The sequence below is a fragment of the Cynocephalus volans genome, chromosome 15, assembly GCF_027409185.1.
Source record: "Cynocephalus volans isolate mCynVol1 chromosome 15, mCynVol1.pri, whole genome shotgun sequence".
NCBI classification, from domain to species: domain Eukaryota; kingdom Metazoa; phylum Chordata; class Mammalia; order Dermoptera; family Cynocephalidae; genus Cynocephalus; species Cynocephalus volans.
This window is the reverse complement of record NC_084474.1, coordinates 84,585,003-84,657,091: the sequence shown is the minus strand read 5'-3', so window position 1 is coordinate 84,657,091 and position 72,089 is coordinate 84,585,003.

The window sequence follows — 72,089 nt, the reverse complement described above, 5'->3', positions numbered from 1 at the left end:
GCACAGTATAATATTTTAAAAATCAGAGCTATCCATTAATGGGATGGGCTATATAATAGGTAGTATATATTATACTGTATGCTGTACATGCATGTACTATTATTATTTCTCATTTTTAGATGAGAGAAATTATGATGGTGAGGCTGACTAATTTATAGAAGAGCACACAACTGTGCAGAGGCAAAAAGTGAATTCAGAGCAGTTTGACTCTGAGTAAGGACGTCTGAAAAATTCTCTTCTCCATAAAAGAAATGAGAACACTGGCAAAAATTGTAAAAATAAACTTTCTCAGAACTTTGGAAATTCATCAAAGGCTTGAAGCAGTCAGGGGAACATGCAATTTTTAAAAGGCTGAATATCAATAAGACCAGTGAGTTTTGTAGCATTTGAACTTGTCCTATTCCCATCCCCTCCTACCCTGCAAAATGGTAGACTTTAAACCAAGAACCTGCAATGAAAATGAAAACCAGCAGCCTGGCATCCAGTGGAGAGAGTTGAAAGAGAAAAATGTTGGCCAAGAACTCTATATAAAGTACAACTATCTCTCGAAAAATGAAGAAAAACTTAAGACATTCTTGGATAAATAAACACTGAGAGAATTCATCATTTTCAGACCTATCCTTTATAAAATACTAAAGTAAGTTCTTCAAGCTGAAAAGAGAGGATACTAGACAATAACTCACATCTATATACGGAAATAAAAATCATCAGTTAAGATGACTATGTAGATGAATATAAAAAGAAGTGCAAATGAATTTTTGATTACAACTCTTCTCCTCTCCTACCTGACTTAAAAACCATCTGCATAAAGCAATAATTACAAAACTATTCAGATAGGCTTGTAACATATAAATACTTTGTTTTTTATTTTTTTATTTTTTATTATTATCATATACATTATTACAAATCATGATATTTCTTTACACTCTTTATCTGACCTATCACGCTCTAAACCCCCTCCCTCCCTCTCACCCATCTCTAGTATCCTTAGGTTTGTTCTCTCCTTCTAAAAGTTCAATGTATTGTTGTGGTTTTCTTTCTTTCTTTCTTTCTTTCTTTCTTTCTTTCTTTCTTTCTTTCTTTCTTTCTTTCTTTCTTTCTTTCTTTCTTTCTTTCTTTTCTTCCTTTCCTCTCTCTCTCCCTCCCTCCCTCCCTCCCTCCCTCTCTCTCTCTCCTTCCTTCCTTCCTTTCTTCCTTCCTTCCTTCCTTCCTTCCTTCCTTCCTTCCTTCCTTCCTTCCTTCCTTCCATCCCCCCCCTTTCTTTCTTTCTTTCTTTCTCACCTTCTTTCTTAGCACCCTGTTAGGAGGGAGGACACGTGCTATTTTTCTTTACTTGTTTGGCTTATTTCACCTAACAATTTTCTTCAGACTCACCTATGTTGCTGCAAATGGCAGAATTTCACTCTTTTTTATGGCTGAATAGTATCCCATTGTGTACATATACCACATTTTCTTTATCCAGTCATCTGTTGATGGACATTTAGGTTGGTTTCATGTTTTGTCTATCGTAAACAGAGTTGCAACAAACCTGGGAGTGCAGGCATCCCTTTGACATAATGATTTCCATTCCTTTGGATATATACCCAGTAGAGGGCTTGCTGGATCATATGGTATTTCTATCTGTAATTGTTTGAGGAAGCTCCATACTGTTTTCCATAATGGCTGTGCTAATTTACAGTCCCACCAACAGTGTAAAAGAGTTCCCTTTTCCCTGCGTGCTCACTAGCATTTGTTATTCTTGGTCTTTTTAATAATGGCCAGTCTAACTGGGGTGAGATGATATCTCAATGTGGTTTTGATTTGCATTTCTCTGATGATTAGTGATGCTGAGCATGTTTTCATGTACCTGTGGGCCATTTGCATGTCTTCCTTTGAAACATATCTATTCAGCTCCGTCACCCATTTTTCGATTGGATTATTTGTTTTTTTACTGTATAGTTATTTGAGTCCTTTATAAAATATTCTGGATATGAACTCCTCATCAGATGTATAGTTTGCAAATATTTTCTCCCACTCTGTAGGCTGTCTTTTTGCTCTGTTGATTGTTTCCTTTGCTGTGCAGAAGCTTTTTAGTTTAATACAATCCCACTTGTTTATTTTTTTCTTTCATTGCTTGTGCTTTTGGGGCCTTATTCATAAAGACTTTGTCCAGTGTATGATAATAACAACATGAAGAAGAGATGAGAAAATGGAGCTTTATAAGAGTCAAGTTTTTGCATACTATTCAAATTAAGTTGGTATTAATGCAAACTAGATTGTTAAAACTAAGATGTTAATTGTAATCCTTATTGCAACCATTACAAAAACAGTTTTAAAATATGGTAAAAACAACAAAAAAAATAAAGGAATCAAAATGGTAAACTAGAAAATATCTATGTAACACAAAGTGATACATTAATGAAAAAATGGTGAAACACAAAAGGTGTAAGACATATAGAAAGCAAATATTAAAATAGCATACATAAATTTTACCTTATTAGTATTAACATTAAATGTAATGGATTAAACATTCGAGTTAAAAGTAGATAGATTTTGGCAGAAGGGATAAAAAAATTATCCAACTATATGCTGTGTGCAAGAGACACACTTTAAAAGAAAGTATATATTGAAAGCAAAAGGGTGGAAAAATATACAAAGCAAACATTAAACAAAAGAGAGTGGAATACCATACAAACATCAGAAAAAAAAAAGATTTTTCTATAAAAATCGTTACTAAGGAGAAATGAGGACATTTTGTAACAATGTAAGAGTCAACTATCAAGAAGATACAGTAAGTTTAAACATATACACACCTAAAAATAGAACCTCAAAATGCAAGAAGCAAAAACTGACAGAAATGAAGAGAGAAACAGATAATTCAACAATAGTTGGAGGTGTCAATATTACACTTTCAATGTAGATACAACAACTAGGTAAGAAATCAGCAAGGAATAGAAGACATGAACAACACTATAAACCAACTAGATCTATTAACAGAACACTCCACTCAATAACAGAAGAATACATATTTTTGTCATGTGCACATTGAACATTCTTTACAATACACTATATATTCAGGTATAAAACAAATCTCAATAAATTTAAAAGAATTAAAATCATAAAAAGTATGTTCTGTGACCATAATGGAGTGAAATTAGAAATTAATATGGAAATTAGGAAAATCCATAAATATGTAAAAATTAAAAAACATACACTGTAATAACCCATGGGTGAAAGAAAAAAATCACATGGGAAATTACAAAATACTTTGAGACTAATGAAAATGAAAATACAGCCTATCAACAAATTAGTTATAGAAGGAAAGTATCTCACCACAATAAACACGGTATATCATCCAGAATGAGGAAAAGCTGAAAGCTTTTCCTTGAAGAACAGGAAGAGGTCAAGGGTGCCCACTCTCACCACTCTTATTTAACATAGTATTGGAAGTACTAGCCAGAGCAATCAGGCAGGAAAAAGAAATAAAGGGCATCCAGATTGGAAAACATGAGATCAGATGATATGATCCTATATATAGAAAAATCTAAAGACTTTACCAAAAAACTCCTAGAGCTGATCAATGAATTAAGTAAAATTGCAGGATGCAAAATCAATATAAAATAATTGGTAGTGTTTTTATACGCCAACAGTGAACTAGGAGAAAAAGAAATCACGAAAGCAAGCCCATTTTCAATAGCCTCCAAAACAAAAAAAAATCTAGGAATCAATTTAATCAAGGAGGTGAAAAAACTCTGCAATGAGAACTACAAATCACTGCTGAAAGAAATTAAAGAGGACATAAAAAGATTAAAAGACATTCCATGCTCATGGATTAGAAAAATTAATGTTGTGAAAATGTCCATCCTACCCAAAGTGATCTACAGATTTAATGCAGTCCCCATCAAAATACCATTGGCATTCTTCACAGAAAAAGAAGAAAAAGTGCTAACATTTATATGGAACTAGAGACCCTAATAGCCAAAGCAATACTGATCAAGATAAAATAAAGCCAGAGGCATTACACTACCTGATTTCAAATTATACTACAAAGCTATAGTAACCAAATCAGCATGGTACTGGCATAAAAACAGACAAACATATGCACCAATGGAACAGAATAGAGAAGCCAGAAATCAATCCACTTACTCACAGCCAATAGATCTTCAACAGGGACATCAAGAACATACATGGAGAAAAGACTACCTCTTCAATAAAGTGTGGTGGGAAAACTGGATGTGCACGTGTAGAAGAATAAAACTAGCCTGGTACTTCTTTGCCGTATGCCAAAATCTACTTAAAATAGATTAACACTTAAATAGAAGACCTGAAACTATATAGGTCTTAGAGGAAAACATAGGGAGAACACTTCAGGATGTAGGACTGGGCAAAGACTTTATGAATAAGACCCCAAGAGTAAAGGCAACAAAATAAAAAGTAAACAAATTGGATCATATCAAACTAAAAACATCTGCATAATAAAGGAAATAACAGTGAAAAGACGACATACAGAATGGGAGAAAATATTTGACAACTCTGCATCTGACAGGGAATTAATATCCAGAATATACAACAAACTCAAAAACGTAACAGTAAAATAATAATAATAATAATAATAATAATAATAATAATAATAATAATAATAACCCAAATTTAAAATGGGCAAAGTAGATGAGTAAACATTTCTCAAAGGAAGACATACGAATGCCCAACAGGTACATGAAAAATGCTCAACAGCACTAATCATCAGGGAAATGCAAATCAAAACCACATTGAGATATCATCTCATGCCAGTTGGACTGGCCATTATCGAAAACACCACAGAGAACAACAAATGCTGGCATGGATGGAGAGAAAGGGGCACATTTCAACACTGTTGGTGGAACTATATATTAGTACATCCACTATGGAAAACAATATAGAGATTTCTCAAACAACTACAGACAGAACTACTATAAGATCCAGCAATCCCACTACTGGGTATACACCCAAAGGAATAAAAATCATAATGTTGAAGGGATATGTGCACTCTCATGTTTACCACAGCTCTCTTTACAATAGCCAAGATATGGAACGAACCTAAATGTCCCTCAGTGACTGATCCAATAAGGAAAATGTGGCATATATACACAATGGAATACTATTTGGACGTAGAAAAGAATGAAAATCTGTCCTTTGTGGCAGCATGGATAAGCTTGGTGGAAATTATAAGTGGAATAACCAGGCACAAAAAAAGAAATACCACATGTCCTCATCCATAAGTGTGAGCTAAAAAGTGAAAGAAAAGAAACAGAGAAAGGAAGGAAAGAAGAAAGATCACAATAATATACTGAACAGAGCAGAACTGTTGCTTCCGAAGTTGGGAAAAGAGGCAGGGATGGGGTTTAGGGAGAAATTGGTTAGTGGACACAAAGAATGATTACATTTGGCAATGATGAATATATTAATTATCCTGATTTGATCATTACATATTCTATACAAATACTGACAGGCAATTCTGTACCCCACAAATATGTACAGTCAATTATGTTTCAATTAAAAAAAAACTAATGAGATGCAGCTAAATCAGTGCTTATTGGAAAATTTATCACTGTGAATGCTTATGAAAGAAAAAAGGTCTCAAATAAATTCCTTAACCTTTCACTATAAGATACTGAAAAATATAGATCGAACTATACCCAAAGCAAGCAAAAGGGAGAAAATAATAAGAATTCTGGGGAAAATTGGTGAAACAGAGAAAAAAAATGTAGAAAATCTGTAAAACCAAAAATTCTTTCAATGAAAATATCAATAAAAATAACAAATCTTTATGTAGCCTGAAAAATAAAAATCAGAGAAGGGCTCCAATCACTAAAATTATAAATAAAAGAGAGGGCATTATTACAGACTCAACAGAAATGAAAAGAATCATAAAGGAATTCTACAGACAATTGTGTGCCAACAGATTAGATAACTTAGATGAAATGGATAACATTTTAGAAAAGACACAAACTGTCCTAACTAACTTAAGAAAAAATAGACGATTAAAAATAGATCTGTAACAAATAATGATATTAGATTAGTAACTTAAAAATTCTTCTCAAAGAAAAGCCCAGGCCCAAATATCTTCACAGCTACTTTCTATGTAATATTTAAAGAAGAAGTAATACAAATCCAAAACTTGTCCAAAATATATGAGAGAACACTTACCACTTACCAACTGGCAAAAAACCCACAACACTAAAGGCCATTATTCCTTCTGAATCTAGACACTTAACTTCACAAGAAAATACTAGTAAACTGAATCCAGCAATTTATAAAAATAGAATTATACGCTATGACCAGGTGGAATATATCTCAGGAATGCAAGGTTGATTTAACATTTGAAAATCAATCAATGTGCTACTCCATATTAATAGAATAAAGCACAAAAAAAATACACGAACATCTCAATAGATGCAGAAAAAAGTTTGCAAAATCCAACACCCGTTCATGACACAACACAAAAAACTAAGCATAGAGGCAACTTCTTCCAACTGATGGACAGAGTTTATGAAAACCCTGTATCTAACATCATACTTTATGGTGAAAGACCTAAGGCTTTCTACCTAAGATAGGAAGAAGGCAACAATTTTTGCTTTCACCATTTCTATTCAGCATTATGCTGGAGTTTTAACATGGGGCAATTAGAAAAGAAATTGAAATAAAAGGTATCCATATGAAAAAAAAGAAGGTAAAACTATTTCTATCTGTGTGACTTACTTTATAAAAATCCTAAATAATGAAAGAAAAACTTTAGATCTAATAATAATTACTAGTTATTAGAGAAAAGCAAATCAAACCATAATGGGATCTCTTGAACTTAATACTCCTATCTAACTAGGAAATTTTGTAAAAGACTAGATTTTAAGTGTTCTCACCACAAAAAATAAGTACAGGAGGTAATACATATGTTAGTTAGCTTAATTGAGCCTAATTGGAATATGTATATATATTCCACAATATATACAGATTTTAAAACATCAGGTTGTACATGATAAATATGTATAATTTTATTTGTCAAATAAAATAAATTAACTTAAAAAAATAATGAGATACCACTTCATACTAGGGTGCTATTCTTAAGAAACAGCCAATAACAAATGTTAAAGACAATGTAAAGAAATTGAAAGTCATACATTACAATTGGGAATGTAAAATGGTAGCAACCTTTAGAAAACAGTTTTTCAGTAAAAAAAAATATATATATATATATATATATATAAATTTTAAATTAAAAAATAAAAATAAAAATAATTTTTTAAAAAAAGAAAAAAAGAAAACAGTTTGTCAGTTCCTTAAAAAATTAAACATGAAGTTAACATATGACCAAACAAACTGACTCCTAGGTATATACCTAATATAGTTAGAAATATATCCACACAAAAATTTGTATATGAATGTTCATAGCAGCAAAAGTGCAAATTACCTGAATGTCCGTCAAAAAAAGAATGAATAAAGAAAATGTAATATATTCATACAGTGGAATATTATTCAGTTATAGAAAGGAATAAAGTATTGATACTTGCTATGTTACAATGAGCCTTTAGCATACTATGTTACATGAATGAAGTCAATCCAGTTCACATATTGCATAATTCCATTTACATGAAATGTCCAGAATAGTCAAATCCATAAAGAAAGAAAGTAGATTAGTGGTTTCCAGGGACTGAGAGGAAGAAGGAAGAGGGAGTGATTGCTAATTGGTACAGGGATTTTTTGGCGTGTGTCTGATGATGTGAGAATATTTTGTAATTAGGTAATGCTGATTGTTATACAACTTTGTGAATATCCTTAAAACCACTGAATTACGTAGTTTAAAAGATTGAATTTTATGGCATGTGAATTATTTATCATCAACGACAAAACTATTTCTATTGAGGGACATTCTATAAAATATATGACCAGTAATCATCAAAACTGTCAAGGTCACGAAAAACAGGGAAATTCTGCGAAAATGTTAAAGATGGGCCCACAGAGTCATGACTACCAAACATTAAGTAGTAACCTGGGCAGTATCTTGGAAGTGGAATAAAGGACATTAGAAGAAAGCTAAGGAAGTCTGAATAAAGTAGGGACTTTGGTTAACAATTATGTATTGACATTAGTTTATTAATCATGACAAATGTACCATAATAATCTAAGATACAGGGACAACTGAGTATGGAGTACTTTGAAACCCTTTTTACTGTCTTCTCAATAGTTTCTTAAATCTAAGACTGTTCATTAAGGAAAAACGAACAAAACAAACCTAAAGCAGCTGGAGCACAGGAGACGGTGGAAGCATTGTTGACGGAGAGAGATTCTCGTATAAAAGGCTACAGAAAGATCCAGAGAGATCTGAGTGGCTGATGCAGAGTATTTTTCAATCCTAGTACTTAAGTTGCTTGGGAAAGGAACTTAAGAAGGGAGTATAATGTAGTAGAAAGAGGGTAAGTTTAAAGGTTATCTAGGTATGTATTTAAATCTCAACTGTTAACTAACTTGGAGGTTTTGTTTGTTTCTTTGTTTGTTTTGTTTTGTGTTTTAGCACTCTCTGAGCCTCTGTTTTCTGACTTACACAGTGGAAATAATGATGTAGAGTCTAAGGGTGTGCAAAAGATTATATGAAACACTATGTGCAAAGTTTCGGCCTCAATATCCAGATCATATTAAGCTTATACTAATTTTTGTTTCATTTTATTTATTTTTTTCTTTTATTAATAGACTTTATTTTTACAGTGGTTTTAAGTTTAGAGAGAAATTGAGCAGGAAGTACTGATAGTTCCGGTACTCCACCCCACCCCACCCAGTCCCCACCCAGTTTCTCCTATTACTAACATGTTCCATTAGTGTGATACCCTTGTTATGGTTATGAACTAATATTGATCTATTATTATCTCAGTTTTACATTAGGGTTTCCTCTTTGCATTGCATAGTTATATGGGTTTTGCCAAATGCATAATGTTATGTATTCACCATTACAGCATCCTGCAGAATAGTCTCAGTGCCCTAAAATTTCTCTGTGTTCCACCTATTCATCCTTTCCTCCTCCCTACCCCCTGAAACCCTGGCAAACACTGTTTTTCTTTCCCATTAACTCAAACGTGTATCATTTCTTTGTGTCGGGAATATTGAAAACCCTCTCTTCTAGCTAACTGAAACTATACAATAAATTGCTGTTAATTATATTCACCCTATAATGCTATAGAACTCTGGATATTATTCTTCCTGTCTAGCTGTAATTTTGCATCTGTTAACCAAACTCTCCCTATCTGCCTCACCCCACCCCAGACTCTTGTAACTGCCATTCTACTTGCTACTTCTATGCGATCAGCTTTCTATTTTTTTGATTAATTAATTAATTAATTAATTACAGCATTTGGAAGTTTAATCACCTATCATAACCTTATAAAACCTGCTACATTTAATTTTTAATGTAAAAGCAGAATGTATAACTTCCCATTTCTTTTCTTGAAAAAGAGATTATTAATGATCATTACCTGTTCATTTTCCAGCAATGCTCATCTGAATTTAACAGTGTTTGACAGTACAGGCAGATGCAATCATATTCATACCTAAAATTCTCTGGCAAATTGCCTTCAGTCCCTTTTATCTGATATTTCTGCTACTTGAAACTTTTTAAAATTTATTTTCTCATTGACACGTATTGATTGTACATATGTATGGGGTACAGAGTTATATTTCAATACATGTATACAATGTGTGATGATCAAATCAGGGTAATCAGCATATTCATCATTACAAAACTTAATCACTTCTTTGTGATGAGAACATTTGAGCTCCTCTCTTCTAGTCACTTGAAAACATGCAATAAATTATTGTCAGTTGTAAATGGCTGGCACTGTACACCACTATACATGGCTAGCTGGTACAGCACTGGAACTTGTTTTTCCCATCTAGCTGTAATTTTATATCAATTTGCCAACTTTTTCCTATTCCCCTCCCCCTCCCAGCCTCTAGTAGCCACACATAAAAAAGTTGAACTCACTTTTTATTTTTAATCTGCTAAAAATGTTCATTTAAAATTATTAATTTAGAAAGGACACTTAGGGTTTTCCCCACAGATTTCTCATGGTAAATTTAAGGTTGCAGATACCAGGCACATCTATCAGAAGGTGAAAGAGTCTGGTGTCATCAAATATGGTTGGCTGCAAAATGCATAAGCCCAAATATTGGCAGCAAGCCGGCCTGGACTTGGACATGAAATCCTGAATAGTTCATTGTCTTGCTGGATCCCTAACATGCCAAGTTCTTAAATGAAATTTGGAAATCATTTTTAATTCTGGTTTTTACTTTTTGTTCTAGTAATGCAGATGTCTCTAGCCATCATCATTATGCCTGTCAGCTATTGGTTTACAGCACTACATGCACCACAGTTTCTTGTTCCAAGTCATGCTCATTTCATGTCTGCACATCCAGCCAGAGATGGACAGCAAACTTGTTTCCCATACTGGGAATGGTATTACCAATTTACTCCTCCCGATCTTAATGTCTGCCTCCCTCTTTAAGCATTACGGAAATTGCACTTATTGGATGTGTTAGTCAGTCTTTTCAGATACAATCTAGAATGGATGGAAGCTTCCCACATTCCTCCTGGTCTGTTTCCAGACTTGCTCAGAGTACATTGTCTGCAGCCTACACTTCTTAATTACCTGTGCCCCCACTGGCATTTATTATTATTCTTGTATATCGTCATTACCTGCTCAGCATCCAAGCCTGCACATTTGTGTAAAAAGGGAGCCAAGAGGATGCCTCACAATTGTGTGGCTGTAATTATCCCAGGCACACAATAATGACTTTGGACCCTGCTGCTTTTGTGCAGTAATTAACGGGTGGCAAGCTTTGACCACAACATTTTCCCCAACAGTTACTGAAGAAAACACTAGCATCTGGGTAAATAGATTAAATATTGAAACAAAGACTATGATAGAACCTCCTCACCTGACCCTGGTTTCCTAGGTTTGAACACATTATGTGAATGATGAGATTTAGTATGGGGATTACAGGTTTGCCTTTTGGAGCCAGTCTACTTGCATTCAAATCCTGGCTCTGCCCTTTTCTGGCACATGATGACAGCTGTGCAAGGGTTGGCTCCCACTACTATATTGCTAGAGGCAACCTGGTGGTAGTGTCTTTGCTTCCACCTTCTCACTGCGCCACTCAAATCCTTTCACTGTCTGATGCTAGCCATTCTTAGACAACTAACTCAAATATGGCTTTATCTCTAGACATTCTGGACTATTTACCATTCCCCAATGTGTCCTGCATACCAATAAATTTTAACTATTATTATCACTTGAATTATTTGTTTCTTGTTCCTCAAAAAAACCCCATATCTGGACTTCTATACATCTTTTGATTTGAACAAACCCTTTTCAGATTTTTTTTTCAGCTTCATCTGTGTCCCAAATCTTCAGTCTTGCTCAGCCTCACTTGACACCCTGGCAAGCGACTGTATATTTTCCCCCAAGAGTCAAGACCAGTGGCAGTCCGGACCCCTCACCCTACACCAAGACTTAGATGAAACACCATGCTACAAATCATGGGACCTAGCTTCATAGTGGCTTTCAGAGAAGCCAAAAGGTTCAGAAGAGTAGTTTGACTGAAGAAAGAATATGGGAAGAACCTAACAGAGAATTATTCTCTGTTCCTGAACATTGGACTGTGACAAACATGATTCTCTGACATAGAGGAGGCACACTGTGTGGCCAAGGAGGGTCAGCTGAGGAGTGATTGGCCAGGTCTCTCTGAGAGTTGCCTGGAAACCAAGACAGGCCTGGCAAGGCATCAGTTCACCTTTGCTTCTCATTCTGGCTTGCCTCATTTTTGCTTGCCTTACTCTTGCTGTTCCAGGATTGTACTTCCCAATAAAGGAGTGCCACTTAATTTTGGCCTCAGGCTCTGTTTTCTAGAGAACCCAAAGGAAGACATTCTTCAGACTCATCTCAAAAGCCACTCAGTACGTGGTGCTCTCAGTAAATATGCATTCCCCATCTTGCTTTCACAGTAATCTAATCCTGCCCACAGAAAAGAATCTAATTATATTGGAATTCAAGAATATCTCATATGAAGAACACTGTTAAAATGGAAAAATTTGGTTTTCATGGCTGAACTTAGTGAACAAAACTTGGCTTCCAAGCTTTAGATATTGAGTTTATTAGACTCTCAGTGTCAGATAAGTGAAAAAGAAGGAAGGGTCAGAGAACTTGAACAAGGAGACAAAATTCTTGAAATCTGTTTCTGGATCTTTCATTGAGTACTTCATTTATTGAGTCAAAACCTGTGATGGTCACGCCTTATGCTAGGTAAAGAAGACATAGCCTTTGCCCACTAACCTCAAGGAGCTCACATCTAACTTGAAAACTAAAGCCTGGAACAGGCCCTCACACTGCATAGTGGTAAATGCTTTTGTGGGGATATATTCTTACAGGAATGGTAGTATTTAAGAGGGGAACCTAATTCAGGTAGGTGGAGAAGGGTGTTATGCAAGGAATCTTATAGGAAGTGAAATCTAAGCTGAGACCTGAAAGAGGAATCTAAGATGCTCAGTTGATCAGAGAGGGTATGAGTAGAGAGAAACATTCCTGGCATAAGGAATAGCACGTGCAAAGGTATAGAGTAAAATAGACTATGTACACCAAAATAAAGAGCTACAAATAATTTTACATGGATGGAGTATTTATTTTGAGATGGGGAAGACTGGTGAGAGATGAGGCTGAAGAAATAATCATATTAATTCCTCTTTGTGCCCTTATTTCTTTACCTGTGAAATAAGTAATTACTTATTCTAAACACAATTTACTTATTCTAAACACAATAACTCTATTGTGTTTAATGTGTCTTCCAAACTTTATAAGCCATGACTGTAGGCATAGGGAATCATGAAGAATACTATGACCCACCGCCCCATGCCTGATGACTTTAAGCTGATTAAAGTATAAGGAATAGGTCTGATGATGTACATAAGAGAAGACATCATACCAGCCTTAACAGAAGCAAACAGAAACTTCTAAAAATAAAAGGGACTGATACTGTACAGTGACACTTCTTGAAGCAACTGGAGACATATTTTGTTGTAATCTTAGTCTCCTATGGTGTGGTTACCATCTGGCACATAGATAAAGAACTCTTCCTTAACAAATTGTTGCCCCATAGGATGGGCCCGGAAAAACAAAGAAACAAAGAGTTCTTGAGGTTGCATCAGGGCCATCACAGTCAGGGTTTATAATGAGACCTTACTGGACATCACAGTTGATTTCATGCAAAGGGGGAAGCCAATGAATGTTCCCTTTCCTTCTTATGAAGCACTTTTTTCTCTCTCTTGCTCTATGTGTTGGCTATGGTAGTATAACCCATGAGGGTGCCCTATGCTTAGATGGACAGGTAGGGCTAGGAAGAGCCAGGGGAAACATCAAAGGGGAGGCTTTTAAGGGACAAGAGCAAAGGAAGCCTCAGAGGTTGGTACTACATGTTCCAGGTTAGTTCAGTAGAGTACAAGAACTGGTGAGGCATGGAAAACTAAATTAGTTAGAAAGAATGACTTTCATTTTCTCTAGAGTGTCCATCACAGTCATTACCTACATGATGTAAGCATGGCAGTGCCTATAGTTCGGTGGTTAGAATTAGAATTCTATTCACTCCTTCTCAAGAAACAGAGCTCATCATCTCATGTGGGAATTATCCAAAACAGGAAATGTCAATCTTATCCTGAAGCTGAGAGCTCTGAGGTACAGTGAGTAATGTCACTGAAATCCTATGCTATCAGATTAGCCCAGATTTTATCCAGAAACAGAAGACAAACAAATCAACAGAGTGGTTTTAAAAGGGTTCAAGTAGGAAACTATGCAGCTTCTTTCTGCTTACATCTTACAAAGTGTAACTTTTCATCAAATAACATAAATAATTGTTATTGATATTATTTTTATTATTAATCTAGTCATTGAGTAAATTAGAGTGAGTGCCTATGGTCATCCTGCTAAAATAGAAGTAGAAAATTTATTAAAATCAGAATTGTGAGAGTGAGGGTCAAAGCCAGTCAACCGGGGGTCAGAAGTCAATGAATTTAGGGTAAAAGGTAGAGGGGAGAGTTGAAGGAATCATCCCAGAAAAGATCAATGTAAAGTATGAATATTCAGGCCTGAGGGAAAGCAGGGGCACCCCAGAGACTTCATCAGGCACCGCAGGCAGCCCCCTGCCTGACAGAAGGCAAGAGCATGACAGGACCGCAGCTCCCACAACTCTGCAAACACCGCTTCTGTGCAGGTGGCCCACTCCAGCCACTGCCACAGCTGCCACAAGTGTGGCTTGCCACCACAGCAGCAGCCACAGCTACCATGCAGTTGGCCTACTGACCACTTGACTACATTGACACAAGGGGAGTCACCAGTGGAGTCTGGAAAGAGGAAGAAGTGTCCTTTAAGTCCACTCCAGAGTAACAGAAGAAGCAACTGCTCTACCAGACGACCAGACATCGAAATACAGATACTAGAAATATAAAAAAGAAAGAAGAGAGAGAGAGAGGAGGGAGGGAGGGGGTGAGAGAGAGAGAGAGAGAGAGAGAGAGAGAGAGAGAGAGAGAGAGAGAGAGAGAGAGAGAGAGAGAAAGAAAGAAAGAAAGAAAGAAAGAAAGAAAGAAAGAAAGAAAGAAAGAAAGAAAGAAAGAAAGAAAGAAAAAGAAAGAAAGAAAGAAAGAAGGAAAGAAAGAAAGAAAGAAGGAAAGAAAAAATATGACACCACCAAAGGAATACAGTAATTCTCAAGCACCAGACCACATAGAGCAGGAAATCTTTGAAATGACTGAAAAAGAACTCCAAGCAACAATCTTAAAGAAACTCAATGGGATATGAGAAGACTCCGACAACACCACAAAATGAGCAAAAGCGTCTAGGACATGAAGGAGTAAATTTAGAAGACTAATACCTGAAAAAATAATGTAGCACTGAAAGATTGTAGGAACTGAAGGATTCATTCAACAAAATAAAATAACACAACTGAGAGTTTAAGCAGCAAGTTAGAGCAAGCAGAAAAAAAAAAAATTCTGACCTTGAAGATGCTCCTTTTGAAGTAACCCTGGTGGACTACCACCTCCTCCCCTAACAAACTGGGGACAATGGGCCACTTCTTTCTTTGTCATCTCTGTGTTATCCCACTTGTATATTAGCCTACATCCCTCATTACCTATAAACACTTTAACATCAAGGACCCAACCTTGGCAATAACAAATGTTTCAAGAGGAAAGAAACAAAAGGGAGGAAAGAAGGAGGGAAGTGTTATTTCCCTTTACAGCCAAGAAACTAAAACTCAGAGAAGTTAAAGGCATGTTTATATAATCTCTGTTATTCCCAGGTATAAAAGATGAAATTGAAGCTGAGGGAGCTTTAAGTCATTTATTCCAAGAACTCTAGGTTAAAATACAAACCTGGAACTTTTACAACAATTCTACTGTATTTTCAATGCAGAGGATGCCACGTCATATATTGATTAAGAGGTTGGACAGTAAGGTCATATACCCTGGGTCCAAATCTTGGTTTGACTACACACTATCTGTGTAACATGGGACATATCTGTAAATCTCCCTTGTCTGCAATTCCTTCATCTGAAATGGAGAAAATAATAGAGACTGTCTCATATGATTGTAGTGATGATTTATGAAAGAGTTCACTTAAAGCACTCAGTATGGTGCCTAGCACATGGTGGTGGTTAAATATCAGCTACCTTTACTATAATTATTTTCTGTTGTAATATAGTGCTGCATTAAGCAAATGGTTGTGATTGATTCCACAGGAGAGAAAGCACCTGCAGTGCCTACTGCCTCTGCAATACTGGGACAGGTGGTCAGGACTTGGTGGCTTTTCATCCAGATTTAGTCCAAAATCAGTATTTTCTGTTCTCTACAAATCCATCCTTATTCATGGCTTCTTTTAATGTTTTTCATGGTAAAGAGAACACCATTCAACATACCTGGGGTGTTTGGCTCCAACTATTAACTGTACTGCCTGGTGTCAACTCTATCTGTTGAGTCTCTCTGCTTCACTTCTGCCTTGCTCTAAGACTGAGAAAAAGAATCATCATTTCCAAAGATGCTCATAATTATAAGAGCAGTAGTAGTGATAATGATGTCTACAATTTATCTCACACATACAACTGTCAGGTACTTTATATACAATATCTGTGCAGGTAGTTGATCCATTTTACTATACCAGGAGTATAAATAGTAATGCATCTATTTTGTTTTTCCAATCAGGTACTTGAAACTCCACCTGCAGTTGTTAGTAGAAAATCCAGTATCTACCACTTGAGTGTCCTCTACACCCCGAATTTTCCAATTAACCTAGTAACCTGTTCAGCCTCCAAATGCCAGATCTGTTGCAAACACAAGGCAGGGAGAAAGAAACACAAGAAGTTTTATATACCCATTATCTCTGTGTCTTTGGTTGCAGTTGCATGGTCCTGCTTCATTTGGATGCTGCTATATCGATGCCAGGTTCATTTCTTTCCTTCTGGTTCCCACAGTCATCCTTTGTCATCACTTGCATGTTTCGTGCTTACTCCCAAAGCACAGAGCTGAGCCAAGGTCCAGAAGGACTTCCAGCCCATATTGCCTGATTTCTTGGTGTTGATCATGTATGAGCATCTCAGGCTCTGCCACAACCTCCCAATAGGGACCATGGAATTTTTTTTTGCTAGTTGACCATATTTGGACTATTCTTTTTATTTGGGGGGGGGGGAAATATTAACTTTTTATTTATATATTTTTATTGTTTACTTAGAAAAATAATCATGCATTATTGTGGTGACGTAAAACAAATTCAGTTAACAAAATGAACTCAAAGGTCCCATTGGGTAGCTAAGGCCTTTAACTGTTCTAATATAGTTTCGCTAATTATTTACGCAGAGTTTGATTATAACTCTTCTTTTTAATAATTGTCCATAAATGTTTGGTTGGTATCATGACCCTTTTAAGTGGATCTACCAACCTTTTTCCCCAGGCTGAGCCTGAAGATGAACCTTCTGTTTTAAATTTCTCCAAAGTCTCTTTTTCTCTAATTCTCTATCAATTAGCACCAGAAACAGCTAACAAGAAAAAGAAAAATGTGTTTATATTTTCCTACCGTTCCTCTGATTGTCAATTTTTATCTTTGTTTATCTCGATATTCACAAAGAAAATACATGTCTGCTTCAAAGAAACAAAACAAAATATAGAAATAATTATTGTTTCAATCCCAAATGTCACAAAATATTTGCTAGTTCCTATTTATATATTTTTTAATTTCTTTTTTTACTGGTTATCAATATTCATGAGATACAAAACTGATTGTCACACCCCGTGCCCATGATGTGAGGGCCAGATTCATATTGGCAGCATACCCATTAGCAAAAATTGCATTTGTATTCCGTTTCCCCCACACAGTTATCCCCAACCTCCTTCCCCCTCCCCCTTTCCCCCCCGACTCCACTTCATAGCCCAACAAATGTTCCCTCCCTCTGTTGGATCACAGCACTATTGTGATCTTTCTTTCCTTCCTTCTTTTTCTCTTAGCTCCCACATATGAGTGAGCACATGTGGTATTTATCCCTCTGTGCTTTGCTTATTTCACTCAATGTAAGTTTCTCCAGGCTCATCCATGTTGTTGCAAATGGGAGTATTTCATTCTTTTTTATGGCAGAGTAGTATTGCATGGTGTATATATACCAATCCATCCATTGATGGACAGTTAGGTTGGTTCTAGGTCTTGGCTATTGTAAACAGAGCTGTGATAAACATAGGAGTGCAGGTATCCCTTTGACATGATGATTTCCATTCCTCTGGGTTTATACCCAGAAGAGGGATTGCTGGATCGTATGGAAGACCTATCTGTAGTTGTCTGAGAAACTTCCATACTGTTTTCCATAGTGGTTGTATTAATTTACAGTCCTACCAACAGTGTAGGAGTGTTCCCTTCTCTCCACACCCTTGCCAGCATTTCTTATTCACTGTCTTCTTGATTATAGCCAGTCTAACTGGGGTGAGGTGGTATCTCGAATGTAGTTTTAATTTGCATTTCCCTAAAGACTAGAGATGTTGAGCATTTTTTTCATGTACCTGTTTCCATTTGTATGTCTTCCTTTGAAAAATGTCTAATTAGCTCCTTTGCCCATTTTTTAATTGGATTATTTGGTTTTTACTGTATAATTACTTGAGTTCCTTGTTTATTCTGGATATTAATCCCTTGTATGCATAGTTGGAAAAATTTTCTCCCACTCTGTAGGTTGTCATTTCATTCTGTCAATTGTTTCCTTTGCTATTCAGAAGCTTTTTAGTTTGATATAGTTTCATTTGTTTATTTTTTCTTTTGCTGCTTGCACTTTTGGGCTCACGTTCATAAACACTGTGCCCAGACCTAATTGCTGAAGTGTTTCGCCTGTATTTTCCCTTTGTAATGTTACAGTTTCAGGTCTTATACTTAAGTCTTTAATCCATTTTGAGTTGATTTTAGTGTATGGTGAGAGATGCATATCTAGTTTCATTCTTCTGCATATGGATATCCAGTTTTCCCAGCACCACTTGTTGAAGAGGCAGTCGTTTACCCAATGTAGATTTTTGTTGCCTTTGTCCAAAATCAGATGGCTGTTAGCTTGAGGGGCGATTTCTGGTTTCTCAATTCTACTGCACTAGTCTGAATGCCTATTTTTAAACGAGTACCATGCTGTTTTGGTTGCAATAGCTTTGTAGTATAATTTGAAGTCAGGTAGTGTTATGCCTCTGGCTTTTTTGTTTGTTCGTTTGTTTGCTTAGGATTTCTTTGGCTCTTTGGGATCTTTTTTTATTCTATATGAAGGGTAAGATTTTTTTTTCCATTTCTGTGAAGAATGTCATTAGTACCTTGAAGGGGATTGCATTGAATCTGTAGGTTGCTTTAGGTAGTATAGACACTTTCACAACATTAATTCTTCCAATCCAAGAGCATGTAATATCTTTCCATCTTTTTGTTCTTCTTTAATTTCTTTCAGAAGTGGTTTGTAGTTCTCATTGTAGAGGTATTTCACCTCCTGGGTTAAATTGATCCTTAGGTATTTTTTTTTTTTGGTGACAATTGTAAATGGGCTTACTTTCTTTATTTCTCTTTCTGTTAGGTCATTATTTGAGTATAAAAATGCAGCTGATATTGGGGCATTTATTTTGTATCCTGCAATGTTACTGAAGTTGTTAACCAGCTCTTGGAGTTTTTTGATAGAGTCTTTAGGTTTTTCTATATATAATATCGTCATCTGCACATAGGGAAAGTTTGAATTTGTCTTTTCCAGTCTGGATTTCCTTTATTTCTTTCTCCTGCCTGATTGGTCTGGCTAGTACCTCCAGCACAATGTTAAATAGAAGTGGTGAGAGTGGGCATCCTTCTCTTATTCCTGTCCTTAAGGGAAAGGCCCTCAGTTTTTACACATTCAGAATGATACTGGTGGTCGGCTTGTCATAAATGGCTTTTGTTGTGTTGAGATATTTTCCTTCTGTACCTAATTTATTGAGAGTCTTTGTCATGAAGGGATGTTGAATTTTGTCAAATGCTTTTTTGGCATCTATTGAGATAACCATATGATCTTTGTCCTTGAGTTTCTTGTTGTGATGTATCACATTTATTGACTTTCATATGTTGAACCATCCTTGCATCCCTGGGATAAATCTCAGTTTATCATAGTGTATAATTTTTTTAATATGTTACTGTATTCTGATTGTTAATATTTTGTTGAGGACATTTGCATCTAAGTTAAATAAGGATATTGGCCTGTAATTTTCTTTTCTTGTTGTGTCTTTATCTGGTTTTGGTATCAGAGTTATGTTGGCCTCATAAAATGACTTTGGGAGAGTAAATTCTGTATCAATTGTTTGGAATAGTTTGAGGAGAATTGGTATTAACTCCTCTTTAAAAGTTTGATAGAATTCAGCTGTAAAGCCATCTGGGCACGGAACTTTTTTTGTTGGAAGATTGTTAATTACCACTTCAATTGCCTTGCTTTTTATTGGTCTGTTCAGGTTTTCTATCTCTTTTTGGTTCAGTCTTGGTAGTTTACACATGTCTGGAAAGTTATCCATATCTTCCAGATTTTCATATTTGTTGTCATACAGTTGTTTATAATAGTCTTCAATGATTCTTTGTATTTCTGTGGTATCGGCTGTAATGTCTCCCTTTTCATTTCTTTTTTTTTTTTTAATTTTTTTATTATTTTTTTTAAATTTTTTTTTCAGTGTTTGCTTTATTCATTTTTTTAAAATTTTATTATGTCGATATACATTGTAGCTGATTATTGCTCCCCATCACCAAAACCTCCCTCCCTTCTCCCTCCCCCCTCCCCCCCAACAATGTCCTTTCTGTTTGCTTGTTGTATCAACTTCAAATAATTGTGGTCATTTCTGATTTTTGTTATTTGGGTCTTCTCTCTCTCTCTCTCTTTTTTTTTTTTTTTTTTTTTTTTTTTGGTTAACCTAGCTAATGGTTTGCCTATTTTATTTAACTTCTCATAAAAACAACTTTTTGTTTTGTTGATCTTTTCTATTGTTTTGGGGGTCTCTTTCACTTAGTTCTACTCTGATATTCATTACTTCTTTCTGTTTACTACATTTAGGTTTGGATTATTGTTGATTTTCAAGTTCTTGGAGGCATAGTGTTAGGTTGTTTATTTGAAGTCTTTCCATTCGTTTGATGTAAGTATTGCAATAAATCTGCCTCTTATTTCTGCTTTTGCAGTATCCCATAGGTTGTGATCCCACGTGGGTCTTGGCTCACCTCCACTGCTGCTGGGCTGTGTGCACTTCCCTCTGGACCTTAGGCTTAGCCCTGATACTGCAAGTGTCTGGTCTCTGCTCACCTCGGTGGCTGCTAGGCTGTGTGCATTTCCCTTCCCCCCCAGGGCCTTAGACTGGACCCAGTGCCACAGGGGTCTCCCTGTACCATTCTGATTCAGCAGAGAAATGCTTATCATGTTGACTCTTAAAAGGGAACATAGGTAGATTCTCAATTTCCTTTCTCCCAGGATATTTTTAAATCCCCAGACCCTGTACTTACTCTAGGGAATCGCTGAGAATATGGAAATGATACTAGGAATGCACAGGTTTTGTCAAGCACAAATAATCCATTTATATCTCCTACTCAGGACCATGGAGATAGTTTCATCTTATTCTTGTTTATCAAAGAGATGCAATAGGTGCAGATTTAAGCTCATTTTCTTCCTAGGCCAAAAAGCAGCTCGGAGCTTCTCTTCATAATACCTTTGAGTATTGTCTCATCAGCAGCCTCATCAGCACCAGATTAAACCTAAGCAATCCTTCTGGGTAGTTATGATTATCATCAGTATAATGAAATAAGTTCAGAGAGGTTATCTACCTCCGGGTCACACTGCTAGTGAGCAATAGAAATGGGATTTTAATTCAGATGGACCTGACTCTAAGCCTCTGGCTTCTCTGCAGTGGCTGCACTTGTCCTGAAGCATAGGGCATCTGCATTTGTGTCTTTCTTCAACGTGAAAAGCTAGAGCTTGTTTTTTTTTTTAAGTATTATTTATTATAAGCATATTGTTATTACAAATCGTGATTTTTCTTTATTCCTTTTACCCAACCTATCCCTCCCTAAAACTTCCCACCCCACCCCCTGCTGTCTCACCCCCATCTCTAGTATTCTGAAAGTTCAAGGAATTATTTAGATCTTTTCTTTCCCTTCCTTCCTTCCTTCCTTCCTTCCTTCCTTCCTTCCTTCCTTCCTTCCTTCCTTCCTTCTTTCCTTCCTTCCTTCCTTCCTTCCTTCCTTCCTTCCTTCCTTCCTTCCTTCCTTCCTTCCTTCCTTCCTTCCTTCTTTCCTTCCTTCCTTCTCTCTCTGTCTCTCTGTCTCCTCTCTCTGTCTCTCTCTCTCTGTCTCTCTCTCTCACACACACACACACACACACACACACACACACACACACACTCCACAAATAATAACTTTGCCCAGAATTGGGTACCACTTAAAGATCTAAGCCCTGATATTTGTCTATGCTCCTCACAGGTAAAAATCTTCATCTTCTGAAACTTGAGAGAGATCCATCCAAAGCTCAGACTTGTTCCGCACAGTTACAGTAGTTACTCATTTCTGTAGAGACAAAAGTTAATAGGAAAAGCTTCAGACCCCAGCTTCATTTTCAAGTGGACTTTTGCTATTAATTTTCCAAAAGGCTTCAGATTTCCAACCATGACTGTCCACACACAGGTCCACTAAAATAATCTGATGGATGAAGGCTGGATTTGATGAAACCTTAGGATAACTCCTCCATTCCTTTCTTGCAAGGCCAGGAAGATAATTGGATCGAACTCTGAAGGCAAATCCCATCTCTCATTGGAAGGCAGGGCAACATCCTAATACAGGGTACTTGCTGCCAAGACTGCTGTGAAAGTTCCTGCCAAGAATCATAAATCTTTTACCAGCCTTCCTTGAAAGCTTGTCAGTCCTCTGCCCTTTCACTTGATGGATGTGCCTGGCTCCTAGTGCTATAAATGCTGAATAGATTCTAATTGATTATCTGAGGCCAAGAACTTTCATGAATGAGATTCATGGCGTAGATTTCTTGAGTGAGTTCTAATTTTCAAGTGTACTTAAAAACAGGATTCAGAGAATAATGAATATTCAACAATATCTTTAAATAGTTTAAATAGGGATTCATATTAATAGCAGTGGCTATTATTATTTATAGCATGTCTGTTCTACACTATCATTTTAAAATTATTATTAATTTTTAATTGATAAAATTGTATATATTTATGGTGTACAACATAATGTTTTAAAATATATATACATTGTGGAATGGCTAAATTAATATAATTAACATAGGTATTACTTCCCAAACTCACCTTTTTTTGTGTGCTGAGAACACTTTTTTTTTTTTAATTTTATTTTATCGATATACATTGTGGCTGATTATTGCTCCCCATCACCAAAACCTTCCTCCCTTCTCCCTCCCCCTCTCCCCCCAACAATGTCCTTTCTGTTTGCTTGTCAGAACACTTTTAATACAATCTTTTAGTAGTTTTCAAGTTCATGATACATTGTTATTAATTATAGTTACCAAATTGTGTTATAGATCTCTCGAACTTATTTCTCTTGTCTAATTGAATTTTGTATCCTTTGATCAACATCCTTCTAGTATCTCCCCCCCCCCCAATCACTCTACTCCCTGCTTCTATGAGTTCAACTTTTAAAAATTCCACATATAAGTGACATCATGGAGCATTTATCTTTTTGTGCCTCGCTGATTTCATTTAACATGATGTCTACTGGATTTATCCACAGTGTCTCAAATGACAGGGTTTTCTTTTTCTACTTCTTCTTTTTTAAAGGCTGATTAGTATTCCATTGTGTAATATACTATATTTTCTTTATGCATTCATTGGTTGATAGTCATTTAGGTTGGTTGTAATAGCCATATCTTGGCTATTGTGAATTTTGCTCCAATGAACATGAGAGTGCAGATATCTCTTCAACATACTAATTTCATTTCCTTTGAAAATATACCCAGTAGTGGGATTGCTGGATCATACAGAAGTTATGTTTCTAATCTGTTTTGAGTGTCCTCCATACAGTTTTCCATAATGACTGTTCTAATTTACATTTCCACCAGCAGTATACAAGGGTTCTCTTTTCTCCATATCCTTGACAACACTGTTCTTTTACTTTTTTTTTAATTGAAACATAATTAATTATGTATATGTGTGGGGTACAGTGTTGAATATCAATACCTACAAACGAAACATGATGATTAAATCAGAATAATTAGTATATTCATCATTACAAAATATAATCATTCTTTGTGACCCCTTACCAATTTCTTTCTAGCCCCACGTTTTGTCTTTTTTGGTAATAGCCATTCTAACAGATGTGAGGTAATATCTCGATGGTGGATTTGATTTGCATTTCCCTGATGATTAGTGATGCTGAGCACATTTTCATGTACCTGTTAGCCATATGTCTTCTTTTGAGAAATGTCTATTCAGGTCTTTTGCCCATTTTAAGTTGGTTTATTTGTTTTTTGCTGTTGAGTTTTTGTGTTCCTTATATGTTTTGAATATTAACCCCTTATTAAGTATATGCTTTGCAAATATTTTCTCCCATTCTGTAGGTTGTCTTTCGTTGCCTTGCCCCCCTCGGATTTGTCACCCCACTTCCCCTGAGTGATGGAGCCACAAAGGATTACTCAAAGCCCGTTTCTTCTGAGCAGTGAGAAGCCCTGAAGTGGTTAACTTTCCCAGAACCCTCAAGTGAGAGGCATCCCTTCCTTGGGAAATTAACCCTGAATTGGGGTTTTCTTCCTGCATTTGTTCTTCAAACCAGGAAGTTACAGGAAGAGAACATAGGTGGGGTTATAGTTGAACAATATAGGCTGGTAACTCTCAGTGAAACAAGTCAGATGACATTCCATTAAGGCAATTAAGTGATCCAATAACAAAAGCTTGATCTTAGCAAACATTCCTTCTTATAGCAATTTCTCAGTATCTTTACACATCAATCAGTAACTAGTCTGTCCTTGAGCCAGCAACCTTGCTGTGCCACAAATCTTTATCTTACACCAGAGACTTTATAGCCTGAGGAAAATTTCCTGTACTCTGCAAGGTCAATATTTGAAACTACAAGGCTTTGGAAAACCAGGCCCTGTGAAGTACATTTGCTTTATGAATCTTCTACAGTCTTTTTATTCTCTTGATTGTTTCCTTTGTCATGGAGAAAATTTTTAGTTTTATGTGATCTCCTCTATGTAATTTTGCTTTTGTTGCCTGTGCTTTTCTGGTCATATCCAAAAAATCATTGCCCATACCAATGTCATGGAGCCATTTCCCTATGCTTTTTTGTGGTAGTTTTATAGTTTCAGGGCTTATATTTAAGTCCGTAAGCCACCTGTAGATAATTTTTGTTTATGGTATGAGATAAGGGTCTAATTTTCCTCTCTTGCATGTGGATATCCAGCTTTCCCAACACCATTTGTTGAAGAGATTGTCCTTTCTCTATTCTGTGTTCTTAGCATCTCTGTTGAAAATTAGTCAGCTGTAAGTGTATAGATATCTCATGTATATAGACTGTAAGAATTAATATTTTTTAAATGTTCATACTACTCAAAGTGATCCATAGATTCAGTGCAATCCCTATCAAAATTCCAATGATATTTTTCACAGAAATAGAAAAACAAAATCTAAAATTTTATGGAATCACAAAAAAATACCCTGAATAGCCAAAGCAATCATGAGCAAAAAGAAGAAAGCTAGAGGCCTCACATTACCTAATTTCAAAATATACTACAAAGCCATAATAATTAAAACAGCATGATACCGGCATAAAAACAGACACATAGACCAATGTAACAGAATACGGACCTCAGAAATAAATCTACATATTTACAGTCAATTGATTTTATAGTATCATTTTTTTAATTTTTATTTTTTATTAACGTACTCATTATTACAAATCATGATTTTTCTTTATGCCCTTTACCTGACCTATCACTCCCCAAACCACCTCTCCTACTTCCCCCATCTCTAGTATCCTTAGGTATGTATCATGTTTATTGACCTGTGTATGTTGAACCATCCTTGCATCCCTGGGATGAATCCCACTTGATCATGGTGTATAATTTTTTTGATGTGTTACTGTATTCTGATTGCTAATATTTTGTTTATGATTTTTGCATTTCTGTTCATTGAGGATACTGGCCTATAATTTTCTTTTTTTGTTGTGTCTTTATTTGGTTTTGTTATCAAGGTGATGCTGGCCTCATAGAATGATTTTGGGAGAATGGCTTCTGTTTCAATTTTTTGGAATAGTTTGAAGAGAAGTAGTATTAATTATTCTTTAAAAGTTTGATAGAAATCAGCTGTAAGGCCATCCAGTCCTGGGCTGTTCCTTGTTGAAAGATTGCTGATTACTGCTTCAATCTCATTGCTTGTTATTGGTCTGTTCAGGTCGGAGTGGTGTGCGGGACCAGCGCTCACCTGTGCTCAAGATGTGTTAAGTTTGGCCTAAAAGTTTCTTCAGACATAGTGAACTGTAATCTAACCTGATGTCTATGCTATAATCTTTAAAGCAATATATGTGATTTTCTCAGTAAACCTTTATTATAGATACTATTATTCCAGCTTTGCAGATAAGAAAACTGTGACTCATGGAAGTTATCTCTGCTAAGGCCACAGAGAAGCATAGCTAAGGTGCAAACCAGATTTGAATAAGTGAATCCTATGTCCTTTATATAAACATATATTTCCTGTATGAATGCTTAGTTTGTTTCACTACCTTTGTTACCTTTCATATCTCACTAGTATATATCTGTAGCTTTGAAATCCTATTGTGTTATGAAACCTAACCTTTCTATTCAATTTGAGTATTCATTAAGTATCTGTTACATATGTTGTGTCTTTTGAGCATAAAAAATGATGGTAGACAATATCTTGTGTCTAAATCAGTTTTAATTTTATATCATCTTGCTTCTAAATATTTCATGTATATTAGTCATAAGTTAAAGACTCCAACAACCTACTGTGTTCCAGAAAATTTCACATGTTATTTTGTTTAATCATTGTAACAATTTTGCCACATCCACTTCATAAAGAAAGAGTGCTTCACAAGCACAGTTTAATTCTAGATTTATCTAGTTACTAATTTCAGGGGACATTTGCTAATGTCTGAAGGGAATTTTGGTTCTCACAACTTGAAGGAGTGGTTGCTATTGGCATCTAGTGGTAGAGATCAGAGATGTTGCTAAAATTCTACCGTGCACAGGACAGTCTCCTACAACAAAAATATCAATAGTACTGATGCTCAGAAACCCTGTAGTAAGACTGAAAGGTTTCCTAAGAACAAAGTTATATATCACAAGCTTTTAGTACCAGAAATGATATTAAAGAGTGTTTATTTTTACTGCTAGTATTTTAATAAACATTGATTGAGCTTCTGTTATGCCATGTGCTGGGTTTTGCTTTAAGTATTTATTCATTCATTTGACTATCCAGTAGTTATTGGAAGCACAGCTTCTAGTCACCGGGAATTAAATATACATATACTGGGTATTCTAATAAGTGCAAAAGGTATTTCCAAGTTTAGCTGTTTGCAGAGTAAGTGAACCAATATGGTTCTATTAGCATAAATTCAACAGGATTTTTTTGTTGCTGTAAGAGGGTTTTTTTTTTTTTCTTTTTTTCAGGAGCTTCAAGGAAAGACAGGAAACAGAAGACAGAGAAAGATACAGGCAATGATATAACTTCCTCCTCTGCAGCAGAAAGGACTAAACACCTAAAAAGCCAGGTGAAACTCAAGGCACAGTAGTTGTTTTCTACTAAAAGTCCAAAAGTCCAAGTGAAGCCCTGAGTGGGGAGAAGGGGTGAACTTATTTCCACACATTCTGCTGCAGAGAACCTTTCAGCTTAGCCACTATAAGAGCTCAGCATGCTCACCAGGAACACTTATTAATTCATAGCAGATGTGTTCTAGAAGCAGCTCTTATGACTGGCTGTCTGTGCAGTGGTGAGGCCCTCAGCAGAGATGAAAGCAGAAAACTGAGGGACCTCATGCATCTGACAGCCCCAGACGCACTTAAGGGATTTTGGAGATAAAGACAATTTTGAGGATAGGCAAGGGGCACTAAAAACCAGTGTGATTTGGGCAAGGTTGACAAAGTGATGGTATTCAATTTCAAAGTCTCCTGGAACCTGGGATGTTTGGCTTTTAAAAGAGAAACACATAGCCATGTCCTTGGGGGATTTACAGTACAGTTGGAAAGATATAATATGCATTCTTCTTCTTTTAGGGGAAGGTTGTCTATTCAGCAACTATTATATACAATCCCCCTGCTAGATACTTTCACATAACATGCAAAATTATTATTCCACTGACTTATTATTCTCCACAGTAACTAGAGTTGAATGTCAATACACAGTCAGCCTTCTTTATTTGTGGGTTCCATAGTCATGGATTCAGCCAACTAAGGATTGAAAATATTAGAAAAAAAAGTGTCTGTACTGAACATGTACAGACTTTTTTTGTGTAATTATTTTCTAAACAATACAGTATAGCAACTACTAACATAGCATTTACATTGTATTAGGTATTATAAGTAATCCAGAGATGATTTAAAGTATACAGGAAGATATGTGTAGGTTATACATAAATACCACAACATTTTATGCAGGAATTTCAGTATCTGCAGATTTTGGTAACCATGGAAGGTCCTGGATCCAATGCCTTACAGATACTGAAGGACAGCTATACTCATTCCACAGACAAGGAAACTGAGACTGAGAGGTTTTATATATCTTTCTAAGATCAAATTGTTCCCAAAATATACAGGCTTTCTCTTGTTTCTGGATCTTCACATGTTTTATTTCTTGCTGGGACATTTCTGCCACCATTGCTACCAGGTTAATTCCTACCCATCCTACTAACTTCAGCTTAAATGCTTTTCTGATCTTCCAAGCCTGAATCAATTTTCTTTTTTATATGCTCATAGAACTCTATCATTTTTACTTTGTGTAATAGCCATACACTTAATTACTCTTGATGTTTTAAGTTTTGCAAATATTTGTTTTCTCTGCCAAACTAAAAGCCTGTTAGGAGCATGAACCATGACTTCTGTGTTCATCTCTCTATCTTTCATCTATGACACAGTGCCAGGCTCACAGTAAGCCCTCAATACAATCTGTTGATGGAATGCCTGATGGCTGAGGTGCAGGGAAATCAAGAAACACCAGAAATCAGAATTTTGTATGGCCAAAGGGAACACCAACTGTACTAAAAAGGGATACCAAAAGAAAGACTTAGAAAATTAAATTGTGACTGGACAGTAAAAGGTAGAAAATACCTACTAAGGTGTTTGGACTTGGTTCTGTAGACATTGGAAGCCACTGATGATTTAGACCAGGTGAATGGCTTCTGTACTCAGCTCTGTATTTCTGCAAAATTCTTTTGGAAGCTACATGCATGTTGGTCACAATAAGTGTAAGTGGAGATGGGAAGACCCATTAAGTGGCTGTTGTAACCATTGCAGCTGGGGACAATTGGATGTAAAGTACAACACAACAGAGAGAACGGAGCGGAGTTACAATGGGCACTGTTACGGCAGCATAATTAACAGGAAAGAAGACAGCACACTATCAGAGAAGGTCTCTGATTACTACCCTGGATATTTGGATGAGTAGTGAGTTCATTGACAGAAATATGAAATAGTTTTGATGGTAAAGGAATGAGTTTGTGTGCTGCCTGCTTTCTATGGGTTTGTCCTTGACGGTCTTCTGTTCCTTATCCCTGGGCTCGCTCTTGTCTCATTTCACCTCAGAGCTTTGGAAAGGAAAGTTGAAGCCAGTGTAGTGTCATAAAATGATGGAAAAAGTGGAATTTGAGAGATTAACATATCTTCAAATCCTGCTTCTACCAGTTTTTCTTCTCTTTATTCTTGGATAAGTCTGTAAATCTCAGAGAGTCTCAGTTTTCTCAGATAGAAAAAAGGAGGTAGAACATTTTCATAGAGGAGATATTATTATAGTGGATGATGTATTCATAGCTCCTTGGATATACGTGATCACTAACTTCTTAACTACAATGGTGGTTAGGAATTTCCTGTGCTAAGCAGTGATCCATTGAGGGGATCTTATGGTCATTGATGTTGTGATCGATGTGCTAAATGAAATCTTTCCATATTGCCTTAGGTAGAATTTTTTTCTCCAAATTTGGAACTGTCATGCTAAAAAAAAAATGTCTTCAATAACTGCTGACATAAATGCTGTTAATATTATAATTAATATCTAAAAATAAGTGCCCAATATGTGAAAGACAGGCTCTAATTGCTTTCTATTTCTTACATTTCTTTCTATTTCTATTTCTTTTATTTTGACCCACCAAGCAGATTGTATAAGTTAGCAATGGCTGCATAACAGCCACCATGTATTAAGCTCATGTTTCTGTGGGTCAGCACATTTGTCTGAGTTTAACTGAACAGTGAACAATTCTAATCTGGGTCAGTCTTGGCTGATCTTGGTTGGACTTACTCATGTGGCTCAGGTTACCTGGTAAATAGGCTACAGCTGGCTAATCCAAAGTGGTGTGACAGCTAGACTTCAAAAATGACCTTCAGTGAACTATGATTCCTGGTATCCATGCCCTCCTATAGTCCCTTCTCATACCAAATCTGGGCTAGTCTTGTAACTCACTTTAACCAATAGAATGCAGAGGAAGTGACCCTGTGCTAGTTCGAGGTCTAAGCCTTAAGAAAGTCTGACAGCTTTCATGTTTTTTCTTTTGAGATCCCAGAGTTGCCATGTAAGAAGTTGAGCGATCATGCTGGAAAGGTCATGCAGTGATACAACAGAAGGCTACATGGAGAGGCCTTGATGTGAGGGAGAAGGAAAAGGAGAAAGAGAAGGAGAAAGAGAAAAGAGAAGAGAGACCTGGCTGTCCCAATATCCCAGTCTTCCATACTGAGATACCAGATATTTAGACTTGTGAGGAAGCCATCTAGAGTGTTCCAATCCAGCAGAGCTCCCAAACGACTGCAATCCCAACCAACATCATGCAGAACCAGAAGAACCACCCAGCTGAGCCAAATCAACATGCAGAATCAAAAGAGATAATTAATTTTTTTTAATGTCACTAAGTTTTGAGGTTTTTTTATTGGAGCAATAGATAGCCAAAACATGTGGACGCACTCGTATATCTGCCAGGTAGATAGCTGTTAACTGGTGGGTGACAAGGATGATAGGGACATGTGTCTCTCATTATCCATTAGGGCAGCCTAGGTTTCTTTCCATAGTGGCAGAAGGGTTCCCAGAGGGTAAGCAGAAGCATGCAGGTCTTCTTGAGGTTAGGGCTCAGAACTGGCACAAAGTGTCTTTCCCTGTATTCTAGCTTCTAAGGCAAGTCATAAGACGAACCTGGATCCAAAGGCAGAAAGACTCTACCTGTAAATAAGAGGTGCTGCAAAGTCATTGCGAAAAAAAAACATGACTACAGGGAAGGATGGAAAACTGTAGTCATTTTTTGCAATCTGACACACAAAGAAATGATTAGTATAAACACCTCTACAGATGACAAAATCAAGGCTCAAAGGAAATTAAGTGACTTGCCCAAGATCACTCAGCTAGTGTTTCACAGAGTTGGGATTCTTAACTGGTGTGTCTTTACAGAGTTCACCTTCTATCTCTGTCATGTTGCTTTTATGCTTTAGTGATTTTTTTATGCCCTATTTTAGCTCTAGTAATCTTTCCAAAGTGAATATTCAAGTGTTTTCCATGTCTTTTGATGACTCTTCATAGTTTTAATATGAAAAAATTCTGGTTCATGCCTATAACTTCGAAGTTGGATGCTGAATGCATTAACCTTTAAGTAAGAACTGTCCAGGGAGCTATTAACTCCCCCACTTGAGCAGCTGGGCTTGTTTCTCAGATGGGTTAGTCATCAGTGTTCTTTATTAACTGCTAAACATTTGGTTCCAAGTAAAAGTTTACTGCTAGAAACTGTGAGAGGTCCTAGAGACTGGACAACTTTCTGATGAGTTGATTTGTTTCCTTTCCACTAGTTTCTATGTCCATTTTGATGGTGCAACTAGAATCTTATCAGCTAATTAAAAAATAATTTGGTCCAAAGTGGCCATTGCTAGAGTTGTATAGTGACCCCATCTGTGCTTTCTGTATTATAATTTATAATAATAACTTAGAATAAGCGTTATTCATAATAATATATGTAATACATATTATTGCTGCATTATACATCATTATTCAGATTTTTCTGATAGACAGAAAAAGACATGAGACTACCTTATATTTCCGTCAAAGAGAGACTGTGACCTGCATCAAGGACCTGTATTTCTCTTTTTCACAATGCATCCAATGGTGTATGAGTTGTGTTTCTGAGCCACTTCCAGAGAGTCACTTGATAATGAACTGGAATTTGGCTGGAACCCAGGATCCCCCCAATTTTTAAATCCTATCCTCCAATGAGGTTTCTGAAGAGGACATATGTTTTTAAGATGCAGCAAGGCAAAATCTTTTTTAAAACAAAACAAAACAAAACAAACAAACAAAAAAAACCCATTAGGCTCTTGTTTCACCTTCCTATCATCCACCCCCTGCCAAAAAAAAAAATTAAAAAGCCTTGTCTTTGTCTTATCTGGTGAGTTGGGCCAAAACCCAAGAGGACTCCTTTCATTCAGACCAGAGATAGGGTTCAAGCAGCTTTTTCACTTCTCTCTTCGAGGCCCACATGCAATGCCCTCTCCAAAGAGGATTAAAGGTGACTCAAAGAAGACAAACCTTTTCCTCAGAGTTCTAGTCTTGGAATATTGTGTTCTGAGCCTTCTGCAAGAGAAGTGGATTCTAGCAAGTGCAGTCCCACACTCTACTTACCTTACTTGCTGCTTGGTGGTGAGAACATTTCAAGAGACAATATCACCACGTTTTATTACTAAGATGCTACAGTTTCCTTGCATTTGACCCATTCATCCACTCCTTACAGGTGGAGTAAGAGGTTTGTTCTCAAGCTAGGGTAATACCAAGCTTCATCTAACTCCCTTCCTCCTTCTCTTTCATGGAAATAGATGTCAGTAAAGAACTGAATGATGAGTTGATGAGTTACATGTTTGGCCTAGTGAGGTTCCACTCTCTGTCTCCTCCCCATCTCTAGGACTGACGTGGCTTTCTTCTTGTGAGTCCAAAACTATCATTGAGAAGAGCTGTGTTTCGGGGGAGAGTGATGAAGGCCAGTGGGGTTGAATAGTGTTGACTGGTCTCCTCTTTTCTAGATCAAAATGTATCATTCCCACTACACTCTTGACTATGTAGATATGACTGGAGCATGCTGTTGTTTCTTTCTTTGTTTTGTTTGCTTGTTCATGCCTATCCTAGACAGTTTATCCATTGTTTGATCCTAACACTTAACAGTACCCCCACTTGGAGTAAGATTAATTGAATTCACAAACTAAAATGTAAGAAGCTGAATACTCTATGAAAAAGAGACCAGAAACACTAATGCTACACAATTTAGAAATTTTCATGCATGCATGCAATCTGCAGGAGATATGAAGGGGCTCCTGGATAAACAGAGTTCAACAGACCTTCTCATAAGATTTTGACCTAGTGTGCTTATTTTAGCAGTAGGAAGTCACATGCAGGTTCTAATAGTTGTAAAGGGGACAGTTCCTGGCTCTCAGTACATGGTATCTAGTAGTATTAGTAGCGATAGTAGCAGTAGTCATCATACTTATAGTAATAGTATTGATAGTGAGAGTACTTGTAATGGTAGTAGGAGTGCAATGGTAGTCACAATTGTTCTCTCTCCTGCCATTCCACAAACACAGCTCTCACCTTTTGTCTTTTTCACAATGTCCCCCCACCCTTTCTTTCTTCTTAAACTATTGAAGTTCTAGATATCTTTTCAGCATTTAGTGTAAATGCCATCTCTTCCTTGGCATTTACTTCTTCCAAGGAAGTATGTAAATGCCATACTTCCTTGATTATGTAAGTCGGAGTCAATAATTTCCCACAATTATTTGCTCATATCTCTTTTAGAGTTTTCATTTTATAAGTATACTGAAATAATCTGTTGATTGAGCTAGCTTTTCCTTTATGTTGTAAAGGAAGGGGACGTCTCCTAACTTTTCTGATTAAAAACAAAATGCTTAGCACAATATCTTGCCCATAATATGCAATAAAGTTTGTAGAATTAGTGAGTAAACAAATGCAAAATGAATTCAATGAAAGTTAAATTACAGAGTAAAATAAGTTGTCAATAGTGAGATTTCTGAGGTATTAGGTATGATATTTCAACATATAGCAGGGCTCCATGTTACAGACAGACTCTGCTAATTAATGTTACATATTCGTCCAAATAAATCATTACAAAATCTAATTCTCCTCAATGATGACTTGAATCAGTCAATCAGAATATATAGACAAGGAGATCTGACTCAGAATCTTGCCAAGAACAAGCACAAATTTGCAAGAGTCACCACTAAATCTGCACCATTTTAATTCTAGTGATTGAAATGTGTGGGTGATAGCTCAGTTAATGAACACATCCTCACTATTGGTACTCAAGAATTAATATTAGTCAGATGTTTAATATAATATAAAGAGGGTGATTAACATTTGCAAAAATGTTAGCCCTTAAAACTGTTCCTTTAATAGTAACAATTTCTTTTGTCTATAATTATTTATAAACCTTCTAGAAACTAATGTCCTATAAAGAGGTTTCATGTCTCTCTAAAATTTGTTGAAAGATTCCCATATACTTTCTGCACACATAAAGCAGAAAATTATTTTTTATCACACAGAATTCTTCAGTTACAGGAATATACAGTCCTTTTAGGGAAAACACTTTATGGAAAAATTAAGAGGAATGAATGGTAATAGAGGGATTGATGACCATTTTGAGATTCGTAATAAATACTTATGAGATAATGAATTTCTTTATCTATAATTTGCCTTGTTAATTAAAAAATCAAGTAGGTTATAAGATTTTATAAAATATCAGAAGATGAAAATAGGTGAGATTAAATGAAATGTGGGTGAGAAAAAAGAGTAAACAAGAGTACAGATATGACATAAAGCAGAAATGAGTTTAATGGAAAACTGGCCTCCATAAATGTCCAATATTTGTTACTGCAAGCCTCTGAGATTTCTATCAGCAGTACAAAAAAATAATTTCTAAGTTCTAGTGGTCAAAATGGCCGAATTGCTCAGAGAAGTGTAACTGACTCAGACATAAATGTGTCGTGAAAACTAATGGACAATATCTTCAACCTCATCTCTATGGAAGATTTAATAACAAATTTCATAAAGCTGTATCATAGAACATCTTTCAATATAGGCCATGGCGTTTAGTCCAGTGTACTGAAACAGCATATTCTAGATAAACTGTTTCTAGATGAAGGAAACAATGAGTGACATGATACAGGGGACACAGCACTGGTCTTGAAACTTGGACACCTGTGTTCCAATTATATCTATGCCTTTAATTATCTGCATGACTTTAGAAAATAAACTTTAAAATAAATTTATTAAAAAGCCTAAAAGTGGGCCTATGCCAGGTCAATCTACTTTTTAAACTTTACACGAAAGTGAAGATGGGATAATATTTATAGAAGCTAACACACACTGAAAAAATGAGATTGACTTAATTCTGAAATAGAACAAATCAGTTATTTTTTTTTTATTTCCTAGAAGGATGTCAAGATTTTATTCTACTTAAATCATTACTTAAAATAGAAATGAAGGGGGTCTAATATCACCAGGATTTCTGTCAATTATATTCAATTCAATAAACACTTACTGAACACCTCCCTTGTGCCAGGTATTGTCCTGGGCACAGGTAAATGCTGATGTAGCATAAACCTTCCCTATCATCCTGCTTCTTTGTCTTCATTTGAATTTTGGAGGCTGAAACCCTCTAATTAAACATTTCCCACCCACAATATATATCACTTATACTTTAAAGCAAGTGGCTTTTCTCACCAGGTATCCCCTTCCTTTCTGGGGAATTTTTGTTAGTTAGAAAATTCTTCCAGAAAGATATTTATTAATCCCAATGCTTCATTCTGCCCAATCCTATTCCCTCTGCCTAAACCCTTTCAGATCCTCTAGAAGGTCCTCTGATGATTTTTCCTATAAAGATGGACCCCTAAGAGATGCAGTAGAAATCCAAACAGCAGTAGGACATGTCCTGATCCTTTTAGTTTCTTGATCTCGGGGGATTACTAAGACATTATTTTCCAGACCAGACAGTGTCTAGATTCCCTCTGAGGATCATTCAGCACAGTCATCGCTAAGCCATGGCTTTTTCTTAACCCATCCTTCACTCCAAGCTGGCCTAGGATAAGGACTGGATTTCTATCCAGGTCATGATGCTAGAGTGTTCTCTAGGTTCCTTAGAGTGTCTCTGAAGAGAAACTTTCACCATTAGGACTAGAGCCTCATATTGAATGATTTATTTACTTATTTATTTAAATCTCCTGAAGCCTGGTCCTGAGTACTGAATAGCAACTGGGTTCCACCTGTCCATATATAGGCCTCAGCTGATGGCCAACTCAATTAAAATGACACATCCATCATTTATTCCATTCATCCAACACATATTTATTAAGTAACACCCATGGGTCAGGTACCCTTCTAGATACTAAGGATGAGAGAAGAATAACATGAAAATGACAGATCATAGAAATCACAGGGAATGGGGAAGATCAGGCAATTGTAATTCTGTGCATTAAGTGGTACAGTAGAGGGTTCTTTGGGGCTAAAGAATAAGTATCAGTTCAGTCTTAGAGAAATAGGAAAGGCTTCCAGGAAGGAGTAATATCTAAGACCTCAAAGCGTGAGCAAGTAGCTAGATAAAGAGATTTTCAGGTAGACGGAGCAGCAGACACAAGCAAAGCCAGGAGGGCAGGAAAGAGCCGGGCATATCCACGGGACTGGGAGAAGTTCAGCACGGTCAGAGAATAAAAGACAGTGTCCGTAGACAAAGCTGCAGAAGTAGGAATTAGGTCCTGAAGCTCCTTTGACCCTTGATAATCAAAGTGTTGTTTGAGGAACTATTTAAAAATGTAGAATTACAGATCCTAAATTAGAAACTGCATTGCAGCAATATCCTCAAGTGATTCAAATGCACATTGAAATTTGAGAATCTGAGTCTAGGCCATGCTTACAAGTTTGCAGTAGGTTGTTAAGGACCTTGGGGGTGACACTGAAAAGTTCTAAGCAGAGGACTGACATGATCATGGCTATGCTTTAGAAAGATCCTTCTGCTCGGTGAGGGGAAATGGATAAGACAGCAGCGAGGTCTGGCAGTTGTGTGAGTCTTCCACACTTCGCCTCTTACTCTCACTGGGAAACTTGCTGCCAGCTGCTCTTTGAATCTTAGCTGAGCTTGCCACTCCCTTTATGTCTGTATGACCTTGTGGGATCCAGGGACATCGCTTCCCTGTGATTGTTCCCTGAAATGGCCCTGCCATCAAGAGGTGGGGCACTAGGTCCTGTATATTCTACCAAAAATAATATTTTATTGAAAGCCTCCTCTCTCCATTTCCTCTTTCCTGGACCTTTGCTCTAATATACTCAAACGCAGCCCTGTACGTGAGAATCCACTGACTAGGCCTCTGTTCAAATCCCAGGTATACTTACTTTGAAACTTGGACAAGTAATTTAACCTCTCTGAGCATCCATTTCCTCATTGGTAAAGTAGAAATGATGATAATATTGACTTTGAATGTCTTTCTGAGAGATAATAGTTCGATATAGTCACTCAAATATGGAAGTTAATCTACTCGTCTTCGGTCTTACTGTGCTTTAAGAGATGGCTCAGTGCTGATGTCTATCTGTTTTTCTTGGACAAGGTTATTGATGTACACAGGTTGGTTTCCAGCAGCCCTGATGTGGGCTGGGACAGGGCCACAGGTTGCAGACCATAGAACTGAAGGAGATCTGACATAATATTCAGATTCTGAGTCAAATGTGGACAACTAGGCAGTCTGAGCTAAACAGAAAGCACAGCTAAAGGAGAATTAACCTGGTAAGAGGACAGAAACCTGAGAGTCAAGGACGGGACAAACATATGTGGGCAGAAGATAAGGGGAAGAGGGGACTGGACAAGATTCTCTGAAGTCCTGGAGAGTAGCAGGTATTATTTCTTTAAAGGAAGGGGGTCCCTACTCTGAGCTATGGTGATAGAATCTGTTAAATGTTCATGTTAATTTGGAGAGCCAGAGTCATGGTCTTCTGAAAGTCAGACTTGATTAGGCTTCTCTTCTGCTTACAACCCCCATAGTATTCCTTATAATGAGAGACAAGGTTGACTCATCTGAGGTTCGCATACCTCTCTAATTTATGCCTCACCACTACTCACTACATAGCCAGGTCTCTAGACATGTGGAAAGAATACCAGTGACTCAACTTATCCGAACTGTTTACGTGCTTCTCCCCGAACTGAGAACTCCCTCTCCCACTGTCCGATGGCACGGACAATCCCTCCATGGTAAATTCAAGCACCAACTTTCTTTTTGAAAGATTGATTCTTTTCTGAAAAAAAAAATTCAGTTGCTTCCTGATCGATAGCCCCTCAACAGCTCATACTTTGTTTATCTTAGAGTAATTTTCACTCTGTATGTATGCACGTGCACATCTACATTTTTACATGTGCATATGTGTGTACATATGTATATACGTATGCATTTTAAGTCCATTTCCTCCAAGAAGTGGAGGGTTCTGCCACCCCACCCCACAACTCTTACACTATTCCAGGTGAAATATATACTTATTGTTTACAAGAATTGAGTAAGTTGGATGGGGTTATAGGTCAATTTATTTAAACAGACCTATGGCAATGTCATTTGAAAAATATGTTTTAAAAAAGCAAAAAAAAAAAAAAGGAAGGAAGGAAGGAAGAAGAGAAGGAAAAGAAGAAAGAAAGAAAGAAAGAAAGAAAAAAAGAAAAGAAAATGGCAGAACTTATTCTATTTCATAGTATCAAACAATTACCTGCCTTCTGGATAGATGGTAACAGGCAATTACGACTCTTGCTATAACAGCTGAAAGGTAACAATGTTCCTTGCCTGTGTTCCTACAACCTAACATGTAGCCTGGAAGCTGGGAGATAAGCAGGTAGCCCTCAATGATGTTTAAGCAGAGAATAACATCTTCTGCCACTCCACTGACAGCTATTCAAGCAATGCCAGGTTGACAGGAGAATTCAGGCCAGTTGTTATTAATAATTCAACCGTCTGGGATCCCAAGAGCACAGCAAGAGAAAAGCTCTTTCTTCTAATTTCCAGATTGAGTTTTGATTCAAAACTCATCTCACTGGAGCAGAACTTCTGACTCCTCAAGCCTTCTCTTTGGTTCTAATCTTCCGATTACTGCCATCTTGTTCACCAGTGGCAGTGCCAAGGGGTGCCTTAGGTGTGTGTGGAAAGGTGATAAATCCCTTTGCATAGTCCCCATTAGAGCCCCTCCCCACCAAAGAAATCTAAATGTTCTTAAAATAATATAGTCTAACTATAGCATAATCTTTGTATACCTCAGAATGAGTTCCGTAGTCCTCCTTGCAAACTGTCTCATCTCTTAAAACCATTCGTTCTTTGTAGAACATATGTACTAGCCACTGCTGTTGAATTTGTATTCATAAGGTATCTTCTAGAATATTGTGGAGGTCTATACATTTGTTTACTGAAGGAATAAATATGATGCTGTGGAATTTCATCAAAATTTTCATTTGGTACTTTGATAGGTACTGATGGTTCAAATACAAAAATTGACATTAGTCTTTGCCTGAAGAGTTTCATAGTATAGTAAGAAATACAAGAAACCACCAATAACTGCAAATACCATGTGACAGATGCTATCATTTAGAGATATGTTCAAGATCTGGGGGAGCATCATAAAGGGGAAAGTTAAAATTCATAAGGTAGATACATCAGGAAAGACAGCTTGGAAGGGGTGATGTGCTTGGGCTGATCCCCACAATTTTGAGTAAAAATTGGTCAGGAGAAATTTGCACAAGTATATTCTCAGCAGGGGAGGCAGCTAGAGCAAAGTTGCAGGGATGTGAAAAAATGTAACATTTGCAAAACTGCTTATGTTTTATTATAGCAGGATGATAAAGCAAAATTCAGGGAGCAGCAGGGGAGGAGCCTGGTGAGGAAGATAGGGGAAGATCACAGGGTGCCTGTGGAAGGGAGAGATCACCACTCAGTGTGTGAAGAAACACACACACACACACACACACACACACACACACACATACTGTATCTTAAGTAAGGAATGGCAAGGCTGGTCAGACTCAACTCTCAAAGCAAAATTGACTTCTGATTTTATACAGGGTGTTTGGGTCAGGAGTTGTTTTCAGAAAACGTTGGTTATAGAGATGAAGTGGGTTGACATTAGTCTTAGAAGCATCATTGTTCAGGGAAGGCTTTTGCTTATTTTGGCTTTCAGAGGCTGTGCCTTAACATGATTGATTGGGCAGCAAAGCATGAGGATTTCAAAGATTAGCTGGCTTTCAGAAGCATGATCCCTGAAGCAACCTGTCATTATTAATTGGACTGAGGGGAAATGTCACTGGTCAAACAGGTTTAAAACCATTTCTAATTTATATGACCATAGTCTTCCCCTAGGGCTCTCTGGGGACCATGTTGGTGCTTTGACTTGTGGGCAATGAAGAGTCACTGAAGGACTTTGAGAAGGGGTGATAAGATTTGTAATTTAGAAAGATTATTTTGATGTGAATGAGAAGTTAGTAGAGGAATGGAATCATGGTGTCCAGTCAGGAGCTCTTCTAATAGAGAGTGGAAGGAGTCCTGAGATAGCGTGAGTCCTCAGAGAAGGTGGTTAGTAGCTGCAGCCTGAAGAATGTGAGATGCAAAGTTTCTTCCCATTTGGGATGACATTGGCAATGGGTTTGTTGTATATGGCTTTTAATATGTTGAGATATTCTCTTTCTATACTTAATTTGTTGAGAGATTTTATCATGAAGTGATTTTGAGTTTTGTCATATGCTTTTTCTGTTTCTATTGAGAAAATCATATAGTGTTTATCCTTGAATTTGGTTGATGTGGGATATCACATTTATTGACTTGCATATATTGAACCATCCTTGCATTCCTGGGATGAATCCCACTTGATCATGGTGTATAATTTTTTTTGATGTGTTGCTGTATTCTGATTGCTAATATTTTGTTGAGGATTTTCAAGTCTATGTTCATCAGAGATATTGGCCTATAGTCTTCTTTTTTTTATTGTATTTTGTCTGGTTTTAGTATCAGGATGATGCTGGCCTCATAGAATGAGGTTGGAAGAATGGCCTCTGTTTCAACTTTTTGGAATAGTTTGAAGTGAAATGGTATTAATTCCTCTTTAAAAGTTTGGTAGAATTCAACAGTAAAGCCGTTCGATCCTGGGCTTTTCTTCATTGGGAGACTGTTGATTAATTCTTCAATCTCATTGCTTGTTATTTGTCAGGTTTTCTATCTCATTTTGGTTCAGTCCTGGTAGTTTGTGTTCAGAAATTTATGCATTTCCTGTAGGTTTTCATATTTGTTGGCATATAGTTGTTTAGAATAGTGTCTAATGATTCTGTGGTATTGGCTGTAATATGTAATGTCTCCTTTCTCGTTTCTGATTTTTTGTTATTTGAGTCTTCTCTCTTTCTATTGTTAGCCTAGCTAATGATTTATCTATTTTATCTTCTCAAAAAAAAAAAAAAAACCCAGCTTTTCATTTTATTGATCTTCTGGGTCTCTACTTCATTTAGTTCTGTTCTGATCTTAATTATTTCTTTCCATCTACTAATTTGGGTATTGGATTATTCTTGTTTTTCTAGTTCTTTGAGATGTAGCATTATGTTTTTTATTTGATATCTTTCTATTCTTTTTCTTTATTATGAATATTCATGAGATACAAAGCTGAGTGTCACCCCTCGTGCCCATGACGTGAAGGCCAGATTCCTACTGGCAGCACACCCATTACCAGAAATTACTTTTGTACCCTGTGTCCCCCACCGAATTATCCTCCAACCTCCCTCCGTCTCCCCCTCCCCCCTCCACTTTGTAGCCCTAGGGATGTTCCCTCCCTCTGTAAGACCAATGCACTACTGTGGTCTTTCTTTCCTTCCTTCTTTTTCTCTTAGCTCCTACATATGAGTGATTACATGCAGTATTTGTCCCTCTGTGCTTTGCTCATTTCACTCAACATAAGATTTTCCAGGTTCATCCATGTTCTTGCAAATGGGAGTATTTAATTCTGTTTTATGGCAGAGTAATATTCCATGGTGTATATATACCACAGTTTCCTTATCTAATCATCCCTTGATGGACATTTAGGTTGGTTCCGTGTCTTGTCTATTGTAAACAGAGCTGTGATGAACATGGGAGTGCAAGTATCCCTTTGACATGATGATTTCCCTTCCTTGGGTATATACCCAGAAGTGGGATTGCTGGATCATATGGAAGACCTATCTGTAGTTGTTTGAAAAAACCTCCATACTATTTTCCATAGTGGTTGTACTAATTTACAGTCCCATATACAGTGTAGGAGTGTTCCCTTCTCTCCACACCCTTGCCAGCATTTGTTGTTCACTGTCTTCTTGATTATAGCCAGTCTAACAGGGGTGAGGTGGTATCTCGATGTAGTTTTAATTTGCATTTCCCTGATGACTAGTGATGTTGAACATTTTTTCGTGTAACTGTTGGCCATTTGTATGTCTTTCTTTGAAAAATGTCTATTTAGCTCCTTTGCCCATTTTTTAATTGGTTTATTTGTTTTTTTACTGTGTAAGCATTTATTGCAATAAACCTCCCTCTCAGTCTGCTTTTGCAGTATCCCACAGGTTTTGGCATGATATGTCTTTATTTTCATTAGTTTCAAAAAAATTTTGATTTCCTGTTTAATTACTTCTTGGACCCATAGGTCATTCAGGAGCATGCTGTTTAATCTCCATGTATTTGTATTATTTCCAGAGTTTCACTTGCTATTGATTTCTAGTTTTAATCTATTGTGATCTGAAAAGGTACTTGAAATGATTTCAATTTTTTTTTTAAAATTTGAGAGACTTGATTTATGACCTAACTTGTGGTCTGTCCTGGAGAATATTCCAGTAGCTGATGAGAAGAATGTATATCCTGTTTGTTGTTGGATGAAATGCTCTATAGATTCTTGCCAGGCCCAACTGGTCTAAACTGTGGTTTAAATCTGTGTTTCTATTGATTTGTTACCTAGATGATCTGTACAGTGCTGAGAGAGGGGTGGTCAGATCCCCAACTCTTCTTGTATTGGGGTCTACCTCTTCCTTTAGGTCTAACAGTATTTGCTTTATATAACTGGGTGCTCTGGTGTGGCATGCATGTATATTTATGACTGCGAAGTGTTCTGAGGTCTAGGCAAACGAGAAGGGAATTCCTAAGCTCTACATCTGGTTTAATAGTTACCCCCCATCTACTTTTTCTTCTCAGAAAACATGTATGCCAATTTAAATGTTATTACTTACTTGAAAATTTAGGACAACAATTGAAATTTCAGACTTATCTGAGTTACAGGTTGTATTTTATGGGAAATAGCAATACTTTATGAAGTTCAAAGGCTTATACAAATGCTTTGTACAAGTAATCTTCACAAGGAAAGATTTAAAATTATTAATTGGCTTGTTGAGGTGTAACTTACATACAATTTACCAATTTTAAATGCTCTGGTAGGTGTGTCTTGACAAATTGATGTATTGGTATAATCAACATGATAGAGAATATTTCCATTATTCCAAAATTTTTCTATGCTCCTTTGCAATCATTTCCCTTTCTCCATCCTTGGCCTGCTGGCAAGCACTGATCTGCTTAGTGTTGATAGATTTTTTTTTCCTTTTCTAGAATTTCATATAAATGGAATTATATAGCACATGTAATTTAATGACAAAAATGTAATGCATAAATTTTATGCATAAAATTTAATGCGAATATTTAATGTATAGCTCTTTTGGCATTATTTCAGGTTGTTGAATGCATTGTTTGCTACTGTTTGTTGCTGAGTAATATTCCATTTTATGATATACCATATTTTGTTTGTCTACTTGCCACTTGATGCACATTTCTAGTGTTTCCAGTTTTTTTCACTATTTTGGATACAATTACTGTGGGTATTTGAGTAAAAATCTATGTGTGAGCATGCTTACATTTCTTTTTGAAAAAAAAGTAGTCATATTGCCAACCTGTTTTCAAAGTGCCTGCACCACTTTGTATTTCCGCCAGTAGTATATAAGGGTTCCAAGTGCTCCACAGCCTCACCAACACTTGTTATTGTTTTTTAAAGTCTTTGACATTTTAGCAGATGTGTAGTGGTATCCCATCGTAGTTTTAATTTGTATGTTTCTAAGGATGAATTGTGTTGACCACCTTTTCATGTAATTATTTGCCATCCAGGTATCTTTATTGGTTTGTTTGTTTTCTTATTGTTGAGTTTTGAGAGATCTTTATGTTTTCTGGATACAAGTCCTTTACAGATATATATTTTTTGCAAGTATACTCTCCCAGTATGTGGCTTATCTTTTAATTTGTTACCAGTTTCTTTGGAAGAGCAAAAATGCTTAATTTTTATAAAGTCAAATTTTTCAAACTCTTTTTTTATGGTTCATGCTTACTTCTGTTTATCCAAGAAATTTTTGCCTAATCCAGTCTCATAGTCTGATTCTGTTGTTTACAACAAAAATAATTTAAACTGGATAATTTATAAGAAAATTAAATGTATTTCTTAAAGTTTCAGAGTCTGGGAAGTCCAAAGTCCAGGGAACACATCTGGTGAGTGCCTTTTCCTGGTGGTGGTTCTGTAGTAACACAGAGTGTCACATGGCAGATATGGCAGGAGTGAGAGACAGACTAACTTCCTCATTCGCTCCCCTTATGAAGTCAATAGAGCAATGCCCATGAGATTAATCCATTCACTGGGGCATGAGGCTCACAATCTAATCACCTCCAAAAGGCCTCACCTTTCACTTCCCATAATAGGATTTCTCACTCTCTTAACACTGTCACAGTAGGGATTAAGTTGCTAATACATGGGGCTTTGAGGGACACAATTCAATCCATAGCATCTAGAGCCACAAAGATTTTCTCCTATGTTTTCTTATAGAACTTACACAGTGTTAGCTCTTTCATTTGGATCTATGATCCATTTCAGGTTAATTTTTGCATAAAATGTGAGGGATGTGTCAAATTCAGGGTTTTTTGTTGTTGTTGTTGGAGGTGGTGGTTTGCAAGTGAATATCCAGTCATTCTAGTACCATTTGTTAAATAGATTATCCTCTTTTCAAAAGTTACCTTGGAAAGTCTGTCAACAGTCAATTGTTCATGTTTGTGTGGGTCTACATGTAGAATTTATTCTGTGCATTAATCTGTCTGTCTGCTTTTATGCCAGTACCGCACTGCTGATGGCAATTTTAATAGCAGAAAGAGAGAATAGGGTTGTACACTTTCACATACATTTCCACATTCAGTTGGAGTATAGTACTACTACGTTATAAATATTTCAAACCACCACTTTTTGAGAACTAGGGGAGAGTAGCGTCTTTTCCTTCTGCAACTAACCTTTTGATATTTCTCAAAGCTTTTACACAGAAATTGTGTCTGAAAGCATCGAAAAGGAAAGAAACAGCAAGTCTAAGGAAATTAAAAGAGCAGAAAAGAATATTAAGAAGTGGACTATAAATATTTTTTGCATGTATAGTGTTAAGATAGGGCAGTTACTTTTTTCTATCCTAAATGATTTGCTATTCCTCAGGTGTAAGGGTTATATCTTATATTCATCTTCAAGAAATCAGATCCTAGGACAGTAACTGGTGTGTATAAATTTTCAGTCAACATTTGATGATGGATGGGGGTGAAGACTAAGATCTCACTTGCTAGGAACTTTACATACATTGGGTTATTTAATCCTTACTTTGGTGAGATGGATCTCATTATTCCTATTTTATAGATAAAGAAACCTCAGAGAGGTGTCCTTCTCCAAAGGCGTACAACTCCTTAGTATTAGAGATGGCTAGAGAAAACAAAAGAATGAGCACGAATCAAGGGAAAAAGAACCAGTAAAAGGAAGGGAGAGTGAGCAAGCAGACACTTGTTTTTCAGTAAATAACAACAGATAATATCATTTGCTGTAGTCATTTTTCTAAATAATTACAGAGGTATTTAGTTATATTTTTTAAACAGATTGAAGCCATTATTGAAGGAAAAATAGAGGGAGGGAGGGGGAGAAGGAAGGAAGGAAGGAAGGAAGGAAGGAAGGAAGGAAGGAAGGAAGGAAGGAAGGAAGGAAGGAAGGAAGGAAGGAAGGAAGACAATAATACATTGATCTTTTGAAAGACAGAACAAATCTATGATTACTAGAGATGGAAAGGGAGAGATTGGGCAAGGGGCATAAAGAATAATTATGATTTGTAAAAATGACCATGCTAATAATATTGATTGGATCAACACATGTTGTACACAGATGATGGTAGTCTATGTTGTAATCCCAAAATTATGTCTAATCAATCATGCTTTGATTAAAAAAATAAGTAAAATGAAGTTAAGTAATTAAAGCCATAATTGAGGGGAAACAGGTTTCCCTTTGGCTTCTACCATAATTTCACCTCTGTGGTGCTACCTGGAGAGATTCAGCCCCAATAATAACTTTCACAAGGATTTACGCACCACACACATACACACACACACATTGAGAAAATGCACAAACTCACTCTTCAGGCAAACAGTCCACATTGTCTGTAATGGTCACTAAAAGTAGAAGGGTGTTGCAGTGGGTTTGCTGGTTAATCCATCTGCTTTGTAGTTGTGGAGATATAACTCCTTTTGCACATTTCTGTGTTTACTAGATATTTGTTGATCAGTACCATATGCCAGGCTGAGAATTACAGGAGTTTACAAAATATTTACTGTTCCTGCCCTCAGGAAAGCACAGACAGGCAGTGAAAAAATTAAACCATCAGTTTCCATAAAGCCAGTGTACATGTGATAGTGAATTTTTAGAGAGTGCAGAGATACTCAAGGAAATGACAATTAAAATAAGTGGAATGGAGCCAAATTTAGAAAAGAGAAATGAAAATATTTAAATCTTAGACCCCAAAAGAGGGTAACCTGTTTCTGTATCTATAAAATGGGGGTAATAATAGCTATCAGAGAATCACTCAAAGGATTAAATGGCATAAAACAAACTGCTTAGCATCAACCCTGATCCAGATTGCACACTCATTCGTTGTTTTTACTTTTCAGTGCACTGTGAAGATGAGTCCTGTTCTATTTGGTGGTCCCATGTAATATCATAGGAACATACTATATTATTATTCAAGTTAACCCATAGCTTGGTAAAATTAGCAAAATTCAAGGTCTGGCCAGCCATACTGAGGGACATTTTGCAGAAGGCTTTGGACGACAACAGCTTGGGTATCCATAATGAGTATGTGTGTCCCCAATACCTAGGGACATGCCTAACACATAAGAGATGTTTAGTAAATATTTGCTGAATAAATAAAACAATTTATACTCCTTTATCAAGAGCCCTGACTTGTTTACAAAAAGGAATTAGTTTTAGATTCTTAATGCTCATCAGTTTTTGGTTAAACAATATGATAAACTCAACTATTTGGGACCATAAGTTGTGAACAAAATACAAAAGCTAAGGTTTCCCTGGAACATGCAAATTTGAAAATTATGCAAGATAAGTGATCACACAATAATTATTTCCACAATTGATTGAATCTGTAAAAATAAGAGTTAATATTATAGAGAAAAGTTAAGCATTGGAAAATGCTATCTGACACTTTTCCCTGTGCAATTTATTTTTCTTTTAATACATTTTTGGTTCTTCATGGGTTTGGTTTGCTGAGAACACCATTATGATTAAATTATGATTTAAGTAACAAAATTAGTTACAGCATCGTGTCAAGTCTGAGAGAAGAATCAATCTACCATATTGATGTTTATGGTTCTCGTGGCTGGGATCAATATTAATAAAAGCCTATTCTTCAAATGTAAAATATTGGTTCATTATGCAAGACCAGTGGGGAATGCCTGTGGAGCTCTGCTTCTTCTTGAACCTTCAGAGTCACCTAATGAAATTGCAGCTCAATTCGCCAAATATTACACATACATAGAAATGCACACACAAAACTAGTTGTGTAAAGAAAAAGTCAATGCACTCAATTGATTTTACCTTAAATATGAACACTTAGTCAGCTCTAGTTTACAAACGTTACAAATCTTCACAGGTGTACTTGTGGCGTGGCCTTTTGAATCTATTTCAAAAGGGATATTTTGTATTGAACAAGGTGTTCTTTCTTAACTAATTTATAATTTTATGAAGCCATACATGTCCATGGGTGAAAAGGACATAGAATCCTAAAATTTTCCTTTTACCCTGCGAACCCTGGTCTATCTTATTCAAGGCTGCAATTCCAACAATTCTAAATTCGTTCCTATATTTATTTAAATAGTTATAAATAATATGCTGAAACGTTATAATTTTTTAAATAGATAATAGCTCTTGGCTTTCTGCAGTGATAAAGGAAAGCTACGCTTTTTATTCAAAATATTTAAATGGTTCTTATTCTATCTCCTAATTTCCAGTCTTATTGTCAAAAAGATGGTGGCTTTGGGGATTTTTGACTCTTTATATGTGACTTGGTTTTCTTTCTCTTTGAGAAATTTGAAGATCTTCTCTTCATCCATACTATAATGAAATTCCTTAATAATGTGCTTGGTATGTGCTTTTTTCCTCCACTCAATGCTAAACACATATTGTACCAGAAACATTTTTTTTCAATACTGGGAAATTGTACTGTACTTGTGGTTGTGTTGTTAATCCCTCTTTTCTGTTTATTCTGTTCAGTATCTCACTGTTTTATATTTTTTAAACTCCTCTTGTTTAGATGGTTTAAATATCTTTTGATCATTATTTTCCCTTTTATTTCTCTTCTTCGATGTTAGTCTGACAATCTGAGACATTGTGGCAAGAATGGAAAAATGTAAATGGTGGCCGGCTATAGCTGTTACAGAACCCATGTCTATTTATCAAAGATGCATTTTAAACTACGAAATAATCATCTCTCTATTTTACTTTAAATGTGTTAAGAAACAAAAAATTGATATGGTAATTTTCTTTCAAACCATTAAAAGATGTTTGTTCTCATCCAAAAATAAAGAAAGGGCCGAGCCCGTGGCGCACTCGGGAGAGTGCGGTGCTGGGAGCGCAGCGACGCTCCCGCCGCGGGTTCCGATCCTATATAGGAATGGCCGGTGCACTCACTGGCTGAGTGCCGGTCACGAAAAAGACAAAAAAAAAAATTAAAAAATTTTTTAAAAAAATAAAGAAAGAAAGTAACTCCTCGTGGTTGGATATTGTACCTCATGGGCTGAGGGTCTGATTTTTATGTAATTTCTATTTCTCATCTTTTGGTTTGTGTTTTGGGAAATTTTATCAGTTTTATTTTCCAACTTTTCTAATGACATTTTAACCTCAGTTATTGAATTTTTATGTTTCAAGTGTTTTTTTTTTTTTTAACCTCTGATTATTTCTCTTTGTCTAGCATTCTCCCTATTTCATAAAAGCAACATCATCTTTTTGCTCTCTCAGGGTATTAATTCCAGTTGATATTATTTTGTGTGCATGTGTGGGGATGGATAATAGTTTGTTTTTTTCTAGTTTGAATATTGTTTCAGTTTCCTTCAGTTTCCTTTTTGCCTTATTATTTTGGTCTTTGATTTATATTGGAGATTTTTCTTAAATAGCTGGCTAGCTGTTTTATAATGAAGAGAAGGGGGGGAGTTTCAAGATGTCGGTGGCTGCGGCGGCTGGCGCGGAGTAGCTGAGGTGGAAAAGGCGGCCACTGGGCCTCAGGCAGCCGGGAAACTTGTGGACCTTACTCTTGCCATCTCTTAACGGAGGACTGCTGCTGGTGGCTGGTCGTGGGGGCTGACCGCCACTTTGCCCCCGGCAGGAGAGGCTGCCTCATTTACAGGCAACAGCTTTGAAGTGTGGAGCAGGAAAAGAACTGTTTCTTAGCTGCAAAAGCGCGTCTCTAAACAGGGAACATGGTGCTAGGGCTGCTGTGGGTGCAGACAGAATCCCGGAGGCCGGGGCCACGCTGAAGGCGGCCAGTGGCCCTATTCAGGATTCGAGGTTTCAGGCCGGCATTAAAGAAGATTCCTGGGAGTGCCCGAGCCGCGCCGCGACTGAACAGCCTGAGGCGGCAGCGGCCGAGAACAGGGAAGGTGACAAACCAGAGACAGAGAGTGATCACCCGACCTGGCACAGCCCTGTGAGTGACCATTGGTCCAGCTCTGTTCGGGGGGATTATGCCCACCCGGCTCCCGCCTGCATCACCAGGCCACTCACTACCCCGGGGGCGGCCTCCATTTTCCCAGGTGCAGGCAGCTCCGCCCGGCTCCGCCCTCACTGAGCTTTCCCACTTGCTTGGCCCAGCGCGGGGCTTTCTGGAGCCTGCGGCCGGCCTCCCCTCCCACTCCCTCCGTGGTTCTCTGGCGGGGCTGGTGGCGGGGGCGTCCCCGGCCACTGTCAGGAGGGCAAGGAAGTACGGGCGGGCCAACTGTCTCTCCCCCACACCCTGGACTCTGGCCCCCAGTAAACTTCCTGTTACTGGGAGGCAGATACCATCTCTGCAGCCACCAGTTCGGAAAAAAGCCTAACCAATGTCTGGTTGGGAATAGTGTGGTAGGAGAGTTCCCAGGTCCACTAGAACCTGCCAGAGAGATGGCTGCAGGTGGGCGCTAGATTAGGTCTATGCCAGAGGGATACAAAGGTGAACAAGACCCGAGAAAGATCTACACAGTGCTACAAAGGCACCCAGAGCGACCGGTCGTCTGTGCCTAGCAGAAACCTGGTAGACTTCCTGGGCGAGGCGGTGCCGAGCAGGGTCTTGAAGGCCCAGCTGATAGAAGAGGGGCACAGAAGACACGCCCCAGCCCAGCACAGTGCGCACAGAGTGGGGAGATGTGCGACCTGGGAGGCAGAGACTTGACAGAAACCACACACTCGGTGGGGTTGACACTGCACGATCCAACAGCCTGGGCCAGAGCACACGGAACAGGGAGAAGTCCTGCACAGGAAGTGAAAGCTCAACAGAGATCACACACCCTGTGGTACGTGATCCACCAGCCCAGCAGAGTCCAAGCTGACCAGAAAGGTGGCTCCCTGGAGAAGCCCAAGACCCGAGGCAACCACACACACAAGGCACTAGAGGCCAACTGAGCAGTCACGGAGGGAGCCATACGAAATTGGCAACCACAGCAACATCCTAGTTAGTCATTAGTCTCAAACCGGTGGACTGTGAAACCCCCTGCCACAATGAATAAAAACCAAAAAAAAAGATACCAGAAATACAAAAAATCAAGAAAGTACACCACCAAAAGTTAATAAATCTCAAACTCTAGATCCTATAGAACAAGAAGCCACTGAAATAACTGACAAGGAATTTCGAGTGATAATTCTAAGGAAACTGAATGACATACAAGAAAACTCAGCTAGACATCATGATGAAATGAGGAAAAGTATACAGGACCTGAAAGAGGAAATGTACAAGGAAATCAATGTCCTGAAAAAAACTGTAGCAGAACTTACTGAACTGAAGAAGTTATTCAGCGAAATAAGAAACACAACGGAGAGTTTAACCAGCAGGCTTGTCGAAGTTAAAGAGAGAACCTCTGAACTTGAAGATGGGCTGTTTGAAATAACACAAGCAGACAAAAAGAAAGAAAAAAGAATCAAGGACATTGAAGAAAATCTGAGAGAGATATCAGACAACCTCAAGCGCTCAAATATCCGAGTCATGGGTATTCCAGAAGGGGAGGAAAATGGAGATTCCATTGAAAACATATTCAACAAAATAGTGGCAGAAAACTTCCCAGGTATAGGAAAAATCACAGATCTTCAGATCCAGGAAGCTCAACGATCTCCAAACGTATTCAACCCAAAAAGGCCTTCTCCAAGACATGTCATAGTCAAATTGGCAAAACTCAGAGACAAAGAGAGAATCTTAAAAGCTGCAAGAGAGAGGCATCAAATCACCTATAAGGGAGCCCCAATCAGGCTAACATCAGACTTCTCATCACAAACCCTAAAAGCTAGAAAGGAATGGAATGATATTTTCAAAATACTAAAAGACAAAGATTGCCAGCCAAGAACACTCTACCCTGCAAGGCTATCCTTCTGAAATGAAGGGCAAATAGTATATTTCTCAGACAAACAAAAACTGCGGGAGTTCACTACCACAAGACCACCCTTACAAGAAATCCTCAAGCGAGTACTGGGTTTGGTTCCTGAAAAATAACTACCACTGCCATAAAAACCCAAGAAAAATCAATACCCACTAGTATAATAAAAATGGCATCCATGAAGAGAAAACAAGCAAACAAAAACACTATCTACAACCTAAGGAACCAACAAACACAGAAACCAAACAGTAAATCAGAAAGCAAGGAACAAAAGACACCTAAGACAACCAAACAACCAATAAAATGCTGGGAATAAATCAACACCTTTCAATAAAAACTCTTAATTTAAAAGGCTTAAATTCCCCAATCAAAAGACACAGACTGGCTGACTGGATCAAAAAGGAGGACCCAACTATATGCTGCCTACAAGAGACCCACCTCACCCATAAAGATTCACACAGACTAAGAGTGAAAGGATGGAAGAAGATTTACCATGCAAACAGAAAAGAAAAACGAGCTGGACTAGCTATTCTTATATCGGACAAAATAGACTTTAAACTAAAAACCATAAAAAGAGACAATGAGGGACACTACTTAATGATAAAAGGACTGATCCATCAAGAAGACATAACAATCATAAATATGTATGCACCCAATGTTGGAGCAGCCAGATTTATAAAACAAATGCTATTAGACCTAAAGAAGGAAATAGACACTAATACCATAATAGCAGGGGACCTGAACACCCCACTATCTATATTAGACAGATCATCTAGGCAAAGAATCAGCAGAGAAACACAAGATCTAAACAAGACTCTAGACCAATTGGAATTGGCAGATATCTACAGAACATTCCACCCAACAACCTCAGAATATTCATTCTTCTCAGCAGCACATGGATCATTCTCCAGGATAGATCACATATTAGGTCACAAATCAAGTCTCAACAAATTCAAAAAAATTGGAATTATCCCATGTATCTTCTCAGACCACAATGGATTAAAACTAGAAATTAATAACAAACGAAACTCTGGAAACTATACAAACACATGGAAATTAAACAGCATTCTACTTAATGACATATGGATCCAAGAAGAAATCAAGCAGGAAATCAAAAAATTTATTGAAACTAATGAAAACAATGATACATCATACCAAAACCTGTGGGATACTGCAAAAGCAGTATTGAGGGGGAAATTTATTGCATTAAACGCTCACTTCAGAAGAATGGAAAGATGGCAAGTGAACAACCTAACACTTCACCTTAAAGAACTAGAAAAACAAGAACAATCCAAACCTAAAGTTAGCAGACGGAAAGAAATCATTAAGATCAGCGCAGAACTGAATGAAATGGAAAATCAAAAAACAATTCAAAAGATCAACGAATCAAAAAGTTGGTTTTTTGAAAAGATAAATAAAATTGACAAACCATTAGCATGGCTAACAAAAAAAAAAAAGAGAGAAGACTCAAATAACAAAAATTAGAAATGAAAAAGGTGATATTACAACTGATTCATCTTAAATACAAGGAATCATTCGAGACTACTATAAACAACTATACGCCAACAAATTTGAAAATCTGGAGGAAATGGATGAATTTCTGGACACACACAATCCCAAAACTGAACCATGAAGACGTAGAAAATTTGAACAGACCAATAACAACAAAGGAGATTGAAGCTGTTATCAGAAGGCTCCCAACAAAGAAAAGCCCAGGACCAGATGGATTCACAGCAGAATTTTACCAAACATTCAAAGAGGAATTGACACCGATTCTTTACAAACTATTCCAAAAGATTGAAACAGACGCAAATCTCCCAAACTCATTCTATGAAGCAAACATCATCCTGATACCAAAACCAGGTAAAGATATAACCAAAAAAGAAAACTACAGGCCGATATCCTTGATGAATATAGATGCAAAAATCCTCACTAAAATACTAGCAAACAGAATACAGCATCACATACGTAAAATTATTCATCACGACCAAGTGGGATTCATCCCAGGGATGCAAGGTTGGTTCAACATACGCATATCAATAAATGTGATATACCATATTAATAAACTCCAACAAAAGGACCATATGATCATCTCTATAGACGCTGAAAAAGCATTTGATAAAGTTCAGCACTCATTCATGACAAAGACCCTCTATAAGTTAGGTATAGAGGGAAAGTATCTCAACATAATTAAAGCCATATATGCCAAACCCACAGCCAATATCATCCTGAATGGGGAAAAGCTGAAAGCTTTTCCTTTAAGAATAGGAACTAGACAAGGATGCCCACTCTCACCACTCCTATTCAACATAGTGTTGGAAGTACTAGCCAGAGCAATCAGAGAAGAGAAGGAAATAAAGGGCATCCAGATTGGAAAAGATGAAGTCAAACTGTCCCTGTTTGTAGATGACATGATCCTATATACCGAACAGCCTAAAACCTCTACAAAAAAACTGCTGGAATTGATAAATGATTTCAGCACAGTAGCAGGATACAAAATCAACACACAAAAATCAGTAGCATTTCTTTTCTCCAATAGTGAACATGCAGAACGAGAAATCAAGAAAGCCTGCCCATTTACAATAGCCACCAAAAAAATAAAATACTTAGGAATTGAGTTAACCAAGGAGGTGAAAACTCTCTATAAAGAGAACTACAAACCACTGCTGAGAGAAATTAGAGAGGATACAAGAAGATGGAAAGATATCCCATGCTCTTGGATTGGAAGAATCAACATAGTGAAAATGTCCATACTACCCAAAGTGATATACAAATTCAATGCAATCCCCATCAAAATTCCAAAGACATTTTTCTCAGAAATGGAAAAAACTCTCCAGACATTTATATGGAACAATAAAAGACCACGCATAGCCAAAGCAAGGCTGAGCAAAAAAAATAAAGCTGGAGGCATAACACTACCTGACTTTAAGCTATACTACAAGGCTATAATAACCAAAACAGTATGGTACTGGCATAAAAACAGACACACTGACCAATGGAATAGAATAGAGAATCCAGAAATCAACCCACACACTTACTGCCATCTGATCTTTGACAAAGGCACCAAGCCTATTCACTGGGGAAGGGACTGCCTCTTCAGCAAATGGTGATGGGATAACTGGATATTCATATGCAGGAGAATGAAACTAGATCCATACCTCTCGCCGTATACTAAAATCAACTCAAAATGGATTAAGGATTTAAATATACACCCTGAAACAATAAAACTTCTTAAAGAAAACATAGGAGAAACACTTCAGGAAATAGGACTGGGCACAGACTTCATGAATACGACCCCAAAAGCACGGGCAACCAAAGGAAAAATAAACAAATGGGATTATATCAAACTAAAAAGCTTCTGCACAGCAAAAGAAACAATTAACAGAGTTAAAAGACAACCAACAGAGTGGGAGAAAATATTTGCAAAATATACATCTGACAAAGGATTAATATCCAGAATATATAAGGAACTCAAAGAACTTTACAAGAAGAAAACAAGCAACCCAATTAAAAAATGGGCAAAAGAGCTAAGTAGGCATTTCTCTAAGGAAGATATCCAAATGGCCAACAGACATATGAAAAAATGCTCAACATCACTCAGCATCCGGGAAATGCAAATCAAAACCACACTGAGATACCATCTCACCCCAGTTAGGATGGCTAAAATCCAAAAGACTATGAACGATAAATGCTGGCGAGGCTGTGGAGAAAAAGGAACTCTCATACATTGTTGGTGGGACTGCAAAATGGTGCAGCCTCTATGGAAAATGGTATGGAGGTTCCTTAAACAATTGCAAATAGATCTACCATACGACCCAGCCATCCCACTGTTGGGAATCTACCCAGAGGAATGGAAATCATCAAGTCGAAGGTATACCTGTTCCCCAATGTTCATCGCAGCACTCTTTACAATAGCCAAGAGTTGGAACCAGCCCAAATGCCCATCATCAGATGAGTGGGTACGGAAAATGTGGTACATCTACACAATGGAATACTACTCAGCCATAAAAACGAATGAAATACTGCCATTTGCAACAACATGGATGGACCTTGAGAGAATTATATTAAGTGAAACAAGTCAGGCACAGAAAGAGAAATACCACATGTTCTCACTTATTGGCGGGAGCTAAAAATTAATATATAAATTCACACACACACACAAACAAACCGGGGGGGGGGCGAAGAAGATATAACAACCACAACTACTTGAAGTTGATACGACAAGCAAACAGAAAGGACATTGTTGTGGGAGGGGGGGAGGGAGAAGGGAGGGAGGGAGGTTTTTGTGATGGGGAGCAATAATCAGCCACAATGTATATCGACAAAATAAAAATAAAATAAAAATAAAACCTAATGCAAAAAAAAAAAAAAAAGAGAGAAGGGACTGAAAAGCTACAGCTCTGTGTCTGTAAGATGGGCCTGTCTATTGATGCGCTTCACTTCAGAGTGATGAAAATCACCGTTCGTTTTCTGAATGTAACATTTTGGGAGTCTGACAGCCTTCTTTTATTTTTTCTAGTGTCTACCCCTTTCAGTCCAAGCTGGCAGCATTTATGCTTGTATAATATTCTCAAAATGTTTATGGCCCTCCCATGAATGTCACTCAGATTCACACTATTAGACAAGAGGGTCCCTCACAGGTCCTTCCTGAATGACTCCTCCTCTATTCCTGGATTCTGCTAAGATGGTTGATTGGATTCACTAGGCACATAATCTGTTTAGCTAAAATTTATCCATCCATAGCCTTGGTCATCTCTCCAGAGCATGCTTTTCCATTAGTGAATTTCCAAATTTTAGTATTCTTTGAGATCTGGATATGCAGAGAGCCTCCCCATCACAAAGTGCTAATTCCTTTTTGCTTAACTCTTTCTTCCTTGATTTATCTTCCTTTCACATTTTTCGGTAAGCAGCAAGGAAAAACCAGGCTTTACCTTCAACACTTTGCTTAAAAATCCAAGTTCATCACTTACAAGTTCTGCATTCCAGCCCACAATAAGACATACTTCGGTAAAATTTTATGCCACTTTACAACAAGGATTGCCTTTTCTTCAGTTTCCAACAACACGTTCCCCATTTATTTCTAAGGCATCAGCAGAAGCACCTTTAACATTTGTATTTCTGCTAATATTCTGTTTATGACAATACGTGTATTCTCTTAAATGATAAAAATTTTCTCTATGTTCTCTTCACTCTCTTCTCAGTCTTCACCAGAATTGCCTGAAATACCCATATTTCTACAAATTGTCTCTTCACAGCGATCTAAGCCTGTTTTATTATATGCCTCAAAATTCTTTCATCTCTACATTACCCAATTACAAAGCCACTTCCATATTTATAAGTATTTGTACAGCAGCACCTGACTTGCCAGGACCACCTGACACTCTCTATACCTGTCCTGATCTCTCAATTTTTTTCTCTCTAAGACTTGCAGATTTTTTTACTAATTAATTAATATAGATATAGTAGGGGCAAAAGCTGGGGTCATCAACCCCCTATAATCTCTGTAGCAGGAGATCTGAAGAGCTCATTTTTATGAATGCCAGATACAGTATTTTTTTAAATTAGGTATTTGAGGCATCAAACAAAAATTTAAATAATTATCATGAAAATACAGGAATATTTTGGTCCTGTTTTCATTTATTTGTCTTTTTAAAAATTTTTACATAAAGTTGGGGTGAACTCGGTAATTTATTCAACACTCTATTAGACCCTGACTACACTGTGGACAACAAGAGTCGCTCTATTTTCTTCTCTGATTTTGTCTTATCTCACTTGACTATATACATACATACATATATATATATATATATATATATATGTTTGCCAATAAAAATACCCAGTACTGGTCTGTGTATCTATGTCCCCCATAACACATGTTGGCTGCATACACACATGCACACACATATATGTATATATATGTAGTATGTCTAATTATACTACATATATTAATCATATATATGTAAGAACTATGTAGAATTGGCTTGCTGCTCTTGTAGCTGATTACAGTTCTTTCAGAAACTGGAGTGGGATAAAATGACAGCTCTTGATTCAAAAAAAAAAAAAAAAAAGAGAAAAATTATAGCTTATTCAGCAGAGTAAAGTAAAGAGGATAAATCATTCTATCACTAAATGGCTTTTTGGCCTGAGCCTCTGAACCTTTCTGGGTCTTCATGACCTTATCACTAAGAAGAAAAAGTGGGATTATGCATAATCTCTAACATTCCTCCCAGACTGAGTGGTCTAGGACTCCAGTTAAGACTTGGTGTTATTTTAAGAGTAGGCTGTTTTTTCACTGATTGCTTCTGCTCTCTGTCTTGACCACACTGTATTTCTTACTTAGTAGTTCCAGTGAGGAAGAACATCTGGCATACTGCAAAGCAGCACTTATTTTTAGCCAGTGATGAGCTGCAGATGTTGAATTTTTCTAAAATCTCTGCTTCACACAATGAAGGGAGTCTGCATTTTCCCTGTTGCCTGCTCCCTTCCCCCAATGAGACACTGTTTATAAGCTGAAGTCTGAAAAACTTAGGAATTTTCTCTTGATGGACAATTTGGACAGGACAATTAGAAGTGAGGTCATAAGAGAGATATCCGGATTGAGAGGCCAATTTACTTGGTCTAAATCTGTACTTTTACTATACAGTGCATGGAGCAGGGGTGAAGACACAAAGCACCCCTTCAGTAATTCAGAGAGAAGCTGTCACTTCCACTTTAAGGCTGATCACTTTCTATTGCATTTATTTGTTTGCTTGTCCATCCTCCTAACTAGACTGTTAGAGCTTTGAGGTCCAGAACTGTCTCTTATGCATCGTGCTCTTCACAGCAGTCATCACAGTGCCTGTCACATAACATGTTCTTGGTTATGTTTGCTGAGTAATGAATGAATAGATGAATGAATAAGTTCAATATATAACTTACAGACTGTTGAATCACAGTTCTACAAATATTCCTAAGATGTCATCCTATATTTTACCTTTCCTCAGGGCCAATTTTTCCATGGGAGCCCTCTTGTTGTTTTCAATAGCTCTTTAATAATAGTCAACAAATATGTATTGAGCATCTGGTCTGTTTCAGGCACTGTTCAAGGTGCTAAAGATACAGCAGTGAATTTGAAAGATTGGGTTCTCCCTTACCTGAGTCTCAGCTTTTAACAGGAACTCAGATGATAACCATGTTAAAAATAAATACATTTTAGGTAGTAACAGGTGCTATTAAGAAGAACAAAGCAGATTGTGGTAGTTTTTAATGCTGTTTACCAAATGCTTCCAATCCTCCCTCTGGACAGATGGTAGAATGGCACATCCTGCCCTCTTGTCATTATGTATGCCTATATGATTCATTTTGATCAACTAGACATGAGCAGAATTGACAGGCATTGCTTCTGGGTGGAAACTTTCAGAGCCAGTTCTTGGTTTTCATATTCCTATCTTAAATGGTGGATGATCTGCTAGATTGGTTCCTGGAGTGAAGAAACATGGAGCAGAGCCCACAGCTGGCCTGTGGTGGACACGGGAGTGAGCAAGACCTAAACCTTAGTAGAGAGAAGCCAGTGTTTTCTTTCTTTCTTTTTTTTTTCCTTTTCTGCACTATAACTGAACCTACCCTGACTAATTAAAGGGTTGATAAGATAGATGGAAGGGGACTAATGCAGGTAGAATGGTCAGGAGAAGAGTGAAAAAAGGAAGACATTTCTGAATCAATAATATTTGAGCATAGTTTGAATGATGAGAGGAGGTGAGGCCTTTGAAGACCGTGGGGGAGAGATCACATGCCAAGGCCTGGGGGAGAAAACAGACTTGCTTTGTCCAAGCAACAGAAGATCAACATGCCTTGATGTGAGTGAGCACAGGGAAGAGCATTAATGTAGCCAGTGTCCACATCAGGTAGGCTTAGAAGGCTATGGTCAGGAGTGTGCATAGAAAGGCTTTGAAGGTCTCAGTAACAAAGGGACATGACCTGATTTGAATTTGTGAGATCTCACTGTGATATTAGATGAAGAATCTGTTACTTGGGTGCAAGAGGGTAAACAGTGTGTCCAGTGTGGGGGTCATTACGGTAAATTTGGAAGAGATGATTGTGGAGTCAAATCAACTATCAGTGGGAGAGTTGGTGAGATATGGTCTTTATTAGGATATTATTTAGAGATGTCGTGTAAGTCTGAGGCACAGTATCTCCTTGGTAGAAATCACAGTTCCTGTGTTGCTGTACAAAAGTGAGGCAATATTGAAGTCTTACAAGAAATCATTGATATTTATTTTCACAAGCAAATTACTTTTGCATGGGTGGGCCTGCTCTCAGCTCAGATGCATCAACCAATGGATCTCCAGCTTCTCAGTTTCCAGGATAGTTATGTGCCCAGATTTTCTTTTCCATCTTTCCTGTAACCCTGTCTCCCTGAACAAGTATGATCTTTACCTCATCTTCTCCCTGAATTCTACTAACTGCTATCCATAAGGAATGACTTCAAGTTATCTCCCTTTCATGTGGCTCTCTATAACTAATTCTACGTGACAAACCATACAGATATATTTCAGCCTTGGTGGAGTTGACATTTGTAACTGGAGAGAAAAACATTAAATATGTATCCAGTTAATTCTTTCACTGAAATTGCTTCATGTCTTACAAAGGAGAAGTCATGGTTATTATGACAAAATATAAAAGGGGAATATAACCTAATACTGGAGAGGAGATGGAAAGATGTCACTGAAGAAGATTATGTGAACTGAGTTCTGATTTGAATAGAATTAGATAAGTGAAGAAAAAGAGAAACTCATTTGAAGACTCTTGGAAAGGAAGGAACTTAGAATTATCCACTGTGCTGAACTAGCTTTTCATTAGAACTTTTGAAAATTTAAAATGCGTGGATTTAGGCATGGTTGATGTTATCACAGGCGAAGTTCTTCTGCTGTTAAAAACCTTACACAGATTTTTGTTATTTGCTTTTGTGTGTGTGTGTGTGTGTGTGTGTGTGTGTGTGTGTGTGTGTGTGTGTGTGTGTGTGTAAGAACTTATTTCAGATAATGGGCATGGTTGCTTTTGACTTAAAATTATTTATGTTATTTCTTCCTTGCCTGTTCCCTCGAGTTTTGAGTTTAACAAAATTGAGACATTCACTGCTTGATGCAAGGGGGCAAATGTGCTTCTTTTCTATTGGTGGAAGGCAGAGATTTTTCTCCTGTTAAGTGTTATAAAATGGATGTCTCCCTTCAGTGTTCATCATCACTTGTAATGTATAGATTGCTGCCTGTAAGTGGCCCCCACATTGTATCTACAGATGGTGGAAAGTGTAAGTATTTTGGTCATTATCCTACTTGGAGAAATATGTAAACAATTGAACTGGTTACTTAACACTTATAAAATGAATAATTTTTATACCTGATGTGTCAGTTTTGGTGTGGATAGGAGAAAAAAAGCACAGAACTGAGACTCTTTGTGAATCATTAGCTAAGTGGACAAAAGTAAGCAAGTCAAAATGCCCTCAGGCCTTAATTTTCTCATTAATCAAGGGGCTAATAATACACAGCTGCTTGAAATACAATATAAGTGTGACATCCAATAGAGAAATAAATAAGGAAATTGTCTTAGAAAAATGTAAATGCTACATGAGCACAGGTTGCTATTCATCATGGAGTAAATGATGTAATTATGATTGTATTCAAAAATATTGAAGAAAGGAATACAATTTCCTCAAATATTAATTTAACTTTAAAAGCCTGATGTGTTATATATTAATAGCCCAGTTTTACACATGTGTGAACTACAGCTCAGAGATTTTAACATACTTGCCCGAAGTGACCAAAATAGTGTAACTCAAGCTGGAACTCAGATCTACATGAACTCAAGACTTCACAAACTTTGTTCCCTTAGGCTTTTTAATTTTCAAAACATTTGGTAAAATTCTAGTTTAGATTGGTAGTTAATTTGAAGTTCTTATCTTTCCAGGAGTCTTAGCCTGTGTCCTTCTTTTTATCTTGGTATTTCCAGGGGCAAGGAAATGTGTTGATAAGTCAAGTGGACAAAAGCCTATACTAATTATGCACATTGATTAAACGAGAAGTATAATTAAGCCTGAATTTCCTTTCATTTAGCCCCCCCAAGTGATCAAAAGACAAGCGTTCTATATTAATACCATAGAGCCATTATAATAATCCATGTAGGATGATGTAGATATGACATGGGACAACAAAAAAAGGAGATAATATTCACAATTTGATGATGGAGGGAATGCTGTAGGAGAGACTTAAGGTAAAGAGGAAGCCCAAAATAATAGGGACTTATAATAAGGGTTGGGGCTATTATTGTTAGGAAGGGAAAAGTGGGAGGAAAGTCGGAGAGAACTAGAGGGAGATCGAGACTGGACATAGAAGAGTGAGGTGGAAAAAATGGTAAACAAAGGTTTGGAACTGGGAATGCCTAGGGTGGTTCTCAGGACTGTCAATACTGTAAATAAAATAAGTGGAGATCTAGGACTTAAACCCCTGCTTGTCTAGAAGCCTCTCATCTCAAGGAACTCCCAGTAAACACCTGCATGTAGTTATATTAGTTCCTGAGACCTGCTGGCTCTCTCCTCTAGGAAATCTGGGAAACTTGGGAGTTTTTCTGGCTCCAAAGCCAAGTTCATGCTTTTCTGCTACCAGAAAGCCCAGTAGTTGCCCCTGAATCTGCCTCTGGAGAATATAAACAAGCAAAAGACCTTCTTCCATTGTGCCGGTTAGATGCAGCAATTCATTAAAACATTGCCCTGTGGCTACCAGCAAGGGCAGCTAGTCAGGCTGGCAGCTGATATCTGCCAGGCACGGGGACCAGGTCCAGATTTTTAAGTTTAGGCAGTAATTTTTTTTTTTTTTTTTTTTTTATCTAGCTGGGTCACTCTCTTCCCCTGTCCCTTACCCAGAGGCCAGCCCAGCAGCAGGTCTACCTGGACACCAGAGTGATAGCATATGACTCTCTCTCCACAGTCTTCCAGGGAATAACAAGAAAGTGCAACATACTTTGAAATTTCACTAGGGCGAGCACATAAGATTTTAAGTGTCTGGAATTAGGACATTGATCAAGCTGATTTTACTTCTAATCAAATTGTACTTTCAGAAAATAACTGTGTATGTTTCTGTCTCTTCCTCTGTATGTCCATCTCTAGCTCCCTAATGTCTCCCTCCTTCTAAAACACAGCCATGATCACTTGATTAAAAACGTTCACTGGTCCCTCTGGAACTTAGATAAATATTTAAACCTCTTACTATAAAATTCAGCTTCAGCTCTTATTATTCTTTCTGCCCACCTTCTCAGATGACTTTTCTATTTCCTAATGTGTCACACACTTTCATACATTTGTGGCTTTAAAAACTTTTTTCTCTGTTCTCTGACTTTCTCATTTTCCAAAGTTCACTCTACTTACCTACATTCTCGGTCTCTATGATAGCGCCTTAGTTTTCTTTTTCTGGTACTTATTTGTGGATGCCTCCAAAGCAGGGACCACATCTTTGTATGTCTCAATTTGAGCACTTAGCTCAGTGCTTATAAAAGTAGCTGCTACATGGTTGTTAGGAGTTGGGCTTGATTATTCCTACTTGGTGTCCCTTCCCATTTCTCTTTGGGAATCTGAGTCCCTCTCTCTTTCTTTCTGTGTCTCTCATCTCTACCACCACTTCTGAGTAAACCAAGCCCTATTCTCCTCTCTCTGTCCCATTGGCTTTGTGCTAGCTTTTCTCTTTCTAAGCACTGAGTTCCCACCCTACTTGGTGAATTTTTCTTCATGTCTCTTCATGTTTCTTCTAAATATTGGGTCCACTCATTCAGTGACTCAAGCAGCAGAGCACTAAGAATGTTCTTTTTAAGCCTTTTTTTGGAAGTATCTTATCTGAAAACAGCTGGAAAATCCAACCATAAGAAAGAGCTAAATTTTTAATTATTTTGGGGGCTATCGACAGTGAAACTATTACCACTCAAACATCCAGTCTTGCCCAGCTACAGCTCGTGTTTGGGAGATGGGCCTGTCTGAGATACGTCAGTGAAATGACTCATGTCAAGAAATGATTGAATCATTATCCTCATCTTGCAGATACATCGATAAGAGGAAGTAAGGCTTGTGAAAAGCTATATAGCTTTGAGGGAAAATGGATTTTGGACAACGTAACCATGCAACTTCAATTAAGAATGCCATAACTCATCCATCAGTGTAAACTATATTTGAAATATTCTATATGCCAAGCTCTATACCAGATACTGTGGAAACATTGATGAATAATATTATATCCTGGTCTTTAAGGAGTTCATAGCTCAGTAGGCAAGCTCATTGGTAAAGTCAACAATTACAACATGAGGTGTTAAGTTCTGTCCTAGAAGCCATCCAGAAGAGGGACTGATTTTGCACCAGAGCACATCTGGATTCATTCTGTCACACTAGGTACAAATTTTCAAAGGCCTCTGGGTCATTGTCTTCAAGGGAAATTGTCGGCTGGCATAGTCTCCCTTATTAGACCTCCAGCAAATTCCTGAAATCAAGGATAAACCCTCTTGCCACAAAGTTATTTTAAGAAATTTAACAAGCAGCAAATCCTCTATGATATCCTATTAAGCAACACCTGTGCAGACTGCTTTAGCTGCACTGGAGATTCTGAGAGTTTCTGGGTGACCTCAGTCTGCACATCATTGCTTTATCCCTTCCTCCAAATGTTCCTAAACAATGTGGCCTATTTTGCTTTGGCGTACAGCCTCTCAGCATCTCATACCTCCTCAGCATGCACAAAATCTTTGACATGACCTGTAATTTCCCCTTGTACTCGATTTTGGTTCTCTTTTCTGCTTCCTGAGTTGCCCTGTAGTATGGCCAGAAGGGAGAAAACTTAATTATTTGTTACTTTGTACCCCCTTTCTTTGTTCACCTCTTATAAGAGAGGGATTGTGAGTTTCTAAGGCTCACCCAATCCAACCCTTCTTCACATATCCCTGTTTCACAGTCTTGTCACATTAGTTTGAGTCTTTCCTCTAATATGAATGCTGGCATTGGCTGATTGACTCCAGGGTGCATTGCTGGAAGCTAATCAGTGGAAACTGAATTGATTGAAATCAAGCACCACATACCACAAAGCTCTCCCTTAATGAAAATTTAGTTTTTAAGCATATATGCTTGAATGCTGGTCATGAAATTTTTAAAAAATATAGAAAAGGATATAGAAGAACAATAACACGTGTTATCACCTGCTGGAATAAACTACCACTCACAATCTGGCATTATTTACTTTCATTTATTTTTTCTAGGCATATTATTGATATTTAATTATGTAAGTAATGTATGTACAGATAGTATTTACCTTTAAAAAAATATCTAAGCATTTTGGTTAAAACTTAAAGCTCCAACTGACATCTGTCTCTATACACAGATTTCTTCCAAACACTGCTTACCCCAAATCTGCATATACTCTGCAAAGGACAAAATTATTTTCGGTTTGGGCAAATATTTCCAGTATTTTCTGTAGTCTACATACATAATCATAAAAAAGATAATTTTTCAATTCACATTACATGCTTTGCAGTACACAAAACATTCTGCCACTTCCTTTTTTAAATTTAAAAATTCTATTTGGGGATCTTTTCATGCTGTTACAAGAGACACAGTGCACTTCTTGGAACTTTTATTCCATCATGTGCATCCATTACTTTTTAATCCATTCTATTTTGTTAAACATTTAGGTTTTTTTCCAGTTTTTCTCCTGTGAAAACAATGCCACCAGGATTGTTCTTATGTTCTTTTTGTGCTCATTTCTCTAGAATAGATATCCCAAAGTGCAATTAATGGGTCATAGGGCACATATAATTTAAAATTTTTATCAGTAACGTGTGAGACTGTTCTCCTGGAGAATTCAACATGGGGCTTGAATATCCTCAAAAGACACAGTTTCTTAGGCTATAGATGAACTAATTGTGTTCATTAAAACAGACAGTTGGTAAAAGCCCCACGAAACAGTGAGAGGCTAAATTTCAGAGTAATTTAAAAATTTATGTGAAAACCTTAAAGAGCTTCGACATTGTCAGCGATGATGTTTAGAACACTTTGACAAGTTAAACTCAGCTCAGACTTCTGGGGAGGAACTTGAAATTGGATGCCACCGCCATGAAAAATAGCATGGCCCTTCGCTATGGTTGAGTGTGAAAGTTCCCAAAGAATTGTAAAGCAGCTGGTCCTTTTATTCAAACAAAATCTTACTGGGAAGCTCTTAATACAGTACAGAGGAAAACTGAGTTTCTCCGCTGAAGCTAAGACAGATTACCTATAGGTCCTGTGTCCTGCCTCCACATATTTCTCATAATGTACCACAATGCAGCTTCTTACGAGTACCAGTGAGGCATCCTCGCTGAAAACCAGTGGGTTAGGTTAGTTCAGTCTCGTTATTTTTCTGATGAAGATGCTGAAGTTTAGAGAGATACACTTGTTTCTTCAGTATTTCAGAAGTTTCCAAAACTTAGGTCTAGCTTCCTTTTCTTAACCATGCTTTTCTTTGATTTGGGGACATCATATGAATTCCTTATTGAAGACAGCACTAAGCAACATTCAGGGATTATCTGTTCTGCTTTGAGCCTTCCACCAAAGAAGGGGCTTATTTTTTTCATACCTCCATTTGGTGGTAGACCACAAGCTGACAGAGCTCACTGGGACTCAGGGGAGGACACCCTGAGGTTCACTCTTAAGCCATGACTATGAAAGGGGCAGGTATTCTCCTTATTATCTCCTTAAGGCAGAGATGATCTGCTGTAGTGATTCCCAACCATGTGTTCAGAACCACTTTGGAGCTCATTATACAGGAAATAAATATAATTTTTAGAGAGAGAAATAAAGCTTTCCAATGTTATATGTTTTCATCCCCTATTGAAATACGCCCAACTTATCTTTTGAGAAGGGTCATTCAGAGCTTAGTGAGTGAGATTTAATTAAGAACAATTGGCAATAGACACAGTCTGATAATTTTCTTCCTTGCTTGCTTGCTTGCTTCGTTTCTTTATTTTACTCCTAGACACTGTTAGCACATTATGCTCATAATGGGAGCTTTAACCCCAAATCTCTCAAACACCACCATCATGCAGGTTTCTGGGGCAGGCAGCCTCCTCCTAGCCTTAACATACTAGGCTGACATTTTAAACCACAATTTCCTTTCCCCCAGAAGTGTTATGTAGCAGTTCAGATGCTGATAGAAAAACTAAAGCCACATGGAAAGTTTGTACAGAGGGAAAATGGTATTCCCTATAAATTAAGAACTGCCTGCTTATTTGCAAACAAACTCACTAGAGCCGAAGCCCTGTATGACAGTATTTCCCAACTGGTGTCTTGTGGCCCATATGTGTGCCATGAATGGTTGACTGGGGGCCACAATATGTATGTCCTCAGTGACAGAGAAAGGGGCAGAGCTTTGAGTGGTAGAATCTGCCAGCTGGAGGCTATCAGGGAACAGCCAGCTTCCTCTGTTTACCCATTGTGCTATACAATATTATCATTTTCTGCATGGGCCATGATGTGAGAAAGGTTGGGAAACTGGGGGAATATCATAGAAATCAACCAGCAGGCAGTGGACCATGCCCTGTCCATTCTGCCTTGGCTTTCCTGACCATGCTCTGACACCTTTTTTCATGGATTAGCTGCCTTGCCCTCTGCTGTGGATTCAGTGTCCCTTTAAAACTCATCAAAGCTTGACCCTTATTGTAACAGTGCTAAGAGGGTGGGAAATCTGATTATGGTATTTGAAAGATGGGGCCTTTGAGAAATGATTAAAGGCAGAGAATAGAACAGTGGTTACCAGAGACTGAAGGTGGGGACAGGGAGTGAGAAGAGAGAGGCTGGCAAATGGGCATAAAATTACAACTAGATAGAAGGAATAGGTTCTGCTGTTCTATTTATTGCACAGTAGGGTGAGCATGGTTCACAGGCAAGTTTTGTATATTACATCACAGCTAGAGGAGAGGCTTTTGAATGTTTTCACCACAAAGAAATGATAAATGCATGGTGTTTTTTGACCCAATTACTATATAACACATATGTACCAAAACATCAGATTGTGCCCCATAAATGTGTACAATTATTATTTGTAACTTAAATTTTTTTAAAAAGATGTTTAAAATCATAAATTTTATGTTAGCTGTATTTTACCACAATTAAAAATGTTTTAAATAAAAAAATCCATATTGACATATACATATAAAAAAGTGATTAGGTTGTGAGGACTGTGCCCTTGTGAATGGATTAATCCCTTCATGGAGTAATGGATGTGGTTCTGATAGCTTTATAATAAGAGCAGTAAGAAGGTTAGCTCTCTCCTGCTCAGTTCACTATCTCACCATGTGATACCCTGAGTTGCTGTGGACAGACACCACCCAGAAGATGGCCCTCACCAGATGTGTTCCCCAGACTTTGAACTTCCCTGCCTCTGAATTTTATTTCTTTATAAATTACTCTGTTTCAAGTATTCTGCTATAAGCAACAGAAACAGATTAATATACTTCCCAATTCTCAATTTAGACCCCTCCCTTCTTTCTCATTTCAAAGGAATATTTTCTTTCCATGTTTTCAACTTCACTTAAGGAAGTTACCATCTTATGGAGTCAGTTTTCAAATCTGAAACTCAAACCCATTTCTGTCCCTTAACTTCTAAACCAAAGTTGTAGGGACTGGACCTCTAAGTCTAATGCATCTCCTTCCTCATCCTGTTCCTTGCCGCCTCTTCCGTGGTTCAAGTCCACACCCTCTGTTTCCTAGATAATTGCAACTGTCTCCTGCTCTTACATTTCTCAAGTCTCTCATTCACACTCAGTATTCTGCCAGTTATTTCCCTTTAAAAATAGCATTTCTTTCCATAAAGATCTTTTTAAACTCTACATAACTTTTCCCCATAAAGTCTTTCTCTTTCACACGCTAATCCAGACCCTCCATGATCTTTTCTCAGCCCACTTTTTTGATTCCTCTTTTCCTTCCATGGACCCTGAATTCCAAAAAGATTACTGGTTATCTTTTCTTATTTCCGTTCATTTTCTCTGTGTATATCCTTTAGTTGTAACTCATACTCCTCTTCCCAAAGAGTGAAGATTATTTTCATGTTAAGCCTAAATCAAACACTACCTTTTCTGTTGACTCTTCCATGACCATCAGTTAAAAAAAAAAAAAAAAAAGTTCTCCCTTTTAGGCATTCTACAGCAAATGACTTTTACCTTCAATTAATATTCCTCTTTTCTCCTTGCTTTGTATTCTTCTGGGTGGTTTGTCTCCTATTTATACTATTAAATTATAAATTCTATCAGTACTGGGACTGTCTTAGATGGTTTTGTGTCCCTACAGTGACATCATGTTACCTTGTAACAGCCACGTGCTCAAGCACGTTAGATAAATTGACCCATGCATAATGGATGTGGCTTCTTGTGCATGAAACTCTCTAGCATTGCACTGTGGGCTCCTGGAGGACAGGAGCTGAGTCATATGTATCACCGCATCCTCCAAGGTAGAAGGGTGGATAAGAACACCAGCTACAGTGGGTCTTCCGGGGTTGAGATTCTAGCTCTACCACTTTCTACCTTTACACCTTTAGGCAATTCATGAAATTCTCTGTGCCTCAATGTATGCAACTGTAAAATGGAGATCATTCATTCTAGTGTTCAACAAATGTGTCTACCAAAGGCCGATGATACAGAACAGAGGTTAGCAAGATGGGCAAAATTCCTGCCCTGATGAAGCTACTGTTATTTTGAGGAAGACAGGTGATAAAAAAATTCATAATATGCTCATAATTTCAGGTATTTTTATATGTTCCAAAGCAAAATAAGGCAAGATATGGGGAGATGGAATGATGGAGTTTGCTGTTTTAGCTATGGTATTTAGGAAAGGCCTCTCAGAGAACTGGATGGTGCAGAGGTGAGCTGTGTAGTTATTTGGGAAGAAAGCATGTCAAGCAAAGGGAATTGCAAGGGCAAAAGCCCCTGATAATGCAAGCACTTATGTCATAGGTGCTGAGAGTTATGAAAATTGAATGAGTTAATGCAGAGTAAAAATGTTAGCTGCTATTATTTGGCATGATTTTACGTGAATAGCATCTTTTAAAATGTTTATTAAGTAAACAAACTATTGATTAGGAAGAAAACTAAAATACCGATATTTGTTAAATTTCTAATATGAACCACTGTGTTGAGCACTTTCCAACATCCTCTGCAAGAGCAGAGCAACCATGTGCTACAGTTAAGTGATTACTCTAGAGTTCTACTTTCAGGGCACACATCTCCATCACTTATTAGCTGTGTGCCCTTAACCAAGAAATTTAATCTCTCTGTAACTCAATTTTCTCATTTGTAAGATAGGGCTAATAACAGTACTTTCCTCCTAGGCTATTGTGAGAATTAAATGATTTAATGTATGTGAAGCACTTACAACAGAGCCTGGCACATGTAAGCCCTCCGTACATTGTTGTAATTGGTGTCTTATAGATGAGGATGTCTGAGACCAGAGAGGTTAAGAAACTTGTCCAAGGCAACCCAGCCAATGAATAATAGCAAAAAGATGCAAAGTCGGGTCTTTCTGACTGCAAAGCCCACATGATCTCCTAAGCACACTGCACATGGAATGGCATAATGGCAGTGGAGTATCGCCCAGCATCGTCTGCTTCTCACTCCATCCCCCTGGAGGATGACCCTAATTACAGAATCTTAAGACTAACAATTGCTCAGCAGCATGTTTCTCAGCTGGCCTTCTGAATTAGCCCTGATCTTCTTTAATTATGCAACACATGCATCCTCTGAGGCCAGACTCTTAGGCTTCAGTGGAAGATGTCTATGTTTAGACTCATGAAATCACCAAATGCTTCCGGGCAAGTGTTGTTAATTCTCCTTCATCCCCTCCTCAGTAATGTGTGATTTTCATTTAAAGTCTTCCATTTACAACCCCTCAGTGTCCCCCACATTTATTTTCTCGTTGTCAAAGGATTTAACTCTCACTCTCTGAACCACTCACACACCCACACAGAGGCACCCCAGGGTCTTAGCAAAGGATTTTGTACGAAATCCCTAATTCCGACATACGTTATTTAACTCTATTCCTAATGACTTTTGCCTTTAAATTGCAGTTTCACTGCTCTGTATTGTCTCTACAGATGGCAAACAGACCATTTTTTCTCCATCTGGAGCTGGCACTGTGAATATTTTTGGTTTGAAAGTTTGAGGAAGGGGAAAGACAAGGGCAATGTGATGTCTGTGGCCTTTATCTCTCTTGCTCTTCCCCTGTATTTCCTCCTCGTGTATTTCCTTTCCTCTCTGACTTGGTTCACATGCATCAACTTTACATGTCCTTGGGCTTGGAATATGTGTTATCTCTGAGTTGTAGCTTTCTGGTAATTATTCAGAAACAATAAACCAAAAGAAAGAGAAAGGGGGAGAGAGAGAAAGAGACTCTGTGAATACAGCCATATGAGAAAATAAATATCTCATGATCATATACTTTGCTTGTTCCAAATTGGTTCAGAATTGGTCTACTCATCAAAAATGCCAAAAGACAAATGGGACCTCATAAAGACAAATGTGAAGTTTGCATATTTACAAACACACTTGAATGTGTTCTGGCTACGATGGCACACACTCTCTGCCTACTCATCCCAATGTCATTTATCCCAGAAAATTATTCTTTCATAAAAGCATTACCAAATGAGCTGCTAATGTATGGGAAAGGATTGGTTAGGAAGGCTTGGATTTGAGAATGACAGGTGTATGAGACATTAGAGATATTCTAACATAAGACCCTCATTTTGAGATAGGAGGTGCTCAGTTTCCCTGGGTTTGGGTTTCAGGACATACCTCTGGGTTTAGCCATTCTCCAAGGTCTCAGGCCCCTCCTCTGGGCCCTTGCATAGAGGAGCGTTACTGATGCTTATGGGACATACTTTCAACACCAACATGGGGAGATTGAAACCACAAGGGGAGGATTTACGCAAATCCAGTAGCTGAGCATGCTCAGTAAAAGGAATTTATACCAGCTTATATAACCCAAGTAACTGAGCATAAAGAGTGGAAGGGAGTTCATCACTTGAATGACCTTCCACTAGGGGTGCTGAAGAGCACAGAATATTCCTGAATATGTTCAGTACATGTGATAGAATTCTGTCAATGAACATGCCCTAAAAGGAGACCAACTGGACACATACAAGACTATGTTACATAGCACAGAACCACCCCCTTAGTTGAGTATTCATTAGATAGCATGATATATTAGATAGTAAAACTATAAAAGCTGAATTCCAGTAGGAGGTGGGGCTGCTGCTCACTCTCCTAGAGCCAGACCCTGCTCTGCCTGTGGAGTGCATATTTCTTTCTTTTCTTTTCTTTTTTTTTTTTTAGCTTTATTTATTTATTTGGATTAAAGACTTTTT